Raw genomic sequence first — 72,089 nt, forward strand, 5'->3', positions numbered from 1 at the left:
CCACACTGCCTCTTTTGTGTGACTCACACATTTTTGACATTCATTTCAGCTTGCGGGTATTTTCTCATTTCTGTATTTTCTGCAATTTAAGAAAAATAATTTAATCTTTCAGCATTCCAACGCATTTTCAGCAGGAAATGCCTTTCTAGTTATTATTCCAACTTCTTAGTTCTTCCGTGTCCTTTAACTAGTCCTGCATACTTTCACCGATTCCTACAATTTTTGTATCAAAACGTTAAGCTCCTTCAGGAGATGTGTGCTATGTCTTTTGTATTTCTCACTTTTATACTTTTTAAGATATTAAGGTTTTTGTGCAAATTATTCTCCCATTAAAAGTAATGGTAAATCGTTTCAAATCATTAAAAAGCTTCCTCCTCTTTCAAACGTAACTCCTTCAGCATACTTTCAGCTAGACACCATTCAACCTTTAAAATGTTCACAAGACATTCAGCTATTCCCAAATGATTCAGCCTTTTCAAATATTCAGCCAATTTTGAATTATGACAGTTTGAAATACATAAAATTTTTTGCTCCTTCTTGATTTTTATGAATGAGCAGCAAGCAGAGTGGCACCCTCTGCTGCCTGCTCTTTTTCTGATTTTCAACTAAAGTCAAACAAATTCCTCTAGCTTTCATATAGTTTAACTTACAGAAACAAGTTATATCTTAAAATGTAGGAAAAAGTGTCCTCTTTCAGCCAATATAACTACTAAAGAGCTCTCTCACTAACTTCAATGGAGAGGTGGGTAAAATCCGTCAGAGAAAGCAAGAAGGAAGACGATTTCGAAACTGCCGGTAGAGACATATTTCTGACCGCACAGACATAAAGGACATCTCTGGTTTCGGCAGAGTCTTGGGTCTCGGAAAATATCCTCATTTTATTTTTGGACGTGTCGTTTTGCGTCTAGGTCAACTTGTTTGAGGTGTGGATGCTAGGTAAATGTTCGTTTTTCTCTCTGCCTAGCTCGTTAGCTATCACAGCTACGCCATCACCGTGGCAACCAAACAGACAAGAACCATGAACATTTTTGAAACTGCCAAAGGAGTTGTATTTCTGACCGCACAGACACTTAAAGGATATCTATGGTTTCGGCAGAGTCTTGGAATGAAATATACGTAATTATGTGGCCAATGTAGAACAGCAGACAGATTCAATATATGATCTTTTGTTAGTTATGGCCATTCTAATGACGCTACTGTCATCATGGCTGCTAATAGAACGGCGAAACCAGGTCACATACGGTCTAATAACTATCATTCATTAGCTACAAACAAATGCTTCGTAACTGAAGAGTATTTACTTTTTATTGGCGATATTGACAACAGAGGTGAAGGAACTTGTCTTAAATCAAAAGAGCAAATCATTTTCTGCTAAATTTTCAAATTCTTCAGAATTATTTCTCTTTTTGCATTTTTCTTCTCTTTTCTGTAGTTTTATACCTTCTTCCAGCTCTTTTTAGCATGGTCAGCTATCCCCATTCAGGTTTTCAACATTCTCACTGCTGTTTCGCAGGAACAGCCGTTTCTAGTTTATTGTTTATTTTGCCCCCCTAAGGATCAGTCAATATTTGGACTACATAGACAACGCCTGTGTCAAAATGTTTGTCTTGGTCTCGATTGCGTTGCTTGTATTTTTATTTTATTTATGTTCCGTTGCACGGTTTAGGAGGTTACAACGTTTTTGTGGCAAAAAAAGTGCCTTTAGTCGACGAAGGGTACTCAGTGCTATCTACGTCACCACGTCAGCACACGTTAGCAACGACGCATGGATTGATTTGCTGTTGCACAGCGAGTATCGTGCCATGGTGTACTACTACCAAATAACTTATATTGACTCTTTGCTACTACTAGCAGCATCATTTAAGCAAATCAAGACTTGCATGTACAGTAAGTAATGTCACATTAAATAATGTATGTAAAGTTTAAACTCAAGCTTGTGTGGTGCGTCGATGGCTTCAGTGCCACAGCCTAAACTTTGTCAACAAACATTCTCATTTCCGGCGCTTTCAAACAATCCCCTCACTCAGTGAAGTTTGGCTAGCCACCGCAACTAGCTTGCTCGTAGCAAATTTATTTTGAATTAGCCATTTCTCCCTAAATAGATGTAAAGCTTATTTACGTTGTTGGGGGCATATTTTCAGTTTGCAGATGGTACTGTTTGAATCGCGATTCAATCTGAAATACTGCCGGTGACAACATTGTTATGTTAGCAACGACGCATGGATACAACGTGCATAGATGTGCTGTTGCACAGCGAGTATTGTATCGTGCCGTGGTGTACTAGCAGCATCATACATGTACATTCAAGCAAATCAAGACCTGCATGTACAGTAAGTAATGTCACATTAAAGAATGTATTTAAACTCAAGCTTGTGTGGTGTGTCGCTGGCTTCAGTGCCACAGCCTAAACTTTGTCAAAAGAAACATTCTCATTTCCGGCGCTTAAAAACAATCCCCTCACTCAGTGAAGTTTGGCTAGCCACCGCAACTAGCTGCTCGTAGCAAACTTCTTTTGAATTAGCCATTTTTCCCTAAATAGATGTAAAGCTTATTTACGTTTTTGGGGGCATATTTTCAGTTAGCAGACGGTACTGTTTGAATCGCGATTCCATCTGAAATACTGCCGGTGACAACGTTGTTACAGTAGCTTGTTTCAAAGGCTGTTCGCTTGTTTCAAAGGGGGTTCTTGAGTAGGCTAAATGCTTGAAAATATCACTAGATGGGAAAAAACTTAAGGGGACGGACCCACCTGCAACCGATGCAAGCGAGCACACCCTACAATTTCAGAAATTGTACCCTCTGTAGTTTGGCATTGTTCTGTTGTAAAAGGGGTGCCTTGTCCTCTCAATAACGGTAACAACAAACATCGTAATTTTCTGCATGGCACCTATGTGTTTATTTCTCCATACTGGCGAGCTGCACCTTCAGGCTGCTTCTGTTATTAAAGGCCTATATATGCTTCTGCGTTTTTCGAAAAACGGACACATGAGAACGCTCTCGTCTCCGTGGAACGCCCTCTACGAGCTCTCCGTCAGCCCTCGGAGAGCCCCGGAGAGCTCGACGTGCACCTCCTGAATTTTTTAACTATCCGTCGTAATTTCGGAGAGCGACGGAGAGCTACGGAGACCCCCTTTGCTGTGATTGGTCAGTATTAAGAACCGCTTGCGTCAGGGGTGGGTGCGGGGTTGCCGTGATAAACAGGACGAACAGAATCCTTTGACCGCCATTGCTGTAAGTTTTCACAATTCATATTTCAGCTAAACAGTACATGTAAATCAGCATCTGAATTAAAATGTGACGAGAAATGGGCAGTGTAGTTGCTGAAAATGTGCGTATTTTATTGATGAAATGGCTAATTTGTAAATTTGCTCCGACTTCTCGATAACCTAGGTAAATAAACACTCCACGACGACTTACAAAAAACCGTTGCGCCACCTACTCTTCTGCAAATTGTTTTCAGCACCTACAGCCTACGGAGAACCATAAACGAAGTCTATCCGTCCGTATCCGTGCGCCCACCCATCCGTAAACGGAGACGCAGAAGCATATTTCGGCCTTTAATGCAGACTTATCCTTCTACGTTTTTACGGAGACGGACACAGGGAACGCCCTCCGACGAGGAACTCCCTCTCCGAGCCCCTCGGAGAGCTTTACGTGCACTTCCTGATTTTCCTGACTATCCGTCCGTTCGTCGTTTTACGGATACCCCTTGGCTGTGATTGGTCCATATTAAGAACTGCTTGGGTCAGGGGCGGGGGTGGGGTTGCCGTGACCAACAAGACGGAACAGAATCCTTTGACCGCCATTGCTGTAAGTTTACAATTCATATTTCAGCTAATCTGTACATGTAAATCAGCATCTGAATTAAAATGTGACGAGAAATGGGCAGTGTAGTTGCTGAAAATGTGCTTATTTTATTGATGAAATGGCTAATTTGTAAATTTGCTCCGACTTTTCGATAACCTAGTTAGCATCGCAGTGCAGCGCCACCTACTCTTCTGGCAGTGAAGTGTTTTCAGCACCCACAGCCTTCGGAGTACTATAAATTCAACCAATCCGTCCGACTCCGTCCGTCCGTCTGTCCGTAACGGAGTCAGAGAAGTATCATTCGGCCTTTAGTCTTTGTCTAAAAGTGGGCCATCATCTCTGTTGTGGCGGGTCTGTGCTGCTGTGCATTATGGGAGGGAGGAGGCAATGTGAGCAGAGAGCCAGTCACCAAGGGAGATGTCAGGCTAAGAATGTGGTTAGATATTATTATATAAAAGACTCCTTAATCATCCAAATTATTTCTGTAAGACTGTGCATGAGATGTCCGACATAGTATGGGCTTTGTACTGCTCACACAGTATCCGCGTTGTACTACGTTGTACATGGACAATGCCGATACTAGGTGTCACTTAGCTATGTCCATCTCAGCACTGGCCACCTGCAATGCTTTTAATGGGGGTATGTTAAAAGCAATATCTTGATCATTCATCCCGATGCTGTTTTTAGTAATGACAAAAAATAACTAGAAAAGGTACATTTTCTTCAGAAAATGTGTGTGTTTGCAGAAAGCAGTTGAAACTGTTTTGATTGCTTGAATAGTGAAAAGTTTTTTTTGGTTTAAGTTTTTTTAAAGTATATAAAATTGTGCATGCATTAGCAAAGTATAACTGTCGATATCTTTCAATCTGTGATATTTTCTTAGTTTTGAAAAATGAGAAAATATGGTGGTGAACAGTTTATTTCATTGACTTCCATTGATTTTTAAAGCATGCAAAGTAAAACAATTTAAAAACAAGATTTGGGTTTTACAGCAGTAAACAGCTGGACAGCTTGAACATAATTGATGTTTGAATGGAGTTGGTAGCTTAAAAATGTAGCCTGCAGCAGGGAAGTACATTTGTGCCATTAAACACATTCTGTTTTCAGCACTTAGAACTTAATTGTAAAAATCATAGAAGTTATCAAAGTAATAACACACAAAAGCATATCAGTCTTTATCAATGAAAGTTGGAAAGTTTATAACATTTTTATAAGCTTAACCAGTGTGAAAGTATGTAGGTTAGAAAAATGAGTATTTAATGACATCACAATAGAAAAATATTTTCCAGGCTTCCATATTGTAAAAATCATAAATTAGCAATGTAATAAAACACAAAAACATGTCAGTCTCTATCAAGTTGAAAATGTGTTTTTCAGTATTTGAACGTGAACATTCTTAACCATTAAGTCCATTAATTATTTCGGCACTTTCGGATGCGGTAACATAAAAACGGTAAGAGTTATCAGTGTCAAAGGTCACAGCACATTAGAGCATGTCAGACTATCAAATAAAGTTTAAAAGGTGTTTCTAGCTTAAATGGTGTGAAAGTAGTTAGGTGGCCAAAAAAGCGGGCGGAAAAGGTATAAGAAGAAGTATGCAGAATGACAGTAGTCTTTGCTTTCAGCAAACACAAAAAAAATACAAATGAAGTAATTTATCAGGGGGGATTTGACTTTGCTCTACCACTGAGCTGTACCCATCCCCTTTTTTTGCTGTTTATCCACTCAGAGGTACAAGTAAACAGAGTAACAAGTAAACCTCTCATGACCCATGCCATGGTGTTGAAGTGGGGAGAAAAGTGGGACAGACTACATAGGCCCAAATGGGGAGAGGGCCTTGAAAGTTTGGAATACAAATTAGTTGAATGAAAACAATAGATAACCAAAAAGGAGGGGGATTGCAATCTCTTCATGGGGCCTAAAATTCTTAGCAGCACCCCTGCCAGCTAGTATCCTTCCTTGAGGTTATTACATCCTCTTTTGGGTTCCTCTGTGTGTTCAAATGTTAATACTCCGGTATATTCTCTGGTTAGGTCGAGCATAGTTCAACCCTGAAGTCTTCATTTTCAGCTAGCAGCAAATGCTGAGAAGCAAGCATGCACACACACAATCTATGGTGTTTGCATCTAGTGCTTCCGCATACACGAGTTTCATTATAATTCTCTCCCCAAGCAGTTGGACATGGACGACGCCCCAAAGAGAAGGGAGGGTAAGACTATGCAGGACTCTACTTGGGGGAGTTCCCTGGCAGACGACTGCAAGGTAGTTGGATCTGGGGAGGTGAAAACTACAGTAACTCGCTTGCACAAGCTGTGGGAAAGCACCCTGTTTTGTGTTGTCTGTGGGCTTCTAGTTGTTCACACTATGCTGGTTTAATGTCTTTTAAAAGCAGCATCTCTTTGTCAGCTACATTAGCTACATGCAACCACGTTGTTTATAAAACAAGTTTCAAATTGTTGTACTTTGCACGCTTACCGAGCTGCTTACACACAAGCATCATTTTGGTCTCCATTTTTTAAACGTGACAGTCCGTGGATGACAAGGGATTAGTTTCGCGGTCTCAGGGTTTCCCGCAGAACATTTGTTAGTTAAGGTGGTAGGGTTGGGTTTGCCGTCAAACCGGGGGTTTTTGCGATAGACTTATGCGTTCTGCAGAGAAGGCGGAGGCAGAGAAGACTGGCGTTGGTCACGGTTTGGAATGTTTTTGTTTTTTTGACTACGTAGTTAAGGCGGCAGGCATGTGTTGCTTAGGCGGCCGCCTTAACTGAAAAGTGCTGGGGGGAAACCCTGGGTCTGTTTGGGATGATGGCGTGGTTGCATCCAGCTTTGATGATGTTTTATTTTGCAAAGACTGCATGGAACTTACTTTCACATTCTGTCCGTTGTAGCTACGCATCATGTGATCATATGAGCTGTCAGTTAGGTTTCCCACAGTATTAGCACACATGCCGTAGCGTTCTTTGTAGTTTTAACAAGTGTTTTGCATTTTGTTGTGTTGTAGATCTGTTTATAATTAGCAATGTCTTGTACCTTTATAGTGTTGTATTACAACCCCAATTCCCAAAAAGTTGGGACGCTGTGCAAAATGTAAATATGAACAGAATGCAATTATTTTCAAATCTCAGAAACTCATGTCATTTACAATAAATCATTGAACACATATAAAAATAAAAAAAACTTAGTAAATAACGATTTTATGGAAAAAATACGGTAACAGCTGGAGGAACATGTGCAACTAACTAGGTTAATTGCAAACAGGTCAGTAACATGATTGGGTATGTAAAGAGTATCTTGGAGAGGCATAGTCTCTCAGAAGTAAAGATGGGCAGAGGTTCACCAATCTGCAAATACCTGCTTCTACATATTGTGGAACAATTTCAGAATAATGTTCCTCAACGTACAATTGTGAAGACTTTGAATATCTCATCATCTACAGTACATAATATTATAAAATAATTCTGAGAATCTGGAGAAATTTCTGTGTAAGGGACAAGGGATAAAATTAATTCTGCATGCCTGTGATCTTCGGGCACCGCATGAAAAACAGGCATGATTCTGTAATGGAAATCATTGCATGGGCTCAGAAACACCTCCAGAACTCATTGTCTGTCAACACAGTTTGCCGTGCCATCCACAAATGCAGGTCTATCATGCAAAAAAGAAGCCAAATGTGAACATGATTCAGAAACTCTGCCATCTTCTCTGGTCTAAAGCTCAAAGCTCAAAATGGACTGAGGAAAAGTGTGAAAACTGTTCTTTGGTCAGATGAATTGAAATGTGAAATTATTTTTACATTTACATTTAGTCATTTAGCAGACGCTCTTACCCAGAGCGACTTACAGTAAGTACAGGGACATTCCCCCCGAAGCAAGTAGGGTGAAGTGCCTTGCCCAAGGACACAACGTCATCTGGCACTGCCGGGAATCGAACTGGCAACCTTCTGATTACAAGCCTGCTTCCCTAACCGCTCAGCCACCTGACTATTTTTAGAAACCGTGGACGCTGCGTCCTCTGGACTAAAGAGGAGAGAGACCATCCGGCTTGTTATCAGTGCTCAGTTCAAAAGCCTGCATTTCTGATGGTATGGTATGTGCGTTAGTGCTTGTAGAATGGGCAACTTGCACATCTGGAAAGGCACCATCAATGCTGAAAGGTATATACACGTTTTAGAGCAACATTTGCTTGCATCCAGGCAACATCTTTTTCAGGGAAGGCCTTGCATAATTCAGGAAGACAATGTTAAACCACACCCTGAATCTGTTACAACTGTATGGCTTTGTTATAGAAGAGTCCAAGTGCTGAATTGGCCTGCCTGCAGTTAAAAACATTTGGTGGATCATGAAACAAAAAATATGACAAAGAAGACCCAGGACCGTTGAGCGGCAAGAATCCTGTATCAGACACAAAAGGGACTCCAGCAACTGGTCTCCTCAGTACCCAGACATATACAGACTGTTGTTAAAAGAAGAGGGAATGCTACACAGTGGTAAACATGGCCTTGTCCCGACTTTTTGAGATGTGTTGCTGCCATCAAATTCTAAATTACTGTATTTTTTTCTTAAAATTGTACATTTCATCAGTTTAAACATTTGAAATGTTCTATAGTGAATAACATATTGGTGTATGAGATTTGCAAATCATTGTATCCTGTTTTTTAATTTTATTTTACACAACGTCCCAACTTTTTTGGAATTGGGATTGTACATTAAACCTGTAACTGTGTGTGTGGTGTCTTCTGAATGTTCTGTTTGGTTTAGGTGTTGTGATGTTATTGTGAGTGAATAGCGTTACCTGCTATTGGTGTTGTGTGTGAAGTCCCTATGAACTTGCATGTCGTGTGTGTTAACTGTCATTTATTTCTGTCCTCTCTGTCTGTCATGTCCCCCTGTTGTTATCATGCAGCCTGTTTGTGTTGTGGCCTGTCCCTAGTGTAAACCTTTCTGAGTCAAAATGGCTATTCCCACATTTCTTATATCTAATTGGTCTAGATAACAACATATCTTGTCTGCCAGTAGTAGTTTCAGTAATTTTGTTTTTCTTACCATCTATTCACTGTAGTGTACCTGTTGTACCCTGGTGGGTCTGTTTTGTGTAGCCGACCATCCTTGTCCTTCTTGTGTCACGGCCATGGTCACTTGAAGGCCAAGGTCAGAGCTGGTGTCAACCCCTTTGACCTCTGACATGTTCCAGGACCTTCCAGTGACCCCCATCGGTTGTTGTTGCAGGACGAGCTGTCAGACTTCGGCAGCTCCAGGTCATCCTTGGGTGCTGCTGCTGAGAGGGACCAAGGGGGCAGTAAGAGCATGGAGGTGCAAGCCGCTCCAGGGACCAGGACCATCTCTGTGGGTAGGTGGACCCTTCCATACAGATGCCGGTTTTCCAAACATGTTCAAAAGGCTCGATTTCCTGATCCTTGTTCACGACTTGTCATCTTTTCTTTGCATACGACGCGGAGCAGCAACCTTAGTGGCTTGACGATGTCTCAAGGAGACTTTTGATTCCCTTCACTTTGGTTGTGTTGAGTTCCTGCATCTTGTACTCAATCTTAAATAATCTCTTAGGTGTCTTTCCGGTATGTTCTGATGTCTTTTGTAGGTTTGCCAGAGGACGAGGAAAGCTCTGAAGTGCAGGACATCATCGAGTCCACTCCTGAGCTGGACATGGACCTCAGTGGATACAAGACCTCCAGGTACTCCCAAGAAAGTCACATAGACAATGAGGAGAAACCGTCTAATGTTCCATACAGTGTACCCTTCTGGCTTGATGGCTGCTGAAGCATGAATCCCTCCCTCTTTCAGCACACCGACAAAAGGCATTGAGAACATGGCGTTTGACCGCAACACAGACTCTCTGTTTGAGGAACTGTCGTCCGCGGGCACGGGCATCATAGGGGACGTGGATGAGGGGGCTGACCTGCTGGGTAAGAGGGCCACACTGAACAGGGGGAACCAAGCACCTCACCTTCAGGATATAGCACATACAGAACCTGTTGTTTCATTTAAAACATGCTGTCTTCCAAGAAATTATGTCAAGCCCGGATGGAACCTTCTTTCCCTTTCTTGTGTGTACTACATGAATTAGATTCTCAAGTGAATTACTAGCAATTTACAGCATGGCCCACACAAGCAAAAAATAAACTGTAGTCTATTAAACTACCTTCAGCCCATCTCCAGATCATGTTCCATGTAAACCAAAGCTTAAAAGGCTGCAGTAATGCCAACCATAATGTTTACCTCTGCCTTTAGGTAATCCAAAAGATAGTGAAGTGCAGTTCATAGGAACGCTGTAACTGTATTGTTAGCTACCTGCCATGCTAACCCACCTCTCTCTCTCCTGTGTCCCATCCTCTGGCTTTTATCCCTAATCCCAGTGGAGTATTCTGGTGTGTATGACCTCAAACCTCTCCTTAGATAGATTTCCTCTCCCCCCTCCTTTAAAGCCCTCTACCCTCTGCCCCCGGTTCCTGTTCCATGTGGACAGCCTCACAGTCAAGCTGCTTGGTGTGTTTGACCCCCTCAGCTGTTGAGTCATATAGCCTTCCAATGCGTGAAAGTCTAATGGAGTGTTTAAAAACAAAAACAAAAAACTGTTGGAGGGGTTAAATGTTTTTCACCCTCCAAGATGTCATCTTCATGTAGTTGCTGTGTTTACTTAATGAATTTGCATATGTTTTACTCACATAAAACAAAGCTTTTTAACTTTACGCTTTTTAATTTTCTTTTGTTGCTTCTCTAGCCTTCCCTATTGTATGTAAACTCCTCCTCCCCCATTGGTCCTAGAGCCAGTAGAGTGTGGCTCCTTCTTTGGTCTTTTATTTCTCTGTCTCACACTCTCCACCTTTCCTTTTCTCTCCTCTTGCCTGACTTGGATTGCATGGTTTTCTCAGACCTAAGTTTGCTTGGTAAGACCTCACCCGCTCTGTCCATCCTTCTCTCGTCAGTCATGTAACAAGTTGGATATTTTTGCACGTTTGTGTGTAGTTTTTGTTTTGTTAACTGGAAAGTAATTGTCTCAATTAGATATTTTGTATTTTTGACCTAAAAGCATCACCTGTGTGAATAACGGTTAGACACACTGGTAAAGAGTTTTCTGTTTACACATTAAATGTTTTAGATTTAGATTTAATACTTGTACATTTATTGTAGATATTTTTTTTTTTTATACCTGTATCAATCCAAGTCTATTTGATTTCAGCTCCAGTGAACAAGGTATTATTTTTTAGAAAGTAAAAAAATGTTTTACTCATTCACCCTAACCCTTGTTCACAGGTATGGGCCGTGAAGTGGAGAATCTCATCCAGGAAAACACACAACTGATGGAGACTAAGTAAGACATGCAGACGCCCAGTTCAGTTTCTGTACATTGCTTGAAATTTCGAATTACGTATTATATTGTATTTCTTCTCACTCCCTACTTACTACAGGAATGCTCTGAACGTAGTGAAGAACGATCTGATAGCTCGCGTGGATGAGTTAGCCTGTGAGAAGGAGGTGTTGCAGGGGGAGCTGGACGCCCTGTCACAGGCCAGGGTCAAGCTGGAGGAGAAGGACAAAGATCTGGAGGAGGAGCTCAAGAAGTCAGTCAGCTAGACCTTCAGTAAAAAAATCAGTCCAGCACAGATTGTTGCTCCTCAAGGTAAACTGGGTGGACTAATTTTTGGTGGCACCATTTTTGTGTTTCCAGAGTGCGGCTGGAGGTGGAGGAGTTGAAAAACAAAACAAAGGATGATGAAGAGGTGAGTATCTTAGTCAATTTTTTTTTCTTGTCTGCAGGGTTTCATGTGTGATTTTTTGGGGTGCCAGGTACATCCTTAAATAATTCAATATTTCTGTTGCACACTTCTGTCAGAGTTAGGTATCAAACTAAAAGGCTGTGTTGCAGCCAGAATCTGAGTTTGGGTCTCGTTTGTTCCGCATGGCAGCAGAGTGATGTTCCCACGGCCCAGAGGAAGCGCTTCACCAGAGTGGAGATGGCCAGGGTGCTGATGGAGAGGAACCAGTACAAGGAGAGGCTCATGGAGCTGCAGGAGGCAGTACGCTGGACAGAGATGATAAGGTGAGGAGGAGGAAGAGGAGATGGTGGAGGAGGTGGTGTTGGTAGAGGAGATAGTTGAGGAGGTGTTGGTGTCCTATGTAGGGATGCACCGATATGGAAATTCTGGCCGATACCGATGACCGATAACTCTTTATATTTGGAAGCCGATAACCGATACGTGCCGATAAAAACAAAGCCTGAGTCTGATTACAAAAACAAAAGGCAAACAAATACAGTGGACAACTGTTTTTATTAAAACCTTAAACGCATAAAACATCTTTCTTTTAACAAAATGATCACATTTTTTTAATTTTTTTATTAATTATACCAGTGGTTCTTCTATGTTTAGCCGTGGCGGCCCGCATGGCTAAATTTCTGCCGCCACGGTATCAGAAATAGGGCTGTACAAGATTTTAGGTCGTCTATCAGCAGTGATTGTTAGAGTGCATGTCGGAGAATAGCACGGACACCCGCTTCACACCGCAGTTGAGATTGCGTGTGTGCGTCCTTGAGAACTGTAAGTCGTATAACTTATGTTGTCAGTTAATTTAAGCCTGTTATTGTATGTCTTGTTTGTCTATAGTTCTTGCAACTTTAAATTATGTTAACTGGTGATTTTCGTTGTTTGTATTCTTCCCCTGCTAGCTAAATTGCACATCTGTCGATTCGATAGCGATTGTTGCCCTTGCTCACATTTGTATTTTAGGTGCATTATTATGCTGAAGTAGTTTTAATTAATAAATAGTGGGTTTATTGTTATTATTTGCTACAGAATGCTTAGCCTATCAAGATCAAATGAAGCACACAGTACATGCTTCCGAGTGGCCTACCTTAATCGATAGGCTAGGCTACTGACCATTTACAATAAGTTGTTTGGTCAATTATTAATTGGCAGCGTTTATGCCATTTAGAACATACTTTATGAGTGTAAGGTGTCTTTAAGTAGCCTAACTTTATTGCTTTAGGGGAAATAGGACGAAAACATGTGCAATATTACATTAGCTATTGGTCTATTACATTAACCTGTTTTTCGTCCGGGCCCGCCCGTGGGCCCGAAACACTGCCCCCTACTCCCCCTGTTACTACGCACTAAATGTTAATAAATATATTTTTTAGACTACTACACATGTTATACATCATTAGAAAGCTACGATTCTTGTGCTTGTAGATATGTAAACCATTTCAAGATCGAGTCACAAAAACAAGTTTAGTCAACGTCTTTGTCCAGTCACCACTTTGGTGTTGTTTACAAAGCCAAACATCTCTACTTACTCTCAAAGGTTCTGTGTCGTCCAGGTATGCAAACAACACATCAAAACTTGATCTGCGTACATTCCCAAGGGTTCAAAGTATCTAACCATGTAAAGTAATTCGTCCAAATACAATGTTTTACGTTCATGAATAGCCATTATCCTTTGTTTCATTATGCAAGTTAGCCGACGGAAGAAACAACTTGTTCACATAAAAGTGTTCTGTTCTCCGGTTAGCAACGGAGTATTTACGATATGAAGGAATCAAAATGTCCGTTCAACCCTCCCCTTTTGATTGACACCTTGTTTGACCCAATAGGAGCTTCCATTCCCCGTTGACAGCCCTCTAAAGCCAATTAGGTCTGTGCGTACTGCCCCCCCGCCGCCCCCCCCCCCCCACACTCTTTCTAAACAAATTTCTCGAACTGGCTTCGACTGGCTCTGAAATGAGCTTGTTAGCCTTGTAGCTGAAAGCTAGCTGAAAATGCCAATACCTCATTTGTATGTGTCTGTGGAGCCGTCAAAATAAAAGTCGATTGCGCAATAGGGTTGAAAGAATCAGTTTTCTTTGTGCGCCAATCCTGGGAATCAGATAAAGCACTCCAATGTGTTCATGCTTCAATTTTTGTGTTTCAGTAATACTAATTAGGGATTTAGCTATTATATATGATAGTTCTAAGTACCACCTTTCATTAGAGATAACAATTATGAAAAATAATACCTTTTATCCTGAGTATTTGACCTTGGTTACAAAGGGTCATTTTGGAGTCTCCAAAAGGCCCTTTTAGAAAATGAATGGATGTACTCTTATAAAAACATGTGTCAAATATGAATATATTGTGGTATTATGTTTGACTTTTGATTTGAATTGGGTAAGGCTTCAACCTGTGGTCCAATTTAGTCTTCCAGCTAATACCTACCACCTCTAGGCCTCTTCAGGCCTCTGTTTTCAAAACAAAATCTAGGCGGAAATAGAAATTTTCACTTTCCTTGTGTTCAAGCTTCTATTACTCAACACTAGTAGGACTGACAGGGGTCCTGACAACAGGGGACATAACTTCAGAGTGTCAGCTTTCAAAAGAGATCATTTACATGCATGTACTCCAAATGGTTCAAGAACAGCTTCCAATTTACTTTGGGTATGCTGTTTAGGCGTTTTTAGGCAAATTTAACTGGATTTTGAAAAGGTTTAACCTGCTCCGAAATATAGGGTTCGGACAGACCTGCCCCCACTGCAAAAAAAAATCCTAGAGGAAACACTGTATACATTACTATGTCCGACTTTCTTTTATATAAATAAAATATATTGCCTAACAGAAAAAATAAGTGGTTCAACGGGCGGAAATAATCCATCATTTATCGTCTTTAATTTATTGACCACATTCTCTTATTGGACCAATAACAATAACACAAAAAATAAACATTTATCGGCCGATACCGATATGGCTGCCGATATATTGTGCATCCGTAGTCCTATGTTCCTGGTCAGAGACATTGAGGAGTAGAAGAAGGAATATAAAAAATCTTCAGCTTTTTGTAATTTTTTCTCCTCAACCCAGGTGTTACGCTAAGGAACTCTAAACATACATATAAGTAACAAGGTGGACAAACCAAGTGTACCACCAATTGTACTGGAGCAGCATTGTCAGGTAACGCTTTAGATCCAGGCGCTTGTTAGTCAATAGGCCCTGAAAAGATGCTTATTAACATACATGTATTAAGACTGTGTTTATAATTTCAATAAGTATTAGGGTTAGTGTTGTCGTAAGATGAGTTAAGAGTTAGCTATGGCCCTCATACGATGCTTATTAACATGAATATGTTAATAAAATGTATTAACTTACCAAGGCCATGATACCTATTAACTAACGCTTATTACAAGCACCTGGATCTAAAGGGTTACCTTAAACTTACTGAAACCAACCCAGCAATATTGGACAGAATACAGATATGGAATTAGAATCCCTGGGCTAGCCAAGCCTCCTGAAACAATACGGTTTATTAGACAATTAGGTCATCAGTATTTTCATTCACAGACACAAGTCGGCTCTTCATCAAAAATCTGTGCTCGAAAGAAGTAGGGCACCTCGGAGGCACTAGGCAGAAAGCTGCCTCTGTGACTTCACTGATGTCAGCCTCAGATTTTGACTTTGGTCTCCAAATGAACGTTGATGTTATGTCTTGGTTCTCTCTCCAGGGCCTCAAGAGAGAACCCAGCCCTGACCGAGAAGAAGAAATCCAGCATCTGGCAGTTGTAAGCGATCCTACAGCCACATCACCTCTTTTTAACGATGCCAAGAAAGATCATGTTTGAATCATGTATAGCTGTTTTTCTGTGCAGCTCTTTCTCCTTGATGTTCACATTCAGTTTGTAAGGGAGGCATTGACGTTAACCCCAGTGGATGATAAAAATCTGCTCTACAACCATAATCCAAGTGGCTCAAATATTTTTCCTTTCTTTTTGGGTATGCTGTTGAATATGCAGCATTAGGTAAATGTTTACACAGACACGTAGCCACCCCTGTTTTTCCCCCAGTGTTATGGCTAAAAGTTCCCCCACCCCCCAGCTAGACTAGTCCTGTCCGTGTCCTTTACCCCTGTCCTTCATGCATCCCTTTCACAAATCAATCAATTTATGATCCCCGCCCTGGGCCGTCTGTGTCTTCCTCCCTGCCCTGTTGCCTTTGACTTTGTCCTGCCAGTCTGCTTCAGTATTGTTTTAGGCTTTTTTCAGGTTTCATGTTTTCAGGCCTAAATACGCTCATTGGAGACAGGTCACAGCTACAGTAAACGGGCAGAGCTTTTCCACCTCTGTACTCTTCTGGACTACCTGATTCAAGAGCAGGTTCCTTTTTAGGTATTTTAGTACCATGCCTGTGAATGCTCACGTCGAAGTTATAAGAAGTGTCTCTTTTCAGTTCTGCAAATTTATGTTTTATAGTAATTGTGAACTTTGGTGAATGTCATGTTATTTTTACTGTTGGCATACTAACTGCATGACTCTTTACCATGAAGGTGAATGGGTTCTAGTGGTCCATATGTACATAGGGATATAAAAGGTACTGTGGTGGGTGGGGCTTTGCTCTGTCAATCAATATCCCCACAACTCCCAGCATGCTTCACACTTCTGCGCTGTGCCTGTAATGGTGGTGGTGGTGGGTGATGATTGGTGACCCCTGGTCTCCCTCTCCCCTCTTCCTGCACCCCTATTGGTGTATTCTCCCTAACCACCTCCCCCCCACCCCCCCTTGCAGCTTCAGTCGCCTCTTCAGCCCCTCATCCTCCAGCAGCGCGGCGGGGAAGAAGGCAGAGCCCCAGGCCAACGTGAAGTACAACGCCCCAGGCGGTATGGTGAAGAGGAGCAGCACTTTTTCCCAGTTCCCCACCGAGAAGTCCAAGACCTTTGACTTCCTCAATGAGGAGTGAGTAACTGCTTGTGTTCTAGGAATATTGGCTGCACCCCCCTCCTCCACATGCTCAGTATCTCACTCGACTTGTTATTATTTAGATTTAATACTTTTACATTTATTGTAGACTAAATTATTTTTGAATAGATAGTGTCATCCTGTATCAAGCCAAGTCGATTTGATTTCAGCTCCAGTGAACAAGGTATTATTTTTTAGAAAGTATAAAAATTCCCCTTCTTATTATTGCGATCGCAGACTCAGCTTTTTCCCATTATTATTGAAAGTTATTGGAAAAACGTTTTCAAAAGATATTTAGATGAAGTGGGAAAAGCTTTTTATTTGTGTTAATAGTGCTTTAAAAGGATTCTCCTCCCTATGATCTCCTCGGTTTGTTTTTCTCCTCCAACCAGGATGGACCCCTGCAGCTCTCCCTCTCGCAAGGAGCAGAAGAGGGCCCAGTACCGGCAGGTCAGAGCCCACATGCAGAAGGAGGACGGCCAGGTCCAGGCCCACGGCTGGAGTCTGCCCAGCAAGTACAAGGTGAGAGGGATGAAGAGAAAGGATGGAGGAGGAGATGGATGGAGGAGGAGAGGGATGGAGGAGGAGAGAGGGATGGAGGAGGAGAGAGGGATGGGGAGGAAAGACAGATGGGGAGGAGAGAGGTGGGGTGGAGAGAAGTGGGGTGGAGAGAGATGTCAGAGGAGAGGTATGGAGGAGAGAAGAATGGGGGAGGAGGGGTAATGGAGAGAGATGGGGAGGAGAGAGGTGTGGTGGAGAGTGGTGGGGTGGAAAGAGATGTCGCAGGAGAGGTATGGAGGAGAGAAGAATGGGGGAGGAGGGGTAATCGAGAGGGATGGGGGAAAGAGATTGGGAGGAGAGGTATGGAGGAGAGAGGAATGGGGGAGGAGGGCTAACTGAGAAGTATGCAGAGAAGAAAGATGGGAGGAGAGGGATGGAGGAGGAGAGAGGGATGGGAAGAAGAGAGATGGGGGAGGAGAGGGATGAAGGAATGGAGAGGGGTGGGGAGGAGGGGTAACAGAAAGGAAAGGGTTGGAGAGGAGGAAAAGGATGGGGAGGAGAGAGGATTGGAGGGGAGGAATGGAGAAGGAGTAGGGTTGCAAAGAGGTGGAATATTTCCGGAAACTTTCCATGGGAATTTAAGATGGGAAATTTTGGAAACTTCACAGGAATTAAAGGGAAGTCATTGGATGTACACTGTGAAAAAAAAAGATGAAAATATAGCTGCAAGCAGCAATGGGGTGGCCAAGCAGGTCAGATGACCCAGAAGAAACTTTCGACATCCTCAGAAGTGTTCCAAGTACACGCAGCAAGTTTGGCGTTAATCCATCAAAGATTTGCTGAGATACGACACAAATTTCTGTTTGGCGGCTCTGTTGCCGATTTCGATTGGCTGTACCGGAAAAACGGTTTCGAAAATCTAAAATCATTTTGATAGTTTGTGTGAGGATTGCATTGACTATAGCTTGTAGCTTGACTACAGGTAACTAGCGACTGCGGTGTACCTGGCTTCCTTTGCAGTGGCTTACAGTCTCGCTAAACAGAGAATCAGAGACATGACAAGCTCATCGGCTTTGGCTGGATTCGAACCTCTGACGTTGCCGTTGCCAGGACACCAACTTATCCTAGTGAGCGATTTTCAGTGCTGCAAATCACAGTTCAGTTACTGGGTAAAAATCTTAGCAGTTTTTCCTGTGGCAAGCGGTTGTCCAATTTGGCCCAAGTTTAAACATCTGTAATTCAGTCCTATTTTGACATGTCAAGGTGATTGTGGTCTGAAGATGATCTGTCCCAAATTTGGTGCATATTTGATACATTTTGTAGGAGGAGTAGGACAAAAACGTTTTATTAATTAATTCAAAATGGCGGCATCAATTCGGCTGGTATCACAAGTTAACATGTGACAGACACGGGATCGCCCCCCTAGAGGTTAGAGGACACATATCTACAAAGCACAATAAATCTGACTCTTCTTGAGTATAGATCCCCTGAGAATGAAACATTATCATTACCATTATACTGTTAGACAGCTACTGTGGCATACCTGGCTTCACTAAACAGATAAACCAGTATCATGACATGCTTGATGACTGTGGCTGGGTTCAAACCTATGACCTTGCACTTCAGAGGAATCCATCTTATCCCAGTGAGCTATTCTCACTGCAGGGAAATGCTGTGTTCAGTTACTGTATAAAAAAAAGTAAGCAGTTTCTCCTGTGGGAAGCGTTGTCAGATTTGACCCAAGTATAAAAAGCTGTAATTCAGTCCTATTTTGACATGTCAAGGTGATTTTGGTCTGAAAATGATTTGATTACATGTCCATGAAAATAGGAGCAACGGCGAACGAGGAGCTTGTTTTTATGAAAATTCCAAATGGCCAACGCCCAAAATGGCAGACACGGGACAGTGTGATATATTTCGACTTAGTATGCCACATAGAATCAGAAGAGACCAATCTTGTGATTTATGACAAATCTGTTCAGAAATTATGCAAGAAATCCGATGCACTGGCTAGATGTAGCATCACTATATCTACAAAGCACAATAAATCTGACTCTTCATGAGTATAAATCCCCTGAGAATGAAACATTATCGTGACCATTATGACTATACTGCTCGACAGCTACTGTCGCATACCTGGCTTCACTAAACAGATAAACCAGTATCATGACATGCTTGAGACTTTGGCTGGATTCAAACCTACGACCTTGCACTTCAAAGGAGCCCGTCTTATCCCAGTGAGCCATTTTCAGCGCTGGGAATTGCTGTGTACAGTTACTGTATACAAAAAGTAAGCCATTTCTCCTGTGGCACGCGTGGTCAGATTTGGCCCAAGTTTAAACAGCTGTAATTCAGTCCTATTTTGACATGTCAAGGTGATTGTGGTCGGAAGATAATCTGTGGCAAATCTGGTGAATATTGGATGCATTGTGTAGGAGTAGGGAAAAACGTTTTATTCATTCATTCAAAATGGCGGCCTCATCAATTCGTCTGGTATCATGCATTAACATGCGTCAGACACGGGATCTCCTAAGATATCACGAGACATAGGAATCACTGAAATACATCAAACAAATCTACAGTTATTGGTCAAAACACAATTTTGCCTATTGTAGCGCCCCCTAGAATTCAAATGACCCTACCTTTTTCGGACCTCTTAATAACAGGATCATGAATCCATACACAATGCATCAAAGTCAATGCATCAAAGATTCACTAAGATATGACCTCACTTCCCTTTTTCCGCATGAGTTGCTGAATTTGATTGGCTGTAACTAACAAACGGTTGCGAAAATCAAAGCTCCATGGGATAACTTTTGTGAGGCTTGGTCTGAAGATCATCTGTGTCAATTTTGAAGAAGATTCGACAAGAATTGTAGGAAGAGTAGCGAAAAAACCTTTCTCTTTAACATTCAAAATGGCGGAGAATCTATATGACTGGGTATGACGTCATCGTTGAACTTGTCTTGATCCAGGGAATCCAATGATACCTCATTTTGGAAAATGCGGCATATGGTTCAAAAGTAACGTGTGTAAACACACCTTCAACTTTGACCCATTGGTGGCACTAGAGGGTTTGAGATGGAGACATGAAACTTGGTGAAATTGATGAGGGGACTGGTCCCAAAGAGTGTGCCAAATTTCACAACTTCTGACCATGTGGTTGGGGCTGCCATAGACTCCCATGACAGATGTGTAATAATAAATATAGCTGCAAGCAGCAATGGAGGGGCCAAGCAGTCCAGAGCAGGACATGACCTCCATAGCACTTGTGCAACAATTAAGTCACAACAACCTCTTGCACTCATGCAACACACCAAGTTTGGTTGAAATATCTGTTTGCGTTCAAGAGTACTGAGTGTTCAAAGTGTTTTATTTATTTATGGTATGACACCGCAGGCCTCCTCTGCTCCTCGTGGGAACGAAGGACACGAAGTTTGGTGACAATTGGACAAATGGTTGCTGAGTTATGCTCTCACGTCTCGTTTGGGGTCTTCGCCGCCGCCTTTGATCGGCTCTACCGAACAAACGTTTTTGAAAATGAAAAATCCATCTGATACCTTTTGTGCAGCTGGGTCTGAATATAATCTATGCCAAATTTGGTAATCATTGGACAAAACTTGGGGTGTGCAAAAGGTTTTTGCACTTTTCCATAAAATCCAAAATGGCGGCCGCGTCAATTCGGTTGTTATGAAATATTATCAATGGTCAGGCTTGGGATCTCACAAGACATCAAGAGACAAAGAAATGACTTTATTAAGGTAAAAACTTCAACAGTTATTAGCCAAAACACGTTTATGCTTCCGGCCACGCCCCCTTTTAGTCACATGACACAATTTTTGGAGGACATCCTCAGAATAAGGTTCTGAGTAGGCGTAACAAATTTGGTGTCACTGCCTCAAACAACTGCAGAGATATGACTAAGAGAATGTTTTACCATAACTTTTGTGAAGCTTGGTCTGAAGAGCATATCTGGTAATTTTGAAGAAAATTTGACAAAATTTGTAGGAGGAGTAGGCTTTCAAAGCTTTTTGATAAAACCGGAAATAGCGGAAGATCTATATAACCGGAAACTGATGCCATGCGTTGAACTCGGCTTGATCCAAGGAATCCAACGGTGCCTCATTTTAGAAAATCGGACCTGCGGTTCATAAGTTTCTTGTCAACGCAACTCCAACTTTGACCCGTTGATGGCGCTAGAGTGCCCAAGTATGGGACATGAAACTTTGTGAATTGGACCCGGGGACTGTCCCCAATGAGTGTGCCAAATTTCACAACTGCCGACCAAGCGCTTCTAGGTCCTGCCATAGACACCCAGTCCTAAGAATAATAATAATAATAAATATAGCTGCAGGCAGCAATGGCGGGTTCCTCCTCAACATTGCAAACCATTACAAAATTGACATGACACAGACATGTATTTCATACATGTACACAACATTTCAAGACAATTGGATCAATGGCTGATTTGAAGTCATTTTTTGAAATTCTTCACAAATTGTCACTGTAGAGAAATATCCATGCTGCCAACATTATGGGTTCTTGAGACTTCTTTGTTCCCCATTGGCAATAAGGCATGCGTACCAACTTTTAGACATTTTGGACTGACAGGGTTAAAATGCCACCCTTTTGAAAGTGACAACTTTGAAGCGTGTTCTGTCAGGCCACCTGTGCTCTGGTCAGGCCCATCATGCAGAGATCCATTCTTTAAAAGCTTTGATTACAACAATAACTTTATGAAAGTCAGAATACACTTTAGTAAAGGACGTGTGTAGTTTATGTACTACTACTGCTTGCTCCGCCCACACACTTTCCCCATCCATGCTGTTTCCCTCTTTCCCAGTGCAGGTGGTGCGGTGGCCGCATGAGGTTTAGGTGTAGTCCAAAAGTTGCCTCCCACAATCAAAACATATTAACCGCAACATTGTTTTCAAACTTTCTCAAAGATGGCTTGAAAACCACAGATATTGACTCTCTTCTTGAGTAGATCTCTTTCCAGAATCTCAGTCAATCCAGAATCAAGATTAGCCTCATAGGCAATTGGCACAGCCCACGTTCAGCTCCTTGCAAGTATAGCCTGTGATAGTAAAATGGCCAACTCTCTGTTCCCATTAAAACTACACAGCATGCACACTCAAGGTGACCAACAAGATTATATTAACTAACAAACAATAACATTACAAACATCTAACTGAACGAACACAACAACTGAAATCCCTTGCGTGGCTGTTGTTTTTTTTCATGCCGCACTGCATGCTGGGTACCCAAGAGTGCTGACGCTGATTATCTAGCTGTGCTCCGACTGCGTGATATGACAAGATGCTAGTGGCGCGCTAAGGTCTCAGAGTCTCCTGCCCGAGTTCAAGTTCTGCCCGATTAGCAAGCTATTTTTACTAATGCTTTGTTAGCAATTGAATGGTAATGCAAGTTCGCTAAAAACAATGTTAGTTAGCTTGGCTAAACTGGTTTTCATAGCAACAGAAATCAACAAATCAGATCAGTCGAACTTTATTCAGAAATGGGGGGATGGCGGGAACATTAAAGGTGTAGGTGCAGTAAGAGTGAAATGGAACGCGTCTTTCTGCCTTGAAGCTGCGTGCGCATCATCAAGACCCCATCTATATGTAAAGATAACATCCAAGCTAACAATTTCGCCAAATCTGACTGCAGCTTTGTATACCATATGTACTGTGTTATGGTTGTTTGAGTTAAACAACTTGCTAAATGAATTAAATGTCTGTTAAATGTCAAATCAAACTATAAATGTATAAAAGAGAGAGTTCCAATCAAATCTGAATTTGTTTTAAACCTAGAGGTTTAAAAGGCTACCTTTGCCTAAACTGACATGCACCAACTCAGAGAACTGAGTTTCAACAGCCATTTACACATTTAGTCTCTATTTGTTACTCTACTCTTAAGGCATGTTTAACTTAATGTCTGCACCTCTCTGTCACCAACTGTCTCTGGAGTGGGGGGCGGGGGCTTCACAGGGTGTCTACAGGTATAAACAAGTTAAATGTAAGACCTTTTAATACCACTTCCAAATGAAATTAAAGACCAAACTTACGATGGAAATACAAATCAAAAGTGGAAATATACAGTAATCTTTCCAAGTAAACACTGATGTATGTTCAATATGAACAGTATGGTAAAATGACAATAATCGGTTGAGTTTAAGAACATCGACTAAATGTGTGTAATGCGAAAGGATAACACAAAAATGTAATTGCTGTCCTAAATTATACTTATTATTACACTAGGGTGGAAATGGTGGAGCATAAACTAACAATTCCATGAATCCCATGGAAACAAAGGCAAATGTGTGAGATGTACTGATGTGGAGCACAAATGATCCAAGAAGCAGTACTTCTCTTGAGTGGTTTTTATTCAGATGAATAATCATTGGATTCAGGTCAAAAGTCTATCACTTGAACTAGTTTCATTACTTAAGACACAAAGTCGGCAGCTTGGCATACTGGCACATGGAAAGGATTAAACATTTAAACTTTCATCAAAGTAATGCTTGCTTGTCCTTTTTCATCAATGTCCTCAAAAAAGCAGGCTGCAGAGCTACTGTGTCTGTGGGGTGACTGTCTCTGGAGGGCTGGCAGGCAGGGGCAAGCAGGGCCTGCAGGCAGGCAGGCAGGCAGGCAGGCAGGCCAGCTGGATGAAGCTGTCCTGGGGTCAGGGCTGAAGAGAAGCTGTCCAGCTAGAGAGGGGTAGTCCAGCAAGGGGTCTGTGTGGATCTCACCATCCTCGAGTCTGTTGCATCCTCTGTTGAACTCTGTTGAGCAGGCCTCTGCATGACCCTCCAGACCTGTCAAAGTGAAGAAAGGGTCCATGTCAGTTGTGAAAAATGAAGCTTTTCCCATCTACACTTGATACAGACTTCAGTTTTGACTGTGAAATGCAGTGTCATTACTTGAACTTCAATCCAAATGTGTTGACCTCATGGAGACCCATGCAGTCACTCAAAACACGGGTTCGATTCCAGGCTCTGGCAAGAGTATTTACCTCTAAACTGGTCAATATATACACATCTGACAAAAGACCAGCTCGACCTTTGCTTGTAAACAGTGATTCTGACTGTCAGAGACCTTTAAATAGCCTGACTTACCGAAATTGGCTAAACTAGCCTGGCTAACGTAGGTCGCTCTCTCAGGGCATATGACGAATGAAACAGGCTCGCCTTGAAAAATCAGATATACTGACTATCTTTAGCAGGCCCTTGTCTACAAAAAGCAGTCCTCCCTGACGATTTTGGAGTAGAATTGAGTGAAATACAAAATTGTTTACACACTGCCAGTGGGCGAGCCGATCCTGACTCTGAGGCTAACGTCAAAACAATGTACCCCCGGGACGCAGTATCACTCCAATTGCAAGTCCACAAATCACAAAAATAATCGGAGCATCTGGCTAAAAGCACAATTCCCACATCTCCTAAAGGCTTCCCTCCTCGACTTTTTTCGTGTAGACGTAACTGTAAAAAGGTTGAACTTATGAACATGACGCGCCCAAGGAATGGCTGCCGCCTAAGCGCCTATGCGGTCTCCCTGCCGCATAGGCTTATTACAAAGACTTTCACGCCCCAAATCAAAATTATGAGCCGACAGGTCTGTGGGGAATTGCTTTTTCTCCTAAAGGCTGCTCTCCTCGACCTTTTTGATGAACAATTCGCCGAGATGCAAAATGACTCACTAATTAAAAACACAGAGGAAAAAAGCTAGAGCTACAGTAGCTACTTTTCGAGTTCGGTTTTCCGTCACTTCAGAATCACGATCTAAAAGGTATAAAAGTGCTAAAACGTTCACCATAATTCATGAGTGGTGTACTTTCACAAACCCAATCATTAATTCTAGCTTAAAATGTGTAAAAATAGGACTTACCGAAAGTGGCTGCCTCCAACACGGCTATCACCCGATTCCAGTTGAAAACAACAATGGCCGCCGAAAAAGAATTTATATTCGTAACAGCGAGCTGCGATAGGAAGCTAATTGAAACAGGGGCTAAAAAACGAGGGTGGGGGCTTGGTCAGCACACATTTTCAAGAAAGCATGTGTGTGTCAAGAGTGTGTGAGAATTTGGAGCATGCGCGGGGAGCAATTATCCAAGCATGCATGTTTCAAATATTCACTAAAAATCTACTTTTCATCTTACAGTCAACTTTTTCTCAGATTTGTATACTAAACATTCTCAAGAGTCTTCATATGAACTTGTGATTGGATCAGAGTATCAGTTTTTGGCCGGCGGATGTGTAAAGCATTATTTTAGCGTCAGCGATAAATTCGATTTGCTTTATATCAATCATTTTTTGAGGCATGAAGTTGCCTTTGCACATGGTAACATGTTGTAGTGTCTTCCACGTGACATTTACATTTACATTTATTCATTTAGCAGACGCTTTTATCCAAAGCGACTTCCGAGAGAGAGATTTAAGTTCAGGGTTAAGCTCATAGTTTGTTAAACCCGCCTTCTGGAATACCTCCCTGAAGTGGTCACAGAATTTCTGTTTGTTTACACATTTTTTGAGACGCTCATCGGTTTGGAGACAATTTTGTTATTGGGTGTGCTTTGCCTTCGGCAAGGGCACAACCTTTGTTCTCTCACATATATATTATTTATTGTTTTCCTGTTTCTCTTTATTGTTGGAATGCTGAAGCAGCATTCCAAGTATTATTCTTTGAATCTTTAATCAACGTATTATTTTTCTTCTATTTACATTTATTCATTTAGCAGACGCTTTTATCCAAAGCGAATTCCAAGAGAGAGCTTTACAAAGTGCATAGGTCACTGATCATAACAACAAGATAGCCAGAAAACATCACGAGTAGCCAAAACATGAAGCACACATTGTGAACAACCAAAGTAAGTGCCAAAGGGAAGAACCATAAGAGCATGTAGTTAATGAATGAGCGATTTTCCACTAAATATATGTCAAGCTTATTTACGTTTTTGGGGGAGTAGTTAGCCGATGGTACTGTTTGAATCGCGATTCCATCTTCTACTGCCGGTAATGTCGTAGAATAATCTTCAAAGGGGGTTCTTTATTAAACAAGTTACAATTAAACAACATGAACCGCTATAAGTGCAAGTGTACCTGTGGAAAAAAGCAAGCAACAGTAATAAAAACAATATATCACAGCGAGAAGAAAAATTGTAATCAGTTACCACTAACCACAAGAGCAACAAGTCTCTAAGCAAGAGTCATTGTGATCCTTGAGGAAACTAACATCGGGTCAAGCGAACCATTCCTAAGTACCGTTGTACTCCCGGAACAAGTGCGTCTTGAGCCTTTTCTTGAAGGTGGAGAGACAGTCAGTATCTCTGATGGAGGTGGGGAGTTGATTCCACCACTGGGGGGCCAGACAGGAGAAGAGCTTGTGTTGGGACCGGGCGGTCTTGAGCGGTGGGACCACCAGGCGGTTGTCTGAAGAAGACCGTAGGTGACGGGTGGGGGTGTAAGGCTGCAGGAGAGACTTGATGTAGACGGGTGCAGTCCCGTTCACTGCTCGGAAGGTCAATACCAGGGTCTTGAATCTGATATGGGCCATGATAGGTAGCCAGTGGAGAGAGATGAGGAGCGGGGTAACATGGGAGCGTCTGGGTAGATTGTAGACCAGGCGGGCCTCTGCGTTCTGAATCCTCTGAAGAGGGCGGGTTGCACATGCTGGGAGACCAGCGAGCAGCGAGTTGCAATAGTCCAACTTGGAGAGGACAAGTGCTTGGACTAGCAGCTGGGTGGAGTGCTCAGACAGGTATCTCCTGATCTTCCGGATGTTGTAGAGGGTGAATCTACACGACCGGGAGACCGCAGCAATGTGGGCCGTGAGGGAGAGCTCGTCGTCCATGGTAACCCCAAGGTTCTTGGCAGAGGATGAAGGGGTCACCGTCGCAGATCCCAGGGTGATTGAGAGATCGTGGGAGATGGAGGGTTTAACCGGGATGATGAGAAGTTCTGTTTTGGCGAGGTTCAGCTGGAGGTGGTGCTCGGTCATCCAGGCGGAGATGTCTGTGAGGCAGGCCTCAATCCTAGCTGAGATCCCCGGATCGGTCAGGGGGAACGACAGGTACAGCTGCGTGTCGTCAGCGTAGCAGCGTAGCAGTGGTAGGAGAAGCCATGGGAGGTGATGATTGGTCCAAGTGAGGTGGTGTACAGAGAGAAGAGGAGGGGTCCAAGGACGGAGCCCTGTGGGACACCAGTGGAGAGCTGGCAAGGTCCTGACAGTTTGCCTCCCCAGGAAACCTGGTAGGATCTTCCCAACAGGTAGGATGAGATCCACTGGAGTGCAGTGCCAGTGATGCCCATCTCAGAAAGTCTGGCGAGCAGGATCTGGTGGTTAACCGTATCAAACGCTGCAGAAAGGTCCAGCAGGATGATGACGGATGACCTGGAAGCCGCTCTGGCAGACTGGAGGGCAGTGGTGACTGAAAGGAGGGCAGTCTCTGTGGAGTGGCCAGTCTTGAAGCCCGATTGGTTGGGGTCAAGCAGGTTGTTCTGAGACATACCAAGTTTGGTGTTGATATCTCAAAGATTTGCTGAGATTTGACCAAACGTCCTGTTTGGTTGCTTTGTTGCCGATTTTGATTGGCTGTACCGGACAAACGGTTTTGAAAATCAAATAGAAAAGTAATACCTGAGTGAGGGTTGCTCTGACCATGATGATTGCCAATTCTGGGGAAGATTGGATTTTTTTTTTAGGAGGAGTAGGCTTTCAAAGGTTTTTGATAAAGCCGGAAATGGTGGAAAATCTATATAACTGGAAAGTGACGTCATAGGTTCAAAAGTTGCGTGTGTAAACACAAGTCCAACTTTGACCCATTGGTGGCGCTAGAGTGGTCTAATGGGATACATGAAACTTGGTGTAGGTATAGAAGGAACTGTCCTTAATGAGTGTGCCAAATTTAAGTTCTAGGGGCTGCCATTGACTCCCATGGAACTAGAATAATAATAATAATAATAAAACTAACAATAACAATAGGTTTCCTCCTTACGGAGGAATCCTAATAATAAAACTAACAATAACAATAGGTTTCCTCCTTACGGAGGAATCCTAAATATAGCTGCAAGCAGCAATGGAGGGGCCAAGCAGTCCAGAGCAGGACATGGCCTCCATAGCACTTGTGCAACAATTAAGTCACAACAACCTGTTGCACTCATGCAACACACCAAGTTTGGTTGAAATATATGTTTGCGTTCAAGAGTACTGAGAGTTCAAAGTTATTTTTCTGGTATAACACTGCAGGCTCCTCTGCTCTTCATGGGAACGATGGAACCCAAGTTTGGTGACAATTGCGCAAATGGTTGCTGAGATATGCTCTTGCGCCTCGTTTGGCGGCTTCGCCACCGCTTTTGATCGTCTCTACCGAACAGACGTTTTTTTAAATTGAAAATCCATCTGATTGCTTTTGTGAAACTGGGTCTAAAGATCATCTTTGCCAAATTTGGTAAACATTGGACAAAAATTGGGGCGTGCAAAAGGTTTTTCTACTTTTCCATGAAATCCAAAATGGCGGCCACGTCCAGTCGAATTTTATGAAAAGTTATTAATAGTCAGGCTTGATATCTCATCAAGAGACAAATAAATTACTTTATTAAGGTACACACTTCAACAGTTATTAGCCAAAACACGTTTATGCTTCCGGCCACGCCCCCTTTTAGTCACATGACACAATCTTTGGAGGACATCCTCAGAATAAGGTTCCGAGGCGGCGTACCAAATTTAGTTTCACTGCCTCAAACAACTGCTGAGATATGACTTCACTTCCTGTTTGGTGGCTTTTCTGCTGATTTTGATTGGCTGTCACGGACAAACGGTTGTGGGGATCAAAATGCTCTACCATAACTTCTGTGCGGCTTGGTCTGAAGAGCATATCTGTTAATTTTGAAGAAGATTTGACAAAAACTGTAGGAGGAGTAGGATTTCAAAGGTTTTTGATAAAACCGGAAATAGCGGAAAATATAACCGGAAATTGACCCCATAGGGTGTGTTGAACTCGTCTTGATCCAGGGAATCCAATGGTACCTCATTTTTGAAAATGGGTCATACGGTTAAAAAGTTGTGTGTGTAAACACAAGTCCAACTTTGACCCATTGGTGGCGCTGGAGTGCCCAAGTATGGGACATGAAACTTTGTGAATTGGACCAGGGGACTGTCCCTAATGAGTTTGCCAAATTTCGACTTTCGACCAAGCGCTTCTAGGGCCTGCCATAGACACCCAGTCTTAAGAAGAAAAATAATAATTGTTACAACTGATATTTCTGTATATTTTATATAAAAATGCATACTTATTATTTATAAAGATTACATAGATTTAAAAGCATTTTTATTTGCTGCTCATTTACAACTGAAAATACGAGTGAAGTGTAGAATGAAATAGATGTCTTCTCATTTCCCCTGCAAGAGGCAGCCTCAACGTTGAATCAAAACGAATACATTTGGCAGACCGGTGTAAAAATTGACCTAATCTCTATGACTTAAACGTCCTTTTAAGTTTTCCCTTCTCGTGATATTTTCAGGCATTTAGCCTACTCATTGCATTCATTCATTAATAAAGAACCCCCTTTGAAGATTATTCTACGACGTTACCCGGTAGTAGAAGATGGAATCGCGATTCAAACAGTACCATCTGCTAACTGAAAATATGCCCCCCAAAATGTAAATAAGCTTGACATTTATTTAGTGGAAAATCGCTCATTCATAAAAAGCTCACTGGTAGCGATCATTGTCAGTAACAACGCAAAATGCGATATAGCCCTGTGTGGAGAATCTGCCCCGGTAAATTGTACTACTGTACAGTACTAGACTACTGCTGTGTTCGTCTTGGTAGCGATTGCGTTGGTTGAATTGGATTTAACGTTCCGTTGTACGGTTTAAGCTGAAATTAATTATTTTTATGAACAGATTGACAACGTTTAGGCTGTGGCAATGAAGTTCAGGTTAGTAGTTAGATAGACTTTTGATTTAAGTAAGGGGAGTGCCGAACATGTTCTGTCGCCGTTTGACTTCCTAAACAGCTGTGTAGATGTTTTTGTAGTGTCTCGCGTAGGCTACAGCGTTGCAGTGAGCAACACTGGTTTGAAACCACAGGTAATGATAATTTCACCCACAAATCGTTTACTTGTAATGTAATGTCATAATAAATCCTACAACGAAAATGTATTTGTGAGGAATGTTTATTTTAAAGATTGAAAACAGATGCATCATAGACCACTATAGTATGTGTTGCCCGGGCAACAGAGGATAATGTCATGATGCTAATGCTTCAGTGAAATAGTAGACTACCGTTTCCAAAAGTAGATGTGGGCCTACTTCCTTAATAATATCAGCTAATATTGTACATTACATTTCAGAATTGTGTTTCACATCACAAAGTAAAATTAGTAAATAGTTATCACCCTGGCCTCTTTGCTTGTGGCGTTCCTGCAGCTGCCTTGCAGTAAAGCTATAGTTAGCCTAGCTATCCCCCAAGTTAACAGATGTGAAACGAATGTTCTGCTACAGGTAGTCACGTGTGTTTTCGTGACGTTAGTGACGCAGTGACGTTAGTAACGTCAGTGACTGTGGCTAGCAAATTAGCCACCGTTAGCTTCACTTTTCGCCACAAAAACTTAACTGAAGCCTAAACCATGCAACGGAACGTAAATTCCAATAGAAGCAACTCAATTGCTACCAAGACGAAACTTTTGACACCGCCGTTGTGTATTTAGTCCAAATATTGACTGAGTTTTAGGGGGGCGAAAATAAATAATAAATAAATAAATATATATGTGAGAGAACAAAGGTTGTGCTCTCGCCGAAGGCTTGAGCACACCCAATAATATATATGTGAGAGAACAAAGGTTGTGCCCTTGCCGAAGGCAAAGCACACCCAATAACAATAGGTGCTTTGCTGCTTGGCCCCTAATAAATATAGCTGCAAGCAGCAATGAAGGGGCCAAGCAGCATTCGATATGGAAATTCAGTAGCTAAAGAAGCAAAGCAAAACTTTTAATAAAAAACATTCGCTTTTTAAAAATCGCATTATACTTTTCGACAACACGGTGGCGCTACCCCGAAACTTTCGATTACCTTCATGGTGTTGCGCAAAAGACGTACACCGAGTTTTGTAACGATAAGCGTTTGGTAAATATGTCATTTTGAGACAAAATGCGCTGGCTAGATGTAGCAGCATTATATCTACAAAGCACAATGAATCCGCTTCTTCTTGACTATAAATCCCCTGACAATGAAACGTTATCGTTACCATTGTGATTATACTGCTAGACAGCTACTGTGGTGTACCATGCTTTGCTAAACATGATCCGGTATCAAGACTTGCTTGATGACTGTGGCTGGATTCGATCCTACGACCTTGCGTTTCAAAGGAGCCCGTCTGAAGGCCGAATTATACTTCTCCAACTCCGTTGCGGACAGACGGACGGAGTCGGACGGATTGGTTGAATTTATAGTACTCCGAAGGCTGTGGGTGCTGAAAACAATTCACCGCCAAAAGAGTAGGTGGCGCAACGTTTTTTTGTAAGTCGTCGTGGAGTGTTTATTTACCTAGGTTATCGAGAAGTCTGAGCAAATTTACAAATTAGCTGTTTCATCAATAAAATACGCACATTTTCAGCAACTACATTGACCATTTCTCGTCACATTTTAATTCAGATGCTGATTTACATGTACTGTTTAGCTGAAATATGAATTGTAAAAACTTACAGCAATGGCGGTCAAAGGATTCAGTTCGTCCTGTTTATCACGGCAACCCCGCCCCATACGCAAGCGGTTCTTAATACGGACCAATCACAGCCAAGGGGTATCCGTAAAATGACGGACGGACAGACGGATAGTCAGGAAAGTCAGGAGGTGCACGTAGAGCTCTCCGAGGGGCTCGGAGAGGGCATGGAGAGGGAATTCATCGTCAGAGAGGGCGTTCCCTGTGTCCGTCTCCGTAAAAACTGAGAAGTATAAATTGGCCTTTCTCCCAGTGAGCTATTCTCGCTGCTGGGAAATGCTGTGTTCGGTTACTTTATAAAAAAAAAAAGGAAACCGTTTCTCCCGTGGCGAGCTTTGTCAGATTTGACCCAAGTATAAACAGCTGTAATTCAGTCATATTTTGACATATCAAGGTGATTGTGGTAGGAAGATGATTAGATGACATGCTTGCGATGACATTTTCAAAGTTTCGTCTCCATACGGTAAACCATCGCAGAGACAAGGCCTCACGTCCGCTATGGCGTGCTCTTTGTCAAAATTGTTTGCGCGTAACTCGTGAACGGTTTCACTTATCGATGCCATTTTGATAACTTTTTGTCTGCATGGTCTGAAGATGATCTCTTACAATTTTCATGAAAATCGGAGTAACGGCCTAGGAGGAGTTTGAAAAAGTTGGCATTTCTTAAAATGCAAATCACGGAAAAACCTTCGGGACGACAGTGACGCCATAGGTTCAGTCGAATCGTCTGCGTCTAAGGAATCCGATGAAACCTCACTTAAGAAAAACGGTCTCATGGTTCAAAAGTTATGGGCGTAAACGCACCTCCAACTTTGACACCTTGGTGGCGCTATAGTGCTTCATGGATCGACATGAAACTTGGTGATAAATAGTCAGGAGATCGTTCCAAATTAGTGTGCCTAATTTCAAAACTTCTCACCAATCGCTATGCATAATAATAATAATAATAGAACTAACTGCACCTGCTTGGCCCCTAATAATAATAATAATAATACGTAGAAACCCTTAGGTTGCTTCGCGGCTTGGCCACCAATTACCGCACTTTTTCTGTAAATTATACACGTTTTTTTCTGTATTTCTGAGTGACAGGAAATACATATAGAAAGACAATGGCAAACTGTAAATTTATAATTTTGCATAAACATTACAGCCAAATGTTGTTACTTAAAAATACACTAAAATGGCTATTTTACAAATATTAATAACATTTTCACCAAAATGTTCTGTTAAAACACTTAATTTCACTTGATCAAAACTAGCTAATTTAACAGTTATTTTGCAGATATTTACTTTCATCCCACGGACAAATAACTTATAACATAATTTTTGGTTTAGACATAGGAAACTTGAATTGTGAACTGAGCTTGGGTAGTTGACGTCATGAAATCCCAGCATGCACCAGTCAATGTCAAAGACTACAAAAGCCTGCAAAAGCCTTTTTGGGGCTATCTCGTTGTTTATGATCATTGACCAATGCACTTTTAGTAAAGCTCTCTCTTGGAAGTCGCTTTGGATAAAAGCGGCTGCTAAATGAATAAATGTAAAGACTCCAGAGTAGGACGAAGGAAAGTTGATTAGATAGTTGTTTAGCGGCAACGCTCCTGTTACCCAGAATGCCCCGCGGCAAGCTGAAAAGCTACAGAGTTAAAGGTTTAAGCTTAGTTAGATAAGCATTTGTCAGGCATTGTTTGGAGTTTTGTGTTCGTTCTGTTTTGATATGTGTAATGTGATGGTCTGTAGTTTGGATACATTAAGTGTTCACCCTGAGTGTGAATGTTGTCCAGTTAGATGGCGATCTAACCTGTCTAATAAGCCTAACGTGTGGCGAGCAATATTCCTCTCCAATTCCTCTCCAATTCGCACAGCTAGTCGTTGCCACAGTTGTAATCTGAAGCGCCGGTAATATCTGTAGCATCTGGATGCTGATTACAGCATCTGGATGCTGATTACAGCATCTGGATGCTGATTACAGCATCTGGATGCTGATTACAGCATCTGGATGCTGTATGTTGTGCACACGACTTGTTTTAAATGAAAATGTTAAATCGTTATATCTTGTTTTGGCTTTATTTAATATTTTTATTTATTGAAAATGCTGTTTTTTTACAGAGAAGTAAAATTAATAGAAGTCATATTTACCGGTAAAGAACAGCCTGTAATGTAATATTACAGATATATCTTGTAAATTTGGTACAGGAAAATTACAATTATTTTACTGTTAATTAATGTTAATGATTTTTTTTTACTGTAATTTAATGGGTTTAATCTGGTGTCCCAGCTGCCAGATTGTTCCTGTTTTTTTACAATGTTTATTTTCAGTGTAGTCTATGGGCTCAAATGCAGTATTGTGGCTACTATAGTCCTGCTGTAGCCTGCAGGATTCTATAAATTATCTGTAGCCTGGGTGCCAGCCGAACTTAGCCCCGCCCACAAAAAATGTTGGTCGGGAAGTTGGGTCTGGGGTCGCTCGGTTGGGGAAAAACTATGTCCGAACAAGAGCTGTTCGGATCAATCAAATTGTCAGGGCGGCCTTTATACGTGATGGACAGATGATCAACAGTAACGTAATCAACCACGTCACCAAAGAGCGCTTGGGTTGAATTTGTTTTCAACAAACAACATGCTCTGATCTGGTTGTAGGTCTATCCAATTGAGCGAAGAGGCATTTTTTTTCTGGATTCGGTTGAAACACGCCCCATACTCACAGCCCAACGGAGCGGTATCAGACTCATATTCTGACTAGAATTATGAGTATGACAACGTCAGGCTAAATTATTTGTGCATTATCTATAAATTATCTGTAAGCAAGGTGTAGGTTGAGCCGGTGTCAATAATGGCTTTCCCTTTCAATGGGCCTACTGTGAGAGGCACCACTAGCTGATGTGGGATGGGGAGATGGGGTAGGTGTTTGGTGGGTATGGACAGAGGGTTTGGAGTTCCATGTATGGGTTAGAGCAGGGGTGTCAAACTCATTTTCAAGTAATGTAGTTGTAGTACTCTAACCAAGTTAGAGAGCGATACCAACTTGGGTTGAATGCCCGAGGACCTTGGCTGAAAATGCGCATGGGTTACGTTTGCAGAACCGGCTGCATTGGAGTGCTGTCATTCAAACCTCGCTCGCCTTCACCCTTTGCGAACTTTGCATTAAACACTGATGTGTATATACACTGCTTTCTAGAGGCGCGATGTTGTCACTTTTCTGTAACATAATCGAAATGCATTGTGAGAGATGTAGTATATATATAAGTATACGCTGTAAAGCAGCGTATACTTATTGTAATACACCATTCAAGCTCCCGCGTCTCTATCCTTCTCCATCTCTTGCCCCAGCCTGACCAAAGCACCAACCACAGTGACTCTTTCTCTCTCAGTTGGCTGGCCAGTTTGTGATTTATGATTTTAAGTATGAGTTTGATAACCTCTTCCTCACTGATGTCAGGCTTTCATCTCCAACACAGAGAGTGGTAACTGTAAGCAAAGTCACAGATGCTCTCCTTATCCCCCTGAACCCAGTTGCGCACTCTATCAGCCAGTTAATCAGCATAGTCCTCTGACAAGAACGCTGCCCGGAACTTGGTCTCGAAATCCATCCAAGTGGTGGTGCTGAGTCGTGCTACATCCCACCAGTCCCGCGCTGTCCCGTGTAGGACATTCCTCAGAGTAGCTAGGAGCTCCCCATCACTAAGAGGGCTGAGTGCAAGAAAGTCTCTACATTTCTGTCAGTACAACAAGGGGTCCGCACTGTCGAACGTAGGGAATTCAAGTATGATGGGCATAGAGCCCATGGGGCGCCTTTGGTGAAGTGAGGAAGCAGCAGGATGGGTGTTGCGGCCAGGTGAGTAAGAGGAAACGTTGGGTATCTGTACAGACAGGAACGGAGAAACAAACTTCTCCCTGCATAATGTGCCTACAATGCGCAGTTGTGTTTTAGGTGTGGGAAGGCTCTGGAGAGGCACCTGAGGACTCCTTCATGAAATAGCTGTGTCATTAGAACCCATCCAGTTGCTCTTGAGAAAATGCGCTCGGCTACACAACCGGCAGTTCTCAAATCTATCTCACGGTACTTTGATGGATACGTCACAGTGACCTAGCCTCAGCGCCGTCTCAAGTCGGACAAAAAGTCTAACCAGAAATCACTGCTTCAAGTCAGCCAGCTGCAGCCGGCTATCAGCGCAGCCGGCTATCAGCGCAGCCGGCTATCAGCGCAGCCGGCTATCAGCGCAGCCGGCGCTGCATGAAGTCGAACACACCTAACGTAATAGAGGAATGCACAGTGCATGCAGCGTGTGTTTCTTCAATAGCCCTGCAGTAAGTAGTGTGCTGTGTGTATGTGATTGAGGATTGCAGCATATAAAAACAACTTAATTTGCATTCAATATGGTTATTTTAACCAAGATTATGCTGCTAGATGGGTTTTTAACTACATTTAAGTTCCCTGTTATAGGCAAACTTTCCAGTTTATTCCTGTTATTAATTCCCATATATTCCTGTTAATTCCCATATTCTCGTTAATTCCAATGGAAAGTTACCCCAGGAGGGACTGTTTGTCCTGTAGAATATTCAGTGTTTCCCCTACCATTGTATTAGGGGGGCGCCCCCCCCCGGAAGGTCAAGTTAATAAAATGTTTTTAAATATATATAGCGCCCGATCACAAAATAAGTCATTTAAGGTTACCTTTTCTATAATACAAGTCTATAGCTTGCTCTTTTATTAAACAAACTAAATGGCCTTATGTTATTTCTTATTTACAAAATGGTATGTCATTTCTGTCTCTACATGGTCGCCGTTGCCCCCCACCCACCCACCCAGCCCCCCCCGCCGCCGCAAAGCTGTAAACCTAGGGGAAACACTGATAATGTTGGATGTTCTTCCAGCTGGCTAATGGTGGACAAACAGAGAACAAGATGAAGAACCTGCCTGTCCCGATTTACCTGAGGCCTCTGGACCTGAAAGATGCTTCTATGAAGGTGAACACACACACACAAGTCTGTAGGGGGTTTAATATTGGCCAAACAACCAAAACAAATTCCCCTATGTTTGAAGGAAGATAGGAAACTGAACAGTGTATTATCAAAGACCAAATAATGCCAATACCAATAGAATTAGTTTGACTCTATGGGTTAATTCAGCAAGAATGGTGAAAATAAAGTTCAATGAAAATGTAATAACATTGCAAATGAATGAAATCAATTAATAAACATGTTAAAATAAAGGCTTTAAGTCTTACCTACTCTACCTTGATTATTGTAAACCAGAGAGGAAGCAAGAGGTGAGGAATGAGAAGGAGTAGGACAGATCAGAGCTGAGGAAATGCCCTCAGGAGATGAAGAATCCACAGAACAATGCTTCACAATTTCCTTTATACCCAAGAACAAACCAATCACAACACATCTTGACCCTTATCAACATATGAATAGCAATGCTACAGTAAAAGTTAGGCAATGAGATGTGAGAGCCATCAAGTAGAGACTCCGTCAAGAAACGCCTTACAACTCTAAACATAAAATAGATGTGTAAAATAGAAGCACAATATCAATTGATGGTGTTTGTAATATTTAACTCTTGTCTTTTCTTCAGCTGTGGTGTGCCGCAGGTGTGAACCTGTCAGGGGGCTGGACCAGAGAGGGCGGGGCCATGTTGGGGGCCAGTGAAGGCTCAGGGGTGGACCTTGAGGTAACCAAACAGAAGAAGGGCTCTCAGAACAGCCTGGACCAATTGGATCAGGAGAACAAGGTAAGGGGGTAGTAAAGTGGTCAATCATAGGGTCACCTATAAACACTCCATACTCCAAACAAGGCCCTGCATTCAAAGACTTGGTTATCAGGATCTCCTCTCCTCAGGACCAAGAAAAGGGGGAGCCGGAGAAGGGGCAGCATTTTCATGATCAGGTGTCCAGCAGAGTGTGGATCTGCACCAGCACTCACTCCTCCACCAAAGTCATGGTAATGGATGTCAACCATCCCTCTGACCTTCTGGACAGCTTCTACGCCTGCAACTCCCACGTCCTATGCATCACCAGTGTACCAGGTGTGTGTGTGTGTGTGACATTGATACACAGGGCTCTAGACTGCAACTAAACGGTCACCAATTTTTGAGACTGCAAGTATTTTTTACAACTACTCGCACATGTGCAACCTGCAAATTATACATTTTTTTTCTTCTTATTGAAAAATGAGGAGGGAGCGTATGGAGAGAGATGTGTCTCAAAAATTGGCAGCTAATCGCAACCACTGCCAGTGTGTCCCAGGCGCCTGGGACACACTAGCTGCGATCTGCTGCGAAGCGCCTGGAGGCGCCGACTTTTTTCTCTTTAAAGGTCAGAGGTACACCACAAACTGCTCGGTAGCAATAATCTACACTAGTGAGTGTAATGCCATCATCAGTATCTTCCACAGTATTTACTCTCAGATACCCCAGGGGTTTATGCTCTCTGCTGGGATATCTCCCACTGTCTGAGGCATGTGACTGTATCTGTGAAAGACTGCATGTACTTGAAACCATCTATGGCCTCATTGTTTACTGGACCAGCTAGGTCTGTGTTCACCAGCTCAAGTGGTGTCTTTACCTTATCAGTCAGATCTCTGTTTCTCGTTTGAGTGAACTTTCCCTCTATGCACACTACCAATTCTTTATCAGGCCTACGCTTTGCACCTTTAATGTGCATGCCTTCTGTTACATCCTGCAGCTTCAAGATATCCTCGTAATTGCAGTGACCCATTATCTCATGCCATGTCTGGATATCATAGCTGACATGACACACATCATCTACATCACACTCGGTTTGCAAGTAGTACATTGTCTTACATACATAAATATTATTCCTTGTGCCATCCGGCAACACTATGACATCTTTACCTTCTTCGAAGAACACTTTGGCACCGTGAGCGGTAGCAGACCTCACTGAGAAGAGTTCTTGGGGGTATGAGGGGATGTAGAGAGTGTTCTTTAAAGTCACTGTACACCGGCGCCCCTTGCTGTTTATGAGGCATACCTGTGCGTCTCCCCTGCCTTGGGCCACACCGACGGTACGCTTCCCGTCCATGCTGTGTCTCACCGGCTTGAAGGTGCTGTCGAAGCTCTTGAACTTGCTCCTGTCGTTGATGATGTGGGACGACGCGCCCATGTCCACGATCAGTCTCTTCCTCTGGATCTGCAGCCATTGCCCTGATAGGCTGGCATCTTCTGTGTGTGCCCTGAAGGTGTGGTCTTCTCCTCCCGCGGCTCCCCGGGTGCCATCTGGTTCACGACCTGCTCTACGGCCACCGCCGTCGCCGCCATCTTGGACACAGGCACACCGGGCGCTCCATTCACGCTCTTTCTTTGAGCACGCCTTGTCTGAGTGCCCCCTGCTTTTGCAAAAACTACACCAAACTTGCTCTGTGCAGTCAACCCTTCTGTGGCCCTTTTCTCCGCACCGCCAACACACCATCTCCACTGGCCCTGTCTTTTTCCTTGGTGCCGTTTGGGCCCTCAGCACCCTTTCTCCTGCCTCTTCTGCGATTGGGTCTGAGTCTTCTGAAGCCTCAAAATTCCTCAACTTTGCCTTGAACTCTCCCAGCATCATGTCTGCTGAACCATGCGTCACCATCAGTGTGAACGGCTTGTACTTCTCCAGTAACCCTCTCATGATCATCGCCATCATCAGTCCCTCACTCGGTGCTTCACCTGCACCCCTGAGTGCCGTAATGATCTGCTCAGCTTGGATAACGTATTTGGTTACAATCTCGTTGTCAGCTTTCTTCAGCGCAGTTATCGTTATGGACAGGGAGACAATCCGGGGTCTACCTTTTCCGATAGTGTTCTTTTAAAACTTTGAGGCTCTCTCGGCCCTTGTCCTTCGTGTCTCTGAATATCAGTCCCAAGCTCGTATTGTCAAGTAGTGGCGCCAATGCACAATAGGCGTCCGCATTCAGCTTGTCATCGTTGGCCTTTGCTTCCAGCATCAGTGGTCCGGTGAGCTCTGTGAGGATCGTCTGCCCCACTCCGTGCATGCAGCACAGCACCCTTTCTTCCCAGAGCTCATACTCCTCTGCTCTCCCGTCAAACGTGGGCCACTTGCTCTTGCTTCTGTTCGCCATGGCTTTTTCTGTTTGTAGCTCAGTTTAGCTTCTTTGTAGCCTACCTTTAGCTTCCCGGTACTCCCGATGCTAAACTAGCTGTTTTGGATAATCCTACTTCTGAATGCTAGCACAATCTTGCTAGCTATCTACGCACGTGTCCGTCAAACTTTAGAATCATTCTCCGTTATCTGGGCCCATAACCTATTAACAGGTAGGCTTATACCTTCTGCCTACCTGTACAGTGGAATAATAATTCATAAAGGAATGATCAGTTTGTCTCTTTAGCCATTAATCACATGGCATTGTTTATTGCATAACCATGCACAACATACATGCGCAACATACTCTGTTAGAGTCAGGTAGAGAGAGAAAGAAAGAGAGTGAACATCCCCCTTACAAGGCAGTGGTGTCATCAGTCACACGTGACCTTGTGACATATGAGGTGTAACAGTGTGTCCTCCTGAACAAATAATGCATTCATACACTTTACACTCTCAACAAAATCTATGTAATCTTTATAAATGCATTTTTACATAAAATATACAGAAATATCAGTTGTAAAAATGTAATAAAAAAACTGACCCCTCTGCAACCGACGAAAGCAAGCACACCCTACAATTTCCCCAGAAATGGTACCCTCTCTAGTTGGGTGTGCTCAAGCCTTCGGCGAGAGCACAACCTTTGTTCTCTCACATATATATTTATTTATTTATTATTTATTTTCGCCCCCCTAAGGATCAGTCAATATTTGGACTACATACACAACGGCGGTGTCAAAAGGTTCGTCTTGGTAGCGATTGCGTTGGTTGTATTTTTATTTACGTTCCGTTGCATGGTTTAAGTAGAAATTGCGTTTTTGTGGTGGAAAGTGAAGCTAACGGTGGCTAATTTGCTAGCCACAGTCACTGACGTTACTAACGTCACGAAAACACGCGTGACTACCTGTAGCAGAACATTCGTTTCACATCTGTTAACTTGGGGGATAGCTAGGCTAACTATAGCTTTACTGCAAGGCAGCTGCAGGAACGCCACAAGCAAAGAGGCCAGGGTGATAACTATTTACTCATTTTACTTTGTGATGTGAAACACAATTATGAAATGTAATGTACAATATTAGCTGATATTATTAAGGAAGTAGGCCCACATCTACTTTTGGAAACGGTAGTCTACTATTTCACTGAAGCATTAGCATCATGACATTAGCCTCTGTTGCCCGGGCAACACATACTACAGTGGTCTATGATGCATCTGTTTTCAATCTTTAAAATAAACATTCCTCACAAATACATTTTCGTTGTATGATTTATTCTGACATTAGTAAACGATTTGTTGGTGAAATTACCATTACCTGTGGTTTCAAACCAGTGTAGATCACTGCAACGCTGTAGCCTACCCGAGACACTAGTGTGAGTAGCTAACAAAAACTCCTCAGCTGTTTAAGTCAAACGGCGACAGAACATGTTCGGCACTCCCCTTACTCAAAAGTCTTTCAGTAGGGAAACTATCTGACTACTAACCTGAACTTCATTGCCACAGCCTAAACTTTGTCAATCTGTTCATGAAAATAATTAATTTCAGCCTAAACCGTACAACGGAACGTTTAATCGAATTCAACCAACGCAATCGCTATCAAGACGAACACAGCAGTAGTCTAGTACTGTACTGTAGTAGTAGAATTTACCGGGGCAGCTTCTCCACACAGGGCTATATCAATTTTGAGTTGTTACTGACAATGATCGCTACCAGTGAGCTTTTTATGAATGAGCGATTTTCCACTAAATAAATGTCAAGCTTATTTACGTTTTTGGGGGCATATTTTCAGTTAGCAGATGGTACTGTTTGATTCGCGATTCTATCTTCTGCCGGTAACGTCGTAGAATAATCTTCAAAGGGGGTTCTTTATTAATGAATGAATGCAATATGAGTAGGCTAAATGCCTGAAAATATCATGAGAAGGGAAAACTTAAAAGGACGTTTAAGTCATAGAGATTAGGTCCATTTTTACACCGGTCTGCCAAATGTATTCGTTTTGATTCAGCTATGAGGCTGCCTCTTGCAGGGGAAATGAGAAGACATCATATTTCATTCTACACTTCACTCGTATTTTGAGTTGTAAATGAGCAGCAAAAAAAAGATGCTTTTAAATCTATGTAATATTTATGCATAATAAGTAGGCCCTATGCATTTTTATATAAAATATACAGGAATATCAGTTGTAAAAATGGCATTAAAATCCCTGTACAACCGACGCAAGCAAGCACACCCTACAATTTCCCCAGACATTGTACCCTCTCTAGTTATTTTTGTAATATTACTTTGGAGGCTCACGTAGGTACTTTACCAATATTCACCCTATATAAAACCTAACTACACAATGTTGGTAACGAACGGCCTTTCCATGTGGTTACCCTGATGAAAACGAATGAAAATAAACAGATTGATCTGTTGTGCTAGCATGCCCGTAGTTGTTTTGTTTGTTTGAGAGAAACGAGTTGTCACGCGTTGCACGCAACACACACGCGTGCAGATATAGCCTACCGAGAGTGAACCCCCAAGTCGATTTTTCTAAAATCAGCGAGAAATTCAAGGAGATGGACGACATCAAATTAATTCTCGAAGTTGAAAAGCACAGGGAGTTGTATGACCCCCAGTACCAATTTGACAAGGACAACGTAGATAAGGATCAATGCTGGGAACATAGCCAATGCCATGTTTATGTACCATGTCAGCGTAAAGGAAAGCTCTGAGAAGCTGAAAGGCTTGGTGACCGGCGCGGAGAAATGCGCGTCTGGTGTGAACAGCTTTGAGCCAGTCTTACGGTGCGTTCACACTGCAGCGTTTTTTAACGCTCTGCACCACAGTACACCACGCTCGGGGGCGTGTTAGAAAAGTTAATACTCTAAGGTCACTGTTATAGTTATGACCAAGCGTGCAGACTTGGGTTAATGTACTCACAATATCAATCAAAATACCACTTTTACACAACATTTGTGTAAAAATACAGAATTTTTACTTGTGCAAGATTACAGTAGAATACATGTTACGTCACCGGTCACTCAACCAGTCGTTTGTAGGCTAGGCTAGCAAGCTAGCAGTGGCACAGAACAGTCATGTAATGTGACCAGACTGAATTTAAAAGTATAAAAACACACTAGGGACACTGACAACGTTGGCAACCCTGCACCATGCATTATTAGTTTAATGTAATCTTTAAATTAAGGCTCGTCACATTATGTAACTTTGTTCTGAACATAACTGGGTGTGCAGACACATACGATAAGTTTCTCCTCCATCTTGAAATTGTAAAACCTAGAAATGTTTACCATGACCAACAGTTGCTACGTTACAAGAAACAAGAAACCAATCCGATTGGCCAACGCTAGCGTTTTCACGCTCCTCATTTACATAAAGTTGAGAAAATCCAACTTGCAACGCTCCGCTCGCCTTCCCACAATGCCCTACGTGAGCGTCAATGCCTGGTTTCATTGAAAATGAATTGGAAGCCGACACCACGCGCTGCCCGCTCCGCTGTAGTGGACACGTACCGTTAGCCGATCGTGTTTCCCAGGCGTTAGGGCGCTATCTGTGTATGGCTGGATCGCCTGCTGACGCCTGGGACACATGGCTGCAATCTGCTGCGAAGCACCTGGAAGCGCCGCCTTTTTTCTTTTGCGCCCATGTTATCAAATGGGACCGACCACACTGGCTGCGAAGCGCTGCGATTGCCTGCGATTGCCCACGTGCGTGACTCGAGCTATTTATGTATGGATCGCAAAAGAGCGAAAAGAATGTCTCAAATTTATGTCATTGGAAGAAGGATTGAACCCGTGCGATCCACAAATGCAGATTCAACACTTCACACGCGGAATTGTAGATTTACAAGTGACAGACCATGAGAAATGCATTCACGAAATAACAAGAAATTACAAACGATATATTTACGAATAGACATCTATGTATACAAATCCTAGCATATTTCTGTAAATTCAAACCTACAAATCACGATTAAGAATTTTGTTCGTTTGTTCACTGTATCAGCTCACAGCAGGCACATACTACTGTGCAATTAGCAAGCATTTTGTAGAGAAATGAACATGTCACGCCACAAGTTATTTACACTCGGACAAATGCTCCTGTATGGAGTTGGAAAGACAGGAGGTCGGCAAACTTTTGGCACACAGCTTCGTGCGTTGTTTATTCAAGTAGGCTTACAAAGATAACACTTTTTGAACATAAAACGTAGCACAACTTAGCCCAGACCTTAACGTGCAGTGTCCACTCGAACCTGTCCAGTGAATTACGCACAAGTAGTCTGCTACACTCCCAAAAATATTTATAGGTTGCATGGATTACATTTCGAGATCATATGTGACCAAATATTTGAGCCTTAAAAAATGAGAAATCAAATATGGGTAAGTACTTTTTTATATTTTCTTTAATAAGAAATTGGCCTGTCCATGTGGTCATTTTATATAAACTATGTGTTCATTGAATTTAAATAAAATGTGCCATATTGTGATATGTACTGTTATCGGGATATGAAAGGATCTATCATATTTTTCGGAAAATAAGACGCATTTTCTATAAACCGCACCTCACCAGAATGGGAGCTTTGTGTTTGTAAATCTGAGTATAAACCGCACTGGAATATATGCCGCACTTGATATGGGAACAATGATACCAAGCAATGCACTAGTAGCCTATAGGCGATCTTACAGCATGCCGTTGCAACACACTTCAAAAACGAAAGTGCGTAATGTATGTTTTCTATTGCGCGGGAATTTTACCCTTTAGACGCGTGAGTTAAAAATATTTCCGACGGTCCCCAAAGCGCAAGTTATTTTTCCGAAATGTTAGCTAGCTAGCTAGCTTTAGTTAGCTTCCGTACTAAGTTAGCTAGCATAATACTCGTAGCAATGCTACTACCAGCTAGTGTTACTTGTTAGCCCTCTCATTAGTACATTTTGAAGCCTGTTTTGTTATAAAAACTTTCTATAAGCCGCTTAGAAATATAAGCCCTCACCACCACAAGACAAAAATGTAAAATCGGGTTATAAACCGCAGCTCTATTTACGAAAAAAAAAAGGTATATCAGGATATAAGATTTTGGTAATATCGCACAGCCCAACTGTGAACTAAAATAAAACTGCACATTATCAGTAATACATTTAAAATTGGGAACATTTTTTAAATTGCAGTGCAGGTTGAGTTAAGGTGTGTGCCCCTAAAATTTCTGCCTTTGCCCCTAAATCTTCCAGGTAGGGGCTATAGTACTCTTAGTAAAAAAAAAAGTTAGTCTGTAGCCCTGATACACTTTATCCATGTTTCAATGTTGTACAATACACACAATGGTTGCACCTTTATAATGGAGTCTGTCTCACTTTGTGTGTGTGTACCTGTTCCTGTGTGTGTGCATCTCAGGTGTCCTGGAGTCAGACTTCCCTGCTGGGGAGGAGGGGCTCCAGGACCAGGAGTCAGGACAAGGGGACAGCGTGTCGTTGGCGGGCAGCGTGGCCAGCGTGGGCTCGACGGGAAGCGACGGCGCCATGGCAACGGAAGGGACCACCGCCATCCCCCAGACAGCCCACCAGGGTGTCAGCGACCTCCCGGCCGAGCACAGCGGCCTCTCCGGCTCGGGTAAGAGGCACAATGCAGGCTCACAATGAACATCTAACAGCCAGTGGCACCGTCAGGGGGGGGGGGGAGGGGGAATTGCTGGCCCCCCCATCGCGAGTCGCATATTGTCTGTCATCCAGATTGTTTTTATTTTTCATTAATGGAAAACGGGATTTAAACTTCACTGTAGGACAAATCAACCTCAAAAATAATTTAAAAACTGATTTTAGCCTATAGAAACCACAGTCTACGATTGAAACATTTTATCGTAGAAATCCACGTATCTCCACGCTCGGATCCTGTCACGTATCTCCACACTCTGATCCTGACACCCCTGTGTCACCCCTCCCCCTACAAGAGGTTGCACTGGGCCAGATGAGAGTGCAGTCTATAGTCGTACAACGGTACATAGAAGGTAAGGGAGCTTATCATCAATGAAGGCTAGACCAGTTGGACGCTGCTAAGTGCAGATACCAAGTTAAAGAAAAAGTACAAATATTCAATAAACTTTTCTTGAATTTTAAATGACCTATTTACAGTAGGCAACCTAGCTTACGTTGGTTAGCTACAGTAGTTAGTCTAATTAGCTTGTGCTAGTTAAATTCTGTATTTTGGGAGGGCTGACTGTCTTACCTTGTAGCTAATTTAGACAAACAAAAGGTTACTTCAGTCTAGAGAGAGTAGCCTATTACTAACTTAGGCAATTTGGGCCGATCACACCGGGAGCGTATTTTTTTAAACATTGCACTTAAACCCCCATTGTTTGCTATGGTATGTCAGTACAGCTCTGTTAAATACCATATGTGTGGCGGCCTGGGGAAACCCTTCACATGGTGGAAATTTGACTTTCTGAGTGGTATACATCTCTGGAATCTACAAACCTTCCTGAATACAAATCTGTTTAAATAACTTTTAATACTTTTAAAGTTGACCTGTGTCAAAAAATGATAAGGGAGAAAACTGCATTCAAAGATTCCACTCTGTTTCATTCTGTTTCATTCAGTATTCTGTTTACATTAATAACTTCTCAGCAAGTTATTTTTAAGTTTAACAGCCTGACTTCATTGATCAGTTGTTTGGCAGCACTCAAAAGAGCAGACAAACTGAGCATGTGATTTGACATGGCTTGAAACTTTTGCTAGCTAACATGTCCAAAAACCATTGAAATTAACTGTTTTTCATAAGTAATCATATACTTTTTGTAGGCTACATTACAATTACGTTTAGGGTGTTAACTATACAAAACATAAAAAATCTCAATTTTGACAGAAAACAGATTTTCGATCTTTTTTGGCTTAAAGCCAACAATGAGTGGCCGCGACATCCATACCGCCACACATATACTCTTTTTGTCTAGGCGTTTTTGAGGCAGACGCTTTTCCAAATTATTGTTAGGCTATGTGTTTTGATTTTGGTGTGCCACCCCAAGATTTTTCCTTGCCCCATCTGGCTGAATACCACTGCTAACAGCAGTGGTATTCAGCCCTAGTCTTCAGGGCCCACTGTCCTATATGTTTAAGATGTTTCCCTCCCCCAACACTGCAAAACCTCAACATCTTGTTTTTGGATTTGAAATCTAGCTGGACTTGTTTCTACTATAAATGGCTTATCCAGTGACTTCATTTAAGTAAACAACACATTATTTTAAGAATTACTATCAAGTGAAATTGCCTTACTTCAGTGTCAGTTTGAGGCATAAGCCATAATAACAAATATTTTTGCACTTAAATATGATATGGTATTTTTACATGACATTTACATTTAGTTATTTAGCAGATGCTCTTATCCAGAGCGACTTACAGTAAGTACAGGGACATTCCCCCGAGGCAAGTAGGGTGAAGTGCCTTGCCCAAGGACACAACGTCATTTTGGCACGGCCAGGAATCGAACCAGCGACCTTCTGATTACTAGCCCGATTCTCTAACCGCTCAGCCACCTGACTCCCTACATTTTTGCAGTGAATACCATTCATCTGAATCCAGGTGTGTTAGAGGAAGGAAACATCGAGAAACATACAGGATATTCAGGCCCTGAAAACCAGGGCTGAAGACCACTGCTATACAGCACCCACCCTCATTAATTCCCCTTCGACATCTCTCCCCCCTCTGCCTTCCTTGCCTTCCCTCCACCAGTGGACCTGTCCAGAGAGACCAGCCCGCTGGAGGACGGGGTGCCCACAGCAGAAGAGGCCACCGAGGCTACGGAGGCCAATGCGGGGGTGGGCGAGGAGGGTGAGGAGGGGCATGGTCAGCCTGGTATCTACACAGAGCACGTGTTTACGGACCCTCTGGGAGCTCAGCCCTCCGACCCTGCCAGCACAGAAATGGCGAGGTGAGAAAGAGGAAGAACAGAGGATCACCACCATGATTGTTATCTTGTTTGTCAATTGGTCCTACTGGATGTTAGAAGTTTGTGGATTTCAGCTCTCTCTTTGGGTGTGTATGTTTGTGTGCGTGCCTCAGGAGTGCAGACCAGGACGGTGTGACATCCCAACGTGAGGAGAGTGACCCTGCAGGGGAGGAGGTGGTGAGGATGAGCAGCTCTCTGCCCACCATGTGGCTGGGGGCCCAGAACGGATGGTAAGTAGGAGGGTGATTACTGTTGTAAAATGTTAGTCTTGGTGTTTTTAGACGTGAAAGCTCTCTGAGCTCTCCGAGAGCCCTTTGAGAGCTCGACCTCCTGAATTTTCTGACTATCCGTCGTAATTTCGGATAGTTACGGATACCCCCTTGGCTGTGATTGGTCAGTATTAAGAACCGCTTGCGTCAGTGGCGGGGGTGGGGTTGCCGTGATAAACAGGACGAACAGAATCCTTTGACCGCCATTGCTGTAAGTTTTTACAATTCATATTTCAGCTAAACAGTACATGTAAATCAGCATCTGAATTAAAATGTGACGAGAAATGGTCAGTGTAGTTGCTGAAAATGTGCGTATTTTATTGATAAAACGGCGGCTAATTTGTAAATTTGCTCCGACTTCTCGATAACCTAGGTAAATAAACACTCTACGACGACTTACAAAACACCGTTGCGCCACCTACTCTTCTGGCGGTGAATTGTTTTCAGCACCCACAGCCTACGGAGATACCATAAACGCAGTCTATCCGTCCGTATCCGTAAGCCCGCCCATCCGTTAACAGAGTCGGAGAAGCATACTTAACAGCCTTAATACTTAATACAGCCTTTACTGTCAGGCATAGCAAGTGTTGTTGCTTGACCAGACGTTCCTGTAACACTGACCCAAAAGGAAAACAATCAGTTAAAAATGTACATTTATAGAAAATCTACTTCTATAAAACAACTAAATAAATCATTTAGGCTAATGCATTAAACACTGATGAACAATGATTTCAGAATTATACAAACCTACGTTTTACTATGGTAGAGTGAAATCAAACATTTAGGCTGATCTACATTACCCCAATAGAATGATCATAGCTACATAAATCATGTACAATTGCAAATACAAACCTAAATACATGCCTCTATCTTCCATTTTCCCAATACAAAAACCATGTTAAAAAGTTATTATTGGTTAATTGTAGGCTGTTCAGTTTCCCAAGATCAGCTCAAGAACCGGGCACTCTACATAGTTCATATTCGGCATGTGTCCTCTTTATAATCCAACGGAGTGCAGTGCCACATTTCGACATAAAATAATTAAATTACTTTTGGCTTACTCTGATTGGTCCTCTGGTCTGCATTGAGTTTCCTACAAATATCGTGAGAACCGGGCACACAACAAAGTTCATATTTTGCAGGTGTCCTTTTTATAATCCAACGGAGTGCAGTACTGCGATTGAACTAATGCGATTAATAAGGGCATTTGCAATGAAATGAAACTAAGCGTAGTAAGGAAAAAAGGGAAATTCTGTTTAGTTATTTAGAAGCAAATTTGCTGTTACAACCGCAAGTCAGATGCTTTCAAAGGGACTGGCTAGCTAACAGAATGACAATATAAAGTGGATATACTTCAGTATAGATCTGTGAATTTTGTTACATAAATAAATGTCTTTACTAATGTCGAAACTGCCTGCACATAGCAAATGTATAATAATAATAATTCATTTAATGAATAACGCACTCTACATTCTGAATCTGAGTGCCACAGTACATAGTAAAAAATAGTTAAAACAAACTATAATAAAATAGATTTAAAAAGTAAGAAACGCCTTTCTGAATAAAAAAAATAAAATGTACAAGCGCTGTTTGGTGAATTTGGCCTACAATTATTACAGCTGGCTCAACCTTTGTGCATGTAATGACTTCTGTTATGAACTAAATGTTTAGGTGTTTGTGGTGGTAAGACAATTCAACAGAACCAATATAGTACATTTTGATCAACATAACGTACATTTATAACGTAGGAAGCAGCAGACAAATGAAGGCTACATAATCATTTGCATTAATGTAGGCTACCACAGCATTGGCAATTTGACTTGAATAGATGTGGAGGTTGAACAAGTAGGTTACTTCAGAGATGACAGATAATTTCAATTGTGTTCTGAGAAATATAGATACAAAACCACTGAGAACTGTCACCACAAGCTGCATCTTGGGCACTGCACTATTTATCTATTATTCTAGAAATCACTGTGTGTCCCCAACATCATTGCGGGCAATGTGCCTTATCTATAATTCCAGGAATCTCTATGTGTGTGCCACCATTTTATCACGGGCACTATGCACTATCTAAGTTCAAGGAATCTCTTTTTGTGTGTTTCACTGACATCTTAATCACCGACTGCATCACTGGCATTGTGCACTAGTTTAAAACAATGTAAAAAAAGTGAATGTAAATGTGTTTAGTGGGACTATGGTTTTTGTAATCAATGAAGTAAAGGTCTATAAAAAAGTACCTCAACCTACGTATTGTTCATGTCAATCATGGCGTGTAATTTTATTTTGATGAGGTTAGTGGATGAGGGAGCTTCAGTACGCGGCTTAAAGAGAACGTTCTTTCGGGGAGAAGTCAAGTGGCCGTGAAAATTGCGTTGGATCGACATGATCCATGTTCTACCCCTCGTGCTGCTTAAGAATATGGCGGATCCACAATTATCTTGACTATCTGAATCTGATTCAAATTAGTCCGATTGCGTGCACTAGAATTGGCCTTTATGGAACCTCTTTAGCCCCGACTGACTTGTTTGGTTAATTCAAGTCAGGTTTAGGACTTTCTATCCCAGCTTTTTTGAGCAGCCTTTATGGAACAGGCCCTAGCTGTCTCCAGTTTTTGTGTTATCATTCTGATTATTTTTCTCTGTCTCTTATCTCCTCTAGTCTCTATGTCCACTCGTCTGTGTCCAGGTGGAGGAAATGTCTCCACGCCATCAAGCTCAAAGACTCCATCTTGAACATAGTGTAGGTAGCTTTCTGGCAGTTTGTTTAGCTGAAACACGACAGACATTACTTCAGCGTTGCATTCATCCACACACATCTCTCCACAGACACGTCAAAGGAAGAGTTCTGGTAGCCTTGGCCGATGGAACACTAGCTATCTTCCACAGAGGCCTGGGTGAGAACTTTAATATCCCCCCCCACCCCATGTTCAACTGCCATTTTGTGATGACATTCCAGTGGCCATTTTGTTCCTGAAGCTGGCGGTTTCACAGCACTGTGTGTGTTTCTCCCTTCACAGATGGCCAGTGGGACTTGACCAACTACCACCTGCTGGACCTGGGCCGGCCGCACCACTCCATCCGCTGCATGACAGTGGTCCACGACAAAGTGTGGTGTGGCTACAGGAACAAAATCTATGTTATCCAGCCCAAGGCCATGAGGATAGAGGTAACAGCCGATGGATTCCATATTTTTCGGGAAATAAGCCGCATTTTCTATAAGCAGCATCCCACCAGAATGGGAGCTTTGTGTTTGTAAATCGGAGTATAAGCTGCACTGGAATATAGGCCGCACTTGATACGGGAAGAATGATACTTTAGCGCCGGCTAGCGTTGACAATTGAAGACAAGGAATAATGCTCATGACTGTTTATTTACCCAGGAGCACTTTCACATTGGACAGCTTGGATAGCCATCTAACTAGACAACATTCACAATCAGGGTGAACACTCAAATTATCTGAACTACAGACCATAGCATTACACATATCAAAACAGAACAAACACAACAATAGAACTCCGAACAATGCTTATCTAACTAAGCTAATTCCCTTAACTTGGTAGCATTTCAGCTTGCCGCAGGGTATTCTGGGTACCAAGAGCATTGTTGTTACAATATCAAGCAATGCACGAGTATAGGCGATGTGTAACACACTACGGTTGTGGATAGTATGTCCAGAAATAAAACCAAGTCACTCATTTAGTGGCAAAATCCATTGTCATGTCTACAAAACTATTTTAGATATAGTATAAGTTTAGCTAGCTTGCAAATCCTGAGGATAGCCTACCGAAGTTGAATTAGCCAATGTCGTTAGCGATGCTATCTCACGTTAGTTTGCTACCTGTATATAACATTTCACTGGGTCTTGCAGCTGTTTGATTTACTGAAATTATTATAAAATGTTATGTTCTACTAGCCATTTGCCTAATTTAGCAAGTCACTGTATTTCCAAGCCCAGATAGTGTAACTGAGACGACACAGTAAATAATTCCTCTTTCAAGTAATAAGCCCCCGTTTAAGTGTTGAGCATTAAATTAGCAGCACGGTCTGTCGAGATCTTGGGACAAAGCCACTTTTTTTTTCTAAAACCGGGCTATAAGCGGCTTCGAAATATAAGCCATACAACCACAACAAACTGTAAAATCGGGGTACAAGCCGTGGCTTTATTTCCGAAAAATACGGTAGTCCTATTGTACACATTTTATAGTCTTGATAAACCTTGGCCCTCTGACCCGAATTACTCATCGGAAAAAAACACGTTACAGCGCATTGCTGCTTTTCAACTGCTAGAGTTGAAATGCCCCTCAAAAGCTTTGGTTTTCTGCACAAAATTAAGTTCTGGTGTAGGTCTTCCTTTGCCCTTTAGATTGTCAAATTATGAATTGATAAAATAAAATTAGAACAGATTACTTTTAAAATAGTGGGGAATAATAATGGTGGGGAGTCAAATGGCTGAGTGGTTAGGGAATCGGGGTATTACTCAGAAGGTTGCCGGCCGTGCCAAATGATGTTGTGTCCCTGGGCAAGGCACTTCACCCTACTTGCCTCTGGGGGAATGTCCCTGTACCTCCTCTAAGTCGCTCTGGATAAGAGCATCTGCTAAATGACTAAATGTAAATGTAAAATATATATTTTTAGAATATAGTAGGCCCTCTCTGAGGGCCCGTTCCCCACTGCTTACTGCTTTTTTTCTTTCATTATAGTTCAACTTACTATGTTTATTGTTATGCACCAACCTCCCAATGCAAGTTTGTCGTATGTGTACATTTACTTGGCAATAATCCGGATTCTGGTTCTGGAGGGAAGCACTTTGGCCTCTGTGATCCTGACGCTCTGCCTGTGTGATTTCATTAGGACCTGCTAATAGTTCAATTTTACAATCATTAAAAATGTTCTTTCCTTGTTTAACATGGATATCTTGGGGGGTCAGATGGCTGAGCGGTTAGGGAGTCGGGCTATTAATCAGAAGGTTGTTGGTTCAATTCCCAGCTGTGCAAAATGACGTTGTGTAGTTGGCAAGGCACTTCACCCTACTTGCTTTGGGGAGAATGTCCCTGTACTTACTGTAAGTCGCTCTGGATAAGAGCGTCTGCAAAATTACAAAATGTAATTCTTCTTCTTTGCTCTGTGTGTTTGTAGAAGTCCTTTGACGCGCACCCTCGTAAGGAGAGCCAGGTGCGCCAGCTTGCATGGGTGGGTGATGGGATCTGGGTGTCCATCCGTCTGGACTCCACTCTTAGGCTGTTCCACGCCCACACCTACCAGCACCTCCAGGATGTGGATATAGAGCCCTACGTCAGCAAAATGCTGGGTACGCCCCTCTCTCTCCATTAAAGATCCTGTAAAGTGGACCTGGAAACGAGTTTTAAGTTTGACACACCACAGAATAATGTGTTATTAACTACCCATCCAAATTCGAATGAAAAAAATAACACCGACAAGTATGTTAAATTAGGCTTTGAAATCGTGAAAAAATCAGCAGTCTTCTCTGCTTGAGACTGGGGGGGCGTGTCGCCTGAAGGAGCTGAAGCTCCGCCCCTCGCTGCCTAGTGCCTACCTCCGACCAAGATAATGGACGGTATGTCAAGCCGAACAAAACCATATAGAATTAGAATGTATTTGTTCAATGAGTGAAACATACAGATGCATATAAATGAAATGTTCCCCTGAGTTGTAACAGTAAAAATGGACAGCAGACAGTGAGCTCTCCAACTAGGCTACTTCTAACACAGTAGCTATTTCACCAAAATACCATCATTCTACACCGAGTAGCCTAATATCAATTTAGCGGTTTGCACTAACGCATAGCAGAGATACCTCTGGAAAAGTTATCAAGTATAATTATAACAAGCACACAGAACTGAGTGATGAACTGCTGGCGGCGGTGGATGGTCCAGGTGCGACCGGAGGATGAACGGCCGGAGGGGCAATGCTCGGTACGGCTCCGCGCTGCAAGAGAAGCCGTGTGTTGGTGAACCCCGCCTGTCTCTGGTCCATGTTAAAACTGTCCGCTGTGAAATGGTCAGTGCAGAGGCGGCTGTTGGAGTTTACTTTCCATGAGCGTGGCTCTTCACAAATCTATCCACCTATTTTTCCTTTCATTATCAATAGGGAACTGAAATGGCGTTGCAGCGCAGCTGGAGTTCTTGCATCCAGGGAAGATGCAGTTGCGGGTGGTGGGAGACATCCTGAAGCTAGCTAGCTAGCTGATGTAGGCTACAATAACAGTACAGCAAGAGGAGCCATTCAGTGATCTGACGTAGATAGGGCGAAATGACGTAGATAGGGAATTTTTTGGCTCTCCCATTAAAACCTGATCTGAAAACGGAAGACAAACTGTTCTTCGGTTTAACTCCACATTTCAGTGTGACAAAGTTTTAGCGCTTTGTATATGCTTTCAGGAACTCATTTCACACGTATATAATGTACTTAGAAGCAAAACATGGAATTTGCTTTACAGGATCTTTAAAGGGAAAGCACACCTAAAAGTGTTGACGTGATTATACATTTTAGGAACTACATACTTTCATTTCATCTAAATGAAAGCCAGAAATCAAAGGATAAGAAATCTCTCCTTCAAGTGTTATGTACTTTAGCAGTATATACTTAGTATTCTTAAACTTCATTTCTTAAACTATCATTTTTCTACACATAAACAGTATTGCTAGTATACAGTTGAAGGTCACTGTGATTGATTAATCAGTTGGTCAGATTTTGCCTGTAGTACACGCAGATATCAGGTCAGGGCTATGACCCCTCCCTCCCGGTCACATGACAGGTACGGGGAAGCTGGGGTTCTCATTCGTCAGGATCACCGCCCTCCTGGTGTCCTGCTCTCGCCTCTGGGTTGGAACAGGAAATGGTGTCATCATCTCCATCCCGCTATCTGAAGGTAAATGTTCCTCTCCTTCCTCTTCCTCCCCTTAAAGGTCCCATGAAATTTTCACTTTAGGAGGTTATTTAACATTAATATGAGTTCCCCTAGCCTGCCTTTGGTCCCCCAGTGCCAAGAAATTTAGATAGGTGTAAACCAAGCCCTGGGTATTCTTCTCCGCCTTTGAGAAAATAAAAACTGCAATGCTCGGTTTTGAAAATGTCACCAAATGTTACCTCCCCTTTCTCTGCTTTGCCCGCACAGAGAATTTGGCCCACCAATGAGAAAATTAGCTACGACCGTGCGAGCGCGACATTGGTTTTTCCTCAAGACATCATGTCTTGCAAACGACCGAAGCATGGCAGTTGGCCCCGCCTCTTTCTTCCTCATAGCATTTAAAGCTACAGACACAGAAACGGCACGTCCTAAGGAAAGCTCATTGTGGGACTGCTCGTAGTGGCTGTAATTCTGCACCAAGGCTGAATTTCGGGAAAAATACTTAAGATACAGTATATGGGGCAACTAAGGCCTATATAAAAGTACCCAATAACAACATGTCATGGGATCTTTAAACGACTAGGAATGTGTCTGGCTGGGTAAACTGGCAGACTCAAACTTCATCTCATGATTGTGGGTTTTTCAAAGTGTTCCTCTGTTTTCATGGTCATTGGGATATTTGGACAAAATGAACGGGGTTGCACCACATACAGTTTTCAACATCACACATCAGCTGTCAGTAGGAAACGGTGGGCTCTCATTAAGACTCTTTATTCCTTTGCTGCACTATTGTTGGAAAAGTTGAAGATGTAACTGTTATCCTGTATAAGAATGATTCTGTGTTCAGTATTCCTTGTGTGCAGAGAGGCCTACCCCCAAATCTGAACTCTGGGTAACACTAGGCTTACGTAAACAAGGGGACCTGGGCTTGATCACAATCTTACTGGAGACGCCATAAAAGAGTTGGTCAAGCCTAGAGGGGTCAGAGAGCGCACACACAGAGGGACTTGATCTGTTCAGCATGCATCGAGCTGCTGTCGGTGTCTTTTCGTGTGTGTCCGTCACGGATAGTCTGGTCTAAACTGGCGTTTATAAGGCCGCACTGGTCTCATTGAATGTCTTCTTCACTCGTTAATTAAAGCGGTGTCCACATTCAGCGTTTTAATGACCATTACTGACCATACAGCATAACCTACTCTCTCCATAAACCTCCATCTCTTTTGCTGCTGCAGTACAGAGCTTATCTCTGGCATTTATTCCTCCTTCCACAACAGTGTGAGTGTGTCATCATTGTGCAGGGCGCTGTGAGGGGGGTCAAACTCAGTCAACTATGGTGTCATTGTGCACCCATTGACTCGTATTTCAGCCATCGCACAATATGCTTGTTTATAACATGACTAGTCTGTAATAACACAACTCTCACCATTCACCATTCTGTTCTCTCTTCCGACTGCAGCCACCAAAACAACCGGTATTGTGACCAACCGTCCGGGTGGTGCGGTGCGGGTGTACGGCGAGGAGGCCTCTGATAGTGCGACGTTAGGCGGTGCTGTGCCCTACTGCTCCATGGCCCATGCCCAGCTCTGTTTCCACGGTCACCGAGACGCAGTCAAGTTCTTTGCGGCGGTGCCAGGTAAGAATGTTAGCTGGAGGAAGTAAGACTGAAGTAAAGGAAGAGCTGTGTTTTTTTTCTTTCTGAGTGTACAGTATGAAGAAGAGTGTTGAGTTAAATTCAATCAATTGACTTCCTGCTCCAGGTCAGGTGATCCAGCCCCCCGTTGCTGCCAGGGATTCTGGATTGGATGACCCAGCCTCTGAATCGTCAGACACGACGACCTCTGAACTTTCCAGAACCTTCCTCGTCATGAGTGGAGGAGAGGGCTATATAGACTTCAGACAGGGTGAGTCAGCCCTAGTAGAGGAGTACTAGGGGACTAGAAGGTGAAGGTGTGTGTTTGTGTGGTCTTTTTAAACTACCCTTGTGGGGACCAAATGTCCTCACAATGATAGTGAAAAACTTGACCTTATGGGGCCCTTTTGCTGGGCCCCATACCTTCCAATGTTTTTTTTCAGGGGGTTTTAGGGGTTTTGGCGTTAGTGTTCGAATTACATTAGGGTTACGGTTAGCGTTAGGGGTTAGTGGTTAGAGAGAACACAATTTTGAATGGGAGTGAATGGTCGGGCCCCACTAGTTTATTAAAACAGACCAGTGTGTGAAAATAAAACACCCTCTGTGAATGTCCATGTGTGTGACACTCACTGACCCTCTGTCGGACCTCCTCAGGGGATGACATTGGTGAGATGGACGTTGTGTCAGAACCCACCATGAAGCTTCAGCCGGCCCCCACCAAAGCCGAGCGCAGCCACATCATCGTCTGGCAGGTCACTTCCTGTCAGGAGTGAACCACTCACAGACTGTCACATCGCCACCTAGTCGCCCAACCTCCCTGCATGCCTCTCTCCTTATATTTAAGTTGCTATTACTGATATCCTCAAAATAATTACCTCAGTGGGTAACTGCATTGCTCCTAACTGTTATTTTAGGTGTATTGTTTTTGTATAGATTCATTTTCAAAGAATCCTGTATACTAAGGTGGACTGGACAAGGTTGAAAGGGAAGTGCCCGTAGACCGCAACTAATGCTCATGGCAACATTTCATGTTCCAAAGGGACAAGTTCCTGCTGCGTCCTTTACCTTACATGAGAGGAGGATGTAGGGGGGGAGGGATTGTAAAGGACTTCTGCACATTGTTGGGGGGGGGGTGGGGGGTGGGGTGGGGGGGTGGGGGGGGGGGGGGGGTGTCACTCGTCACCTTTTGTTGTGTTCTGCAGTTCTAAGCTTACAAAATAACTATTTTAGCTACCTTCATTGGGTAAGTACTGTATACAGCAATGTTTGAGCACATGAAGGTTTACTGTATGTAGAGAAGAGGGGGTCAGCTTTAGCCTGCATGGGGAAGTCCTGGCATGTCCGTCCATGTGACTGCCTGCATTTTGGATCAAACTCCCCATTTGTGTCGGTGTTGGGGGCCAAAGTGCTTGTGACACCATGTCGGGGCTTCCCTGATGCACTTGTTGGAACTTTACAGTCATGGCTCAAAATATTTCCAGTGACAAATTTTGTGTTTTGCCAAGTTTGCTGCTTCAGAATTTGTAAATTATTCTTTCACGTTTCTATTGTGTATATCCTACTGGAAAACAATGTCAGTGATAAGCATTTCATAAGTTTTAAAGGGGTCATTGACTGATTTTATAGGGTATTTCACACCGTTCCTTAAGGTCTCCGAATAGGGTATGTAACATTGGTTGGACTGAAAATGGCCCGGGTGCTGTTCTATGTGCCATAACCAGTAGCGGAGGGGGGGTGAGGGCGGGGGCGCCGAAAACCCCGGGCCCCGCACCCGAGGGGGCCCCTGATCTATGTTTTTTTTCATAATTTGTCTTTGGCAGACGCTCTTATCCAGAGCGACTTACAGTAAATACAGGGACATTCCCCCCGAGGCAAGTAGGGTGAAGTGCCTTGCCCAAGGACACAATGTCATCTGGGAATCGAACCAGTAACCTTCAGATTACTAGCCCGACTCCCTAACCGCTCAGCCACCTGACTCTCCAACAAAACGTTGATTGTATCCATGGTAGACAATTTTACAAAATATATATAGGCCTACATTTACCGAAACATTTTTGTCACCCCGATGCTGCTCGGAAAGTTAGAGCGCTTGCGGAGTTCTATTCGGAGGATCTGTCTATGGACGATGATGTGGTTGACAAATGTGTTACATTTCGTAGGCTACTATGTACCGTGAGCTGAGCATGGAAAAACATGAACTAAACACACACAGCATCCTACCATTTCTCATTGACAACAACATGGACCGTGCTTTCCCCAACCTTGCCATTCTTTATCGTATTTACTTGACAATTCCGATAAGCAGTGCTAAGGCAGGGAGGACTTTCAGCCGTCTGAAATTAATAGTTTCTTGCGATCAAGCATGGGAGAGGAGCGGCTGTCCAACTTAGCGCCGCTGTGCATCGAGAGGGACATCGAGATTGACATTAACAAAGTAATCGCCAGATTTGCTAACGATAAGAACAGACAAATGATGATTTAAATAGGCAAGGACATTTGTTGACATGTTGACAAGTTTCATGTCTGCATAGCCTATACTGCCTTTGTAAAACTAAAGTTAAATAATGTGCTTTGACCTGTGTGTACGCTATGAGTTTGCTGGTTTTGAATATCCCAATACATGTCAGTAAAAATCCAGAAAATGATTATAGTCTAATGGAATTTTAGTTCAATTGTAGCATCCCGGCTGTAGGTGGCCTACTGCAGTGCGCGTCATGCGTGTGCGTTGCGCACTCATTTTTTTTTCATGGGAGCTTGGTTCGCGCGTGTAGCTCGACCCAAATTGTTGCTGAAAGAATTGTTATATAGGCCTATGTTTGTTTATTATAAGTTAGCTAAGGGATGCTTTGCGTTTAGGTGGTATTTGAGACTGGAAGAACTCCTACAGTAAACTAATTCCGCATAGCACAAGGTGCAAACAACCTTAGTCTTGTCGAGGTTTCCATTGGGAAGCTTCTTAAAAATACATTTTCCCTGAAGCAAACCAGGCGGCTTCATAGCTGCATCCATGTTAGCACGTCACGTTTGATGTGATAATTTCATACACAAGGCATACACACAGGTTCGAAGACTCGTTCTCGCCCCCTACAGTGCAATTCGACTAGGTATACATCCGCGCTAAAATATCAAGGTGAAAGTCATCATAGCTTGCGTAGTATGGACCCAGCTCCAAACCCAACTTTGAGAATAGATTAACGGCGATATTTTTTTTATCGCCGATAAGAGTCGCAGCGCGTTAACGCCGATAACGGCCCTCCACTAGAAATAACCCTAGAATGAAATTTGGTTTTCTCCCTTTTATGGTATGCTCATGAATATTTTGATCAGCTGCGCGCTGATTGGTTGGTTTACAACGAGCGAAGCTGCAGAGCAAAGACGCAACATAGCCAAACATGCATCATGATTTGTAGATTTACATGACAACACAGCTTATGTATTTGAATGAAACACAGTCAGGAAAATGAAACAACATTAGCCCCATTGCCAATAAACTAAATCATCACACATTCTAGACATTAGAATTGCTAATAACTGTTTGCGACAAAATCATACTTACAGCTTGCGGTTGTGATGACCATACGGTTGGAACAGCATCTATTTTCAGCAACAGCTTCATAGCAAACCTGCTTTAAATTGTCCCAGGTTTTCAAAACTGTCCTCGGTGAAATGGTTGGAGCAAAAGAATAACTGAGGGTCGAACTTCACAGGGATCTTCTGATACACAAACATCAGCCATGCCCGTTGAGTGTTTAGTTCCTTTGGAAGATTATGAAAAGTGCCAGCATTCCCTGTACAGCCTGGAACACTGCATTTACGACCTTGGTCCATTTTCAATATCCTTGAAAAACTTCCAAACTTTCTTCTTTAATTCCTGTGGAAGTACACAGAGCAGCGCACAGCTAAACTAGTGTCTGAGATCTACGCAACCTCCATTTATGTTCCTGGGCCAGAACACCAGTGGATAAATTTGGGGGTGTGACAAAGGTACAGACCAGAGACAAAAAAGGTGCCGACCGTTTTACAGCAGCAGTTTCAAATTGTGAGATTTGCATAGGAAAGAGGTGTCAATGGACTTTTAGGTTCACTGTATGTCCATTTTACCCAACGAACTGTCGTTATTCAACTATGACAAGGTAAACTCGGTTTTGCAGTCAATAACCCCTTTAAAGACTTTTATTGGCAAAAACATTAAATATATGCAAAGAGTCCCTTTCAAGGCAATCAGTCTGCTCTTATAATCCAATCAGAATGGTAGTGATTAAGCCCGACTAGTACTCGTTCAGACTTTGCCATGTGAGTCAGACTGGGACACCTTCTCATGTGAGTCAAACTGGGCAGGAATATTAATAGAGACATGATGTTTGCTGGTCATTTTGTGTGTTTTTGTGATAAAGATCTGATCACTGCACAATAATCTAGAAAATTCGAATCAACACCATAAGAACTGAACCAGCAAACTCTGAAATAAAATTTGTCACTGCCAATACTTTTGACCATGATATGTAGATTAGAAATGTAAAGTTGCTTGAAGTATGATAAACATCCATTGTAATGTACACACCACTAAAATATGCTAACTTTTTAAGGGAACAAAATTACTTTTGAATATTTATTGCTATGAAAGGTGTTACCCAGTTACCAAAGGATAAAGAAAAAGAACATTCAATAAAATGTTTGGAGCATTAACACTAGAAATTTTAACCAGTATGCATTTCCCAGGGCAGAAAATTATTGTCAAAACAACAATTGGATGGATCTATATTTTAAACCTTTGTATTAGATACTGCCTTCTCCACATGGGATAACAAACTTAATTGTGTTACATTGCCAAGTTAATCGATGTTCAGACGGCACTAGACGAGGGTCTAACTGGTTTGTCTTGTAATGTGTTACAAATGCATTTTTGAAGCCAGTTTCTTTATTATTATTTTTCGTTATTTTATTTATCGTTTTTTGTGCTGTTTTTGTACTTTTATTATATAAGTTATTTGACAGTTTCTGAAACATAAGAACAGAATACCAATAGGTGGGTATATTGATTCTTTTTATTTTATATATATTTCAAAACTGGGTCAAAATTCTTCCTCAGTCCATCTCTTCCATTTCTGAAGAAATAACTTAATACTGTATTGTGTTGTATCCATTTCAGTATTATTTTTATTTATTGAGCCCACAGCTCCGAATGTAACTTTAAACCAGTGGGTTGACATGATTGTTGAGTATGGTTAATTAAATGAAATCGTCATGTTGTGATTGACAAACTTAACTTCCAAGAATCAAAGCAGTCCAGACAAAGTATGTGGATCCATCAAACAACACACCCATTGTACTAAGCTATGCATGTTTGTTTTAAGAGAACACTGCTATGTTTTGGTTCAAAATCCCTGTTTTATTGCCACCGTTTTGGGTGGGGTGGATGTTGTCTTGTGTGTTTGGGTTCTGTATGTACAGTGTGAAAGTGTGTGTGAGCAGTTGCATTCAGTTTGGCGTGAGTGTCTGTGTCTTTAAATGGTGTCTGATAGGGCATATAATTGTAGATTGAGTGTTTGCAAGTGTGGGATGTGTGTGTGTGTGTGTATATCACTTGTACCCCAGAGTAAAGTCTGTAGTGATTAAGATCAGACCTCTGTCTCTGGGCCTCTAAATATGTTCTTGCAGACATAACTGTTAGCCTCTTGGTAAATGTGTGCTAAAAAGCATCATAGCCTTATTTTTAACAATCTATTAAAATGTAATGGGATATACTCTGGCTTTGTGTCTGATTGATTGTACATCCCTCACATTCAGACTTACTTAATATTCACAGATAAAAGCCCCCCTGGGTTTTTGCTTCTCTCCACAGGGTCCTGCTGCACCTCTATCCATTCTTTTCAGGCCCAACCTTTAGAAATATTTATCGTAAATTATGTTGCTCATACCTTCACCAAAATAGGTTGCAGTGACTGTCTCTAGGTGGCAGTATATACTCTTTTCCATGCTAGAACAGTACAGGTCTAGGTTATGTGGACTATGTTATTAGGGATGATTATTGCCGATTGTCTTCCACATTTAGCATTTACTTCTGTATAAGACTGGAGCATGATTGCAGAGTGATAGCATCAAAGTGTTGACTAGCCTTTTATAACTGCAAACACAAGACATGATGATGCAATTCATAGGAATAAACTTGACCCATGCATCTGACCTCAGTGGCCAGTCGTTAAATAACATTGAAAACTAGTAATCAAGGACAAACAACTGATCTTGACAGGGTACCACATTTACACTACACACATTTTCATTTAGCAGATGCCTTTATTCAAATGTCATGGTTGTTTTACTGAATCATAATCAGAATGGGATTTATTCGCCATGAAAGTTTGCACAGACAAGGAATCTGCTTTGGCAGGAAGGTGCATACAATAAACATATAGGAACCTAAAATTAAAAAATGTGGACTAACTATACTAAGGGTACATAAACTAGCAGTACTAAGTGGAATTCGAATAAAATAAAATATGGATTGGTTAATGTGAAAAAATATGAAAACTGGTTAAATATGTTCCATATTTGTTCATGGAAAACTTATTGTATAATGTGTGATGGAAATAGTATAATTTGAATGAATATGGTAATTTTATTAATGAGACAGGATCTGTGAACTATTGCGTGGGTGTATATGAGCAGGGCCCACGTCTTCACACCTCTAACATTTCCCAGCTCTCCTTTCCAGGGCACTTCACTACCACAGCAACACAGCTAGAGGCAGTACATGGTCAAACTACCTCAACCCCCAATACCCAGACAGGAGAGTGAAAGAGAGAGAGTGTAGGTTTGGCTGTAGGTGAGGCAGCCATCTCAGTCTCCCATACTCAGTGGATGGAGCTCTTACATAATCAACACAGTTGCTTTATTTTTCTCTTTTTCTTTTTATCTGTTCATGTATCTCTCTCTCTATCCCTTTCTGTCACTCTCTGTCCCTCTCTAAACAGGAGATGAGGTGGAATGGGCCTCAGGGTTCTTCCTGTGCATACCCCAGACTCTTTATTAGATTAGATTAGAAGGGGTGTGACAAACACAGCCGAGGCACAGCCAATGTAGATAGGAGAGGTGCAGCGGGGAAGGGGACATGAGAGGAAGAGGCAGGATGGAGGGATGAGAGTAACAGGGAAAAAGTGAAATAGATGAAGAAGAGGAGGGTTGGGGAGAGTGATGAAGAAAGAGGATTGTGATAAATGAGAGAGGGAAGGGAAGAGGCTGGGCAGATGACAGAGGAATTAAGGATTTGGCAGGGAAGACAGGGATCGGAGAGAGGAGGAGATGAGAGGGAGGGGTTTTGCATGGAGGAGAGAGAGGAGCATCTGCTACAGACTGTCAGTACTCCTCGTAATGAGAGTCAGGAAACAAGTGTGTGTGTTTGTATGTATGTATGCATGTATGTATGTGTGTGTGTGTGTGTCTATCTGTCTGTTTGTCTGTGTCTGACCAGCCATTAATGTGGTAAACATTACTCAATGACTCATTGTATTCAGCTGTGACGATCACCTTTTGTATTTGCATGTGTGTCTTGCCAGTTCTGTCCACTCTGCCCCGGCTGCTGGGTCACCAGCCATCAGTCTCACGACTGCCCTTCTCAGTCAGGTTCAAGGATGCTCACCCATGCAGCCAGCGTTTCCCCTGCCAACAGCGCGCAGCAGCAGCGTCGAAACTGACGGAGTAAACAAGACTCACAGGCCTGGGCGGAACTTCAGCCATGACAGACAGTCCCGTTTCTGACCAATGAGAGCCGATGGTGAGGACAGCAACAACAGCCAGGAGGGTGTGGCTAGCTGGGGACCCTGCGTTGGCTAACTATAGAAGGTGACTGAAGGGCTAGGGGGCTGGGGAGGGAGGTGTTTAGCGTGGAGGCATGGGGGTTGGAGTGATGTAGGCAGTGCAGTTACAACCATAAGGGTTCCGCAGTTCTGTGCCTCTCTATATTTAGGAGCAGCTGGAGATCACAGAAAGTTTTCAGGGCTGTCCTGTAACGTGCAGCAGGCTCTGTCTGGCTCTGGAGATGTTTATCACTGTGGAAATGCAGACTCTGCTATTTTAACACTAGCAAACTCCATATGGCCCACTCTGACAAAAACTCACACACGCACACAAACACACACACACCCATGCTCTGTTTTTGATGTGATAGGAAAGTGGCCAGGAAAGGACCAGCAGTGTGGATGAGTAAAAAACCAGCCAGCAAGCAGTGATACCAGTCCAGTCACTGAAGGAGAGGAGGAAAACCAGGTTGAATAGACATGGAAAAGTGAAGGTATGGGTTACTGTATTCCCTGTGAGTGTGGGTTTGTTTGTAGAAGAGAGAGAGAGAGAGACGGTTAAGTGTGCTGTATAGATAGAATCAAAACGCAAAAGGGTATAAATGTGTGTGTAAATGTTGGCATCTGCCCATGCACATAGCCATTGTATGTGTATGTGTGAGTCTGTGTGTGAGGGGAAGGAGGGGCGGAGTGTTGGAGATAGCGAGGCTTCTCTACAGCCTGAGTGACATCAGCACTCAGCAGAGCGTGATGGGCGGCCAGGGGCAGCAGGGGGATGTGGGTGATATTACACATGCTCCTCTCCTTTATTTATCCTCTCTGCCCCAAGGTCCAGGCTAGAGTTACACCGATGACGAACACAGCCTATCTACCTCCTCTCCCTTTCTCCCTTTCTCTTTGTTTCCCTCTCTCTGTCTCTCTCTCCCACTCTTTCTTTCTGACACATCTAACTTTCTATTCTACACACACCCTTCCTTCTTCCCTCTAACACCTCAAGTGTGTATGTGTGTGCGTGTTTAAGTGTATGTGTGTGGTGTGAGGTAGTGGCCTGGAGATCACAGTGAGATTGTTTGTGTTTGTGGGCCACAGTATATAAAGTGCATTTTGAAGTCTCTACATTTGTCCCATAACATTTGTCATAAAAAGTCTAACGTGTTGACAACAGGTGAGACTCTTTGTCAGAAGCTGCTCCTCTCCATTCCCTGTCCCAGTCCTTTGCTGTGTCCCAGTGTGTTGTCCCTCTGTAGGCCCACAGCTCCATCTTTGATCATGGGTGTTGAATTTGAACTGCTCAGAGAACAGCCACCCTGACCTTTTACTGCAGCCCGCCCACACTCTGATCTGAGACTCCCTGCAGGAGTCCAGGTTCCATCACTCAGCAAACCAGATATCCCACGTGTGTGTGCATGTGTGCGTGAAAATCCTTCCCTCTGATTTTCTTTTTACCTAACCTGTCCTTTTGTGTCCTGAGTTTGAATGACATTTTTTGGGTGTTTTTGTGCATATACGGTATGTGAGTCTGAGGTGTTATATTCTCGTGTTTGTGTTCCTTGTATCTAGCAGATCTTCTTGTTGATGAAAAGATGACATGAAAGCTCTAACTTTTTATTTCTGACCTGTGAGTGTGTGCACATCAGTGTGCCATGCCATGGCTTACAGCTGGAGAGGGCCTTTGAAGTCAGAGAGCTATGAGCCTCTGCAAAAGGATATCCAGATGGTGTGTGCATGTGTATGGTGAGTGTGTGTGTTAAAGGGTGGACAGGGGTGTGGTGATTAGACTGGACCTTACATAGGTGCTATTGTCTAAGGGTAGAAAGCATTCCTGTCAGTTGACCTTTTGAGTGGTAACGGGTGTGTGGGGGGGGGGGGGGGGGGGGGGGAGGTTGGCTTGAAAAGAGAGAGGCCACATTTGGATAGAGATTCACACAGGGTGGACTCTTCTGTCGAGCAAGAAGACTGAAAGCTACAGTTCTGGTATGTGTATGACTGTTCCTGTTCCTCACACGCCCATTTAGTAGGCCATAACACATGACTACACACTGGTTACAGAGCAGACAGTGCAAATAGATGTACGTATATGTACACATATGCGTTCAAATACGACTCCATAAGGCTAAAACAACCAATAACAACCAAAGAGGCTTTTACATTCTGAACCCTCACATATGGGCTTCTGGCCAAATTCGCCACTTGAGACATTTTTATATGAAAGATGGACTATATTCTTCAAAGAAATCTATTTTATGAAGCGTGATTACAAGATGGTTCATTAGGAAGGATATTTCCTATTTTACAAGTATGGCCATTACAACCACTGTCCTTGAATGTCACCTTTGGAATGAGGCCACATCACTAGCAACCACCAACCAGAAAACATATTCAGGTCTGAGGTTGATCTGAACATATTTTTGGTCAGGGAAACCGAGAAATGATAAGCTGTATCATGATGAAAAAAAGGTTTGATGAGCTAATTATGTTTTAAGTCTTCTTAAGTCTGGTGTGATTTCTAAATGCTAAGTGTGCTAGCTATGCTCAATGCTTATGCATGCTTATGCTCAAGTTTATTCAGGGGAAGGCGTTTGTACCCGGAAGATTTGCTTTTGATAATGATGCTAACTAAAACCAACTAAATGCTAATTCACACATTATAAGAGGCAGAGTGTGGATGTTATATGGGGGGCTAGACTACTAGCTTAGATACTGTATTTTTTTTTACTAAATAAGGGTATATAATTATTATTATTTGTAATTAAAATCCATCCTCAAGGTTTGGAAGACAGAGTCAGTTAACAGCAGACACCCACAAGATACAGGCCATTATGTCAACAAACTTTACTGTGGGTGAGAGTTTGACTAATGGTAGACTGGCTGAGTGTGAATCTCTTTCGCTTGCTTCTTTTCCTCCAATATAATTTCCTTTTAATGGAATGTTGAGGTTTTGATTAAATATAGTAAAAACTGCCCCAGCCTATCTTTTTCTCTGTCTTACTCACTCTCTCTAACACACACACACACACACACTTTCTCTCTATCACATTCCTACAGCTTCTTTCCAGTTAATCCTTCTTGTACCTTCCCTAATGTACTCTAATGTGTTTAGTGTAGTCTCTCCCTCACTTCCTTTCTGTGCTACTCTCTGGTGCTGATACTGGTCTTTTTTTTCTGGAGGCCACAGTCACAGAGACAGCAGCGGTTCCTGGCAACATCTGCTAGGCTGCATGAATTCTGGGATGGATGGGAAAACCTGATTATGTTGTTTGTACGTACAACCCTGCAGGCATAGAGAGAAACACACACATATTTACACGTACACGCACACACACTGTGGAGCTGTGAAGGTTTCTATCAAAGTGTACCAACCATGCAGCTGTGTGTATCATTTCGGGAGATATTATATTCAGATTAGACCGCAAGGAACGCAGAACATTGCTGACTATATCTATTTTAAAACCACCGGAAAGGTAATATGCAGGGTAAAGAGATGAGACTACAGCTCAACCTAAAAATACATTGATTTACGAGAGAAACGCTTTCCAAATCAAAGAATGCTAAGAGGCAAAAGCTGGTCCAATATACTTACTCTCAATTATCTCTCTCTCACACACACACACACACACACACACACATATCAGGGGTGGAGATACATGACCACATACCCTCACACAGGCACACAGATACTGTAAACGGCCAATGCATGAACACACACACATCTCCACCGCGCACCCATTCCATTGTTTACTCAGCGTCACCCCTGGTGCTTTCGGAGGCCTGGTGTGATTCGTGTGCAGTGTTGAGTGCTGCTGTGGTGCAGGCAGGGCCTGTGGTGGGAAGACGGGATGAATCTCAGAGAGGGAGGCAGACAGAGGAGCAGTAACCCTGAGTCCACAAGTAATTTACCCCAAGAGCACCACACAGCTGCACTCGATCATTATCTATCATTTTCACTCAGCAGACAACTTCACAAACTGCTTCTCACGTAGAGGCACTTCTGCATTTCAGCATGCATAGTTAGATCTTTTCACGGCGTGCTTTTTGTTACTGTAGAGCTGCGTCGTCCAACTGGTCTCTCCTCTTCTACCCCCATGTCAGTGGATGTCTGCCTGAACATAAATAAGCATTTCATGCAGCCTCTACTTTCCTTTCTCCATTAGCTCCTGCCTGTCAAACACACACATCAAAACCACATGGAAAATCCAACAGAACACAACAGAATTCAGAACACAAACTTTTGTGTAATCTGATTTCATCGAACTAAGAAGTAATCTAAGCAATTTTTTTAAGTAAGTAATCATTTATACAGCCAATTAAATGATTCAATTAATATTTTTGAGAGAGATTAGATTACTTAAAAACTGATGACAGAAAACTAACAAATGCATTCGTTCCACCTCAGTGTAGATCAGACCTGTGCATATTACGGCCCGTGGGCCAAACCCGGCCCTTTGGTGGTCCCAGTCCGGCCCGCGTGAGGTTAATCAAAAATTTAAAATAAATACATGTGTTGAGCAGTAGGCTGATGGTTTGCTAGTTAAGCTGCAGACCCTGATGATCAGCTGTCCTTCACATATCTACCTCGGACATTCAACCAGACTTCAATGTACTTGTTCAAGCCCAAGACAGACTGGATTTTTCTCCCTGAGTAAGACTGGACTGAACTGGAAAACACCAAAAGCATAGATTATTGCTTTTGAATAAAGTTAATCAATTGCTGGTCTTTAACACACATCTTATGTATTTTTGTGAAGGTTTAAAGGTATGTAAAGAAAATGACACTTTTGACATATTTTCATAGCCTTATTGTAACATGTATTAGTAGCAGCTCAAAACCATATAATTGACAGTTTTTTTTTTTTTAAGTAATCAAATTAATATTGAGCAGAAGTAAGTTCGGCCTATTGGTTTGGCCGTCACAGCGGTCCCAATTTCTCATGTGGCCCTTCGGGAAAATTAATTGCCCACCCCTGGTGTAGATCATCGAAACGAGTAGAGGTTTGACTATGGAGTCACACCCACAGAGCCAGACACACGGTCTGACACTAGGAGCCGCCACAATGAATAATCCCCTAACCCTTTGTGTTCCTGCGTTCTGGCCCAGTTCACCGTCTCCTCAGCCCTCGTGGAGGGACCTCCACGACGGAGGTTTTTTTTCTGCGTATCCACAGCAGGCACAAGCCGTGAGAGCAAGAACCTCACAAAGAAGGGTTCCCATGACAACATTTGTCTAACCTTATGTGGTAGGGCTGACTTGCAGCGCGTTGGGCACACGCCCTCTTAGGGGTGGGGTGTATGGAGTGGGGTGTATATATACGCTGTTTCCGCAGGACTGAGTAATGCCGGTCATTGAATTGTTTGGCGCGTGTTGCCCGTGGTCGTCTGTCGCTAGAAGAACACTGCTACGTGTTGACACCTGCTGATTGCAGACTGCGCGTTGCTTTTGTGCTGGCGCATTGGCCGTCCTTTCGTAAGCATAGTTTCTGACTATTGTTTCAACCATGGAAGCTTACGTATAGAGCACATAAGGGAACAGCATTTCTCCTTGTTTAGGAGGTGCATTGCTGTCGTTGCCCCGTATTTTTCTCTTTCTCTCCCTCTCCGAGGTTTGTTTGCGGGAAGTCTGACGCTCCTTAAGGTATATGGTTTTATTTGTGTACTTCTTTCTTAATCATGTAAAAGTCGTTATTGTAAATATTATGTGCAACATGTATCAGAGATCAGTCTGAACCTGGGGGGTGTTCCATCAACGTCGCTAACGCAAGTCGCGCTAACGCAAGTCGCGCTAACACGAATAAGTCTCATTTGGGTAAAGGTCAACTTAGACTTAAGCCTCAAGCCGTTCCACTAACAGGCAACGCTAATTCAAGATAGACCTCAATAAGCTTAGACTGTGCAGCCCAGATCAGGCGATCGTCGAAAAGAGGAGTTATGTCACAAAAAGCAAAGCGTAAACCAGCAGAGTGGTGTTGTGTCAGCAGCGTAAATAGATTTTTTGAGTTTTTTGGGAGTTGTCCCCAAAAAGGGCAATGTTGCCGCAACTAACATGGCAAGGGAGACAACTTGTCAAACCATTACGACTGTTGAAATGCGTAAATTGTAGACCTACCAAATCTACTTAACATATATATATGCATTTAGGCCTACTGATAATTAGCGTAATTTGATGAGCTGTCTGAAACCGTTCTGACAGTAGGCTATAGCCTATGGCCGATATTCTCAACAGGAGATTGAGAATAATAGCCCAAAAAAGAACGTGGCAGCAATTGAAAATTGTAGGATAAAATTCAAAACACTGAAGAAGGCCATGGTTAATTTCACTTGATGTGGTCTAATAATTCTTTTGTCTTCACATCTTGAACAAAATTAATAAATTACCTCCAAAATAACTTTGCCACACACATTTATTAACTGATAGGCTAAATGCTGAGCTTTAAGATAAAAGGGAAAGATAACCATGACTAAAATGGGGATTCACTGAAATAACTAGTATTGCACAGATCTAGCACCGACTTCAGATCAGAAGGTGACCAAAACTGTAGCACACTTTGCTTGGCAGAACAGACATTTAAAATTGCTCAGCATGACTAAGAATATATCATTATTATATTACACGTGCATATTTAATCCAAATCCAATTATTACTATTCTGGCTGACAGTGTATGGACAGCTGCCCCATTTTTCCAATTAACATAGTCTGCCTCCACAGATCCAGAGGGGGCTTGGACAGTGACAGACTGTGGCTGTGCCAAGGGTTGTCACTGGCTCACTTTGGGAAAGCATGCCCTAGTGGGAACATTAGGGGAGACTGTTGGGCACAGCATCTAACTGCTTCTTTGGAAAGGGCAACATTTGGGACACTGTCATGTAGGGGCAGCATAAAGGGCACTTCATAACAGCTTCCATTGGAAGAAAGGGCATGGGAACAGTCCAATTTAGACCATTGTAAGTCAAATCAAATGTATTTGTATAGCCCTTTTTACAAGCAAGCATGTCACAGAGGGCTTCACATATGCCCATAGAACTGCCCCTCAACCAACCTAAACCCTCAAAGGGCACCTTATAGGGTACTGCATCGCATTTTCTCTACTATAAAGGAACTCATGAAGACATGTTTTTACATTTATAGAGGGCACACTGTCATTTATTGCATGGGGCATCCTGTGCACTCAAGCATATTTCACAATGTGAATGGCAGACAGTAGGGCACTTGGTCTAATTTTTGCCACTCTAGAGGGCATTTTAGAAACACTTTTTCAACCATGGGGGCACCAGGCAGTCACCCCCTGAGTCTTCCAATGGGCCTGGATACACCCATGGGGACAGTATATTGCACCTATAATATTGGGGAAGCCAGACGGAGAGGTAATATAGAGGCTTGTCAACATATAGGCTACTTTAAACAATGAAAATACTTTATACAATTGAATAAAAAGTCTCCTTGATTCTTTGTGTTTCAAGATGACCTGAAAAACTGATGATAATATTCAGGTACTGCTTTGGAGCAAGGTATACCCTTCATATTTCCTGGCATAGTTTCCTGTTCAAGAATGTCCCACATGCAAATACACACAGACATGCAGACAGACTAAACAGTGTCAACGCTTGGCTACAGTGAGTTTGCTTCCTTGTGTGTCATTCCAGCAGACTACATATTCTAGGCCTACCTACATAGACTGCAGTCTACTACTCTCCTTTCTATTACTTTCTACAAAGGATGGTAGGCTGCTCTTATGTGTTCAATGCCATCCTTAAGAGTTGCTAAAGTGTTATT

The 72,089-nt window shown here is 42.6% G+C and overlaps 1 protein-coding gene across 1 annotated transcript; it reads left to right on the plus strand.

Annotated features, from left to right (window-relative positions):
• Positions 1–2,985: 2,985 nt before the first annotated feature.
• On the plus strand, positions 2,986–57,414 carry LOC136940515 (C-Jun-amino-terminal kinase-interacting protein 4-like). The gene is made up of 26 exons (XM_067232703.1): positions 2,986–3,062; positions 8,903–8,954; positions 9,033–9,153; positions 9,403–9,496; positions 9,606–9,727; positions 11,076–11,133; positions 11,231–11,383; positions 11,491–11,542; positions 11,729–11,862; positions 15,289–15,345; positions 16,346–16,513; positions 16,909–17,038; positions 36,611–36,703; positions 37,314–37,469; positions 37,577–37,763; positions 45,218–45,433; positions 47,545–47,743; positions 47,875–47,991; positions 50,692–50,772; positions 50,859–50,926; positions 51,050–51,198; positions 53,169–53,340; positions 54,808–54,921; positions 56,357–56,533; positions 56,658–56,801; positions 57,185–57,414. The coding sequence occupies exons 1-26, from the start codon at positions 2,986–2,988 to the stop codon at positions 57,301–57,303; spliced, it is 3,210 nt and encodes a 1,069-aa protein (XP_067088804.1). The 3' UTR covers positions 57,304–57,414.
• The last annotated feature ends 14,675 nt before the right edge of the window (positions 57,415–72,089 follow it).

This window comes from Osmerus mordax, chromosome 3 (genome assembly GCF_038355195.1).
Source record: "Osmerus mordax isolate fOsmMor3 chromosome 3, fOsmMor3.pri, whole genome shotgun sequence".
NCBI lineage: Eukaryota > Metazoa > Chordata > Actinopteri > Osmeriformes > Osmeridae > Osmerus > Osmerus mordax.

Coding starts and splice junctions, on each gene's coding strand:
- LOC136940515 (XM_067232703.1), top strand. CDS start 2,986: ATGAGAACGCTCTCGTCTCCGTGGAACGCCCTCTACGAGCTCTCCGTC. Junction 47,992..50,691: donor CTGGGGGCCCAGAACGGATG/GTAAGTAGGAGG, acceptor TATCTCCTCTAG/TCTCTATGTCCACTCGTCTG. Junction 50,773..50,858: donor GACTCCATCTTGAACATAGT/GTAGGTAGCTTT, acceptor ATCTCTCCACAG/ACACGTCAAAGGAAGAGTTC.